Raw genomic sequence first — 72,089 nt, 5'->3', positions numbered from 1 at the left:
CTGATACTATTTCTTCATCTATAGAATCACATGAGAAAATACATAAAAAGTACTTTGCAAATATTAAATATTTAAATATCAGCTACTCAATTCGAGGGGAAAAAGTTGAATGTTATGTCTAGTGTAAAAAAAAGAATTAGATTGAGAGTCTTCTGAGTCTTTTGTTCCTTTTGCTATCCTGTTGATTGCCCCAAATTGGAACTTTTGGTCCTTTGGAAACAACTAAAGTCTCTCTGAAAGAAAATGTGGGGAACAATCTTCTCAAGAGGGATGATTTTTGGACTAGCAATCAATAATTAAGAATGAATTATGGGGGCAGCTAGGTGGCGCAGTGGATAGAGCACTGACCCTGGAGTCAGGAAGATCTGAGTTCAAATCCAGTGGGGTTTAAGTAGGACTTGGAGGAAGCTGGGAAAAGTAGGAGGTGGAAATGATTTGGGAGAGTATTGCAGGCATACAGAAAAATGTCTAGAGCTGAAAGAGAGTATCTTGTTTATGGAACCAGTATATCTGGTGGAGGAGTGAGGGTGTGTGTGTGTGTGTGTGTGTGTGTGTGTGTGTGTCTGTGTCTGTGTATGTCTGTGTATGTTTCTGCGTCTGTGTATATCTGTGTATCTTTGTGTTTGTGTCTGTGGGGGGGGGTGTTTAGCTTAAGTGATAAAAAGCATTGAATCTCAAATATTTGTATTTGATCCTGGAGGTTATAGGGAGGCCCTGGAGTTTATTGAGAATGTGAACTTATGTAGCTGAATTCAAACATTAGGAAAATCACTTTGTCAGCTTCATGGAGGATGTTTGAATGGTGATAACTTGAGCAGGATGTGGTACCTTTCCAAGACCTAGGAAGTTATCTAGCTCAATTAACAAACCTTTTAAGTGACCTGCAACACTAAAGTCACAGTTCCTTACATATATATATATATATATATATATATATATATATATATATATATATATATATATAAAATTTATAGATAGATAGATAGAGATAGATAGATATAGATATAGATATAGATATAGATATAGATATAGATATAGATATAGATATAGATATAGATATAGATATAGATATAGATATAGATATAGATATAGATATAGATATAAACATAGATATAGATATAGATATAGATATATACATACACACATATATATGTATGCATACACATATACACATATATAGTAATTATACCTTAAATATGAGTTAAAATGAGTTGGTCTCTTTTCACAGACATCTGGTTTCAGGTTAATATAATTAACCTGGATTCCTTTAAAAGTTCTTTCAAATATGATATATAAGGGAAAGAAAATTGATTCTGATACCAAAAGGCATGCGTACAAATTCTACTATACTACCCATTAGCCCTTGGGCAAGTCTCCCAGCATCTTTTGGATTCATTTTCATCATCTGTAATTGAGAAAGTTAGAAAAGGTAACTTTTGGGATCCCTCCTGGCTACAAATCTAAGATTCATAAATTATTTAAAACACTGGATGCATTATTATTAAAATACTCAATCCCCAACTATTGCACTCACGCACAGATTTGAACATGTACTGTGGAAATGTCTTTGTTTCTGGCTTAAGTCATCTTTTGAATTTAAATCAACAGAAGCTTTCATTACAAGGCAAATGAATAAACTGCTTTGTAATTCAGAGACAAATCACTATTCCTCTTTCTTTTCTAATAGAGCTGGTATCATATATTAATTTTCATCCAATAAAATTGCTGGGCAAAATGCTGAAAGACAGATGGAGGCATTCAGGGGGAGGTGGGCAGAGTGTACACCAAACAATCTCTCCTTGTTCCCTAAAATAAGTGTTGTTTTCATTGTGTTCTCTGTGACAATCTTATGTCTGTATTCTCTATAAGATAGCTAAGTGTCATTTTACAGGGGCTTAATTTTAATAGAGAAATTCTATGATCTACAAGGTAGAATGCAACTGGGGTTGGATACAGAGAATGCTTGTATCTTGGGACCCCCTTGGCCTGGTCTTTCTTCCCCCCCCCCCCTAGATTATATACACTGATTCCAAATACATATGGTAGACTGTAAGAAAAATTGATTTCTACTATGATAAGCATCGCCAAGAGAGTTTCAGATTTGATTGTCTGAAATTCTTTCCATTATAGTTATTCTGTTTGACTATTCAACATTTCAGCTCAAAGTTAACTGAGAAGCATAGTGCTATATTTTGGGGAAAGAATAGGACAAACCATTTTTTTCCCTGAGGAGGTTTCTAAAAGCCCCCCAGTTAAAATGCACATGTTACCAAAGGTGAATAACATGTCAATCCATGATCTACATTAAATATATGAAAGTAGATTAAGATCAGTTTCTCATTACCTTAAAAAAAAGGAAAAAAAAAGCTGATCCTTCAGAAAACAGTAAGAACTGAACATTTAATAGCTAGACATTGACTGGGATGGGATGGGAAAATGTAGGAAAGTAGGAGAAAAGGAAGCTGTCACAACTGGAGGCCCTGGATTGAGAGTAGTATAAGAGGACAGAGAAGCTGAAGAAAAATTGTCCAAATCTATTTGGGGAAACAAGTCTAACTTCAATCTAACTTATTTTTCATCAAATAAGACAGAATACTATAAGATAATATTAAAGGAAGAAAAAAAATCACTGAACCTGAGTCAGAAGGCCTGAATTTAGGTCTCTGCTTTACTACCACTTCCTAGTAGGACAGCAAGGTGATGCAGTGGATAAAGTGCTGACCTTGAGTCAAGAGGATGGGACTTAGAATCCTGCCTTAGATACCTGACACTTACTAGCTGTGTGACCTTAGGCAACCCTGATTGTCTTGCATCCAGGGCCATCTCCAATCATCCTGACTCATATCTGGCCACTGGATCCAGATGGCTCTGGAGGAGAAAGTGAGGCTAGTGACTTAGCACAGCATCCCCCTCATTCAAATCCAATTCACATGCTTGTCATGGTGGTCTTCAGAAAATAAAGGTCGAACATTATTACTTCCTAGTTGTAAATCATTTAGACTCACCTCACAGTTTGCTGATCTGGAGAATAAAGTTATCATATCAATGGCATATTTCTCAAAGGATAATTGTATGAGATGGAGCTTATGTATGTAGAGTGTTCTATCAACATTAAAGTAAAATATAAAATGTCAAATATTGTCATCTCTAACATAGGAAAATGAGTGATGGGATGAAAAGGAATATTGAATTGTGATTGTTATTGAGAAAGCCATGTCATTCAGAAAAAAAAGAATCTAGTCCAACTTTGTTGCTTTTCATCCCCAAAACTTCTTATGAAGGGGGACTCAGCCTTCATATTTTTGGCTTAAAACACCTAATTTCTTACTGTTGTCCTTGCTTTCAGTTAAAAAATATTTTGTGACATTGTTACTCCAAATTATTTTAATAAGTAAAACATTTAACTATGAAAGAAAATAATGTGCCCACAAAATCTAATGAAATTAGGTAAAATTCTACTACACCAAGAATTGCATAAGAAAAAGATTATATAGTACAGATCAAAGGAATTTAGATTTGTAAAGGAGCTAAGAGGACACAGTCCCACTCTCATTTTTGCAGATGACCAAACCGAGTTCTATAGAAATAAAAAGACTTGCCCAAGGTCACAGAAATAGAAGTAGATAGGACAGAATTTAGTCCAACTCATCTGACTCCAAATTCCATACTTTTCCTCCTAACCCCTTATTTTGTTTTAGCAATTTTTTTCATCAAATAAAGTTTCTGTAGACTGAGATTAATTAATTTAGTTGATCCATTGAACTTCATTTCAAAGTAATTTTAGATGAGGTTCAATAAGGTTAACATCAGAATATGCAACATTAAGAGAGCTTGAAAGAACTATTTCCTTATTTGGAAAGCTGTACTTTTTCCAGTTCAGTGGAAAGAAGTCTGTTGAATTTTGGTGGAGTTTGTGAAGTTCCTGCTGCATGCCCAGAAGACTACCAGGCACAGTGAGGGGAAGACAAAAGTATATGAGAGAGTCCTTTGCCTTTGAGTATACTTTAGTTGATGTGGAAACCTTTAGACTTGGAAGACAAAACTTGTTTATAAAGATATTAGAAAATATTATTACAAACCTTTTATAGTTTTGAATCCTGTAGAAGTAGGATTGGTTAAAGAAATTCACTTGAAGTATCACTAAATAGGAATATTTAGCCTAAAGAGGACTTAAGGCAGACAAATGACTTAAAAACATCATCTTATGAAAGGGAAAAAAAAGGAATAGAAAGGTCATTATAGGTTTATAACTCTAGAGCTAGAAGACATATCAAGTGGTTAGGTGACTTTCCTATGATCATTTGGGTAGGAAGTAGCATATTCAAGTTTTGAACTCTGATCCTGTGACTTCAAATTCTGGAATGCATCATATGTTGCCTACTGGCTAGAACATACACTTGGAGTCAAAAGATCAAAGTTTGAGTCTGATCCCAAGCACCTACTTGCTATGTGTTCCTGAACAAATTATTTAACCTCTTGGGGTTTCCATATGTTCATCTGTCAAAAAGGGATAATACAATCGCTATGTTTTATAGATAAGAAAGTTATGAGTTGTTGTTGTTGTTGTCCAGTTTGACCTGAAACAGATGAATTATGAGCAATATGTAGAAACTTCAGGGAGGCAGATTTTGGTTACTATGAATAATCTTTGAAGCTGCCCCAAATGGAATGAGTTGCCTTGAAAAAGAATTGAGTTTCCTGTGATTGGAGCTTTTCAGGTGTAGCATGAATGTTTGTGAGTCAAGGATGTCATAGAAAGAATTCATGATTTGGGGAGGGACTGAACTTGATAAACTTCTTTGCAATTCAGTGATTCCATGAAAAAAATGGAGATAATACTTGAAATGTCTACTTGGCAGTGTTTTGTAGTACTCATATGAGATAATTTAGGATAAAGTGCTCTGTAATTATAAAGAACCAGGTAAACATGACAAATAATAATTGTTGCTTAGGGCTAGCACCATCTCAGAGAAAATGAACAATTTAGACCTGTTCATTGTGGTAGTTTTTCTTTATTTTTTTTAAAATGTGAATACCTCTCCTAGTAATCAGTAGTCTAAACTGATGTTCTCAAAATTTTTTTAAAACTATACACCCCTAAAAGAAAAAAATTAAACATAAATCCTCAATATGTGTATAAACACTGATTTCTAGATTAAATAAATATGGTACTATACTAATAATTGTGAATATTCTTAAATTTATACAAAATAGAAATTAATAAATGATGAGTTAAAGGTGAGCTATTTGGGAACCATTGGAATCTAAGTGAACAAAATCAGACCTACACTTTAGGAAAATCACTGACAAATATATGAATAATAAATTGGAGACCAACAGAAACCAATTAGGAGTCTTCTATAAGGATCAAGGTGAGAGGTGATAAAGGTTTGAAAAGTTTGAGCTGCCATAACCTTATCTATTCTTGTTTATTTTATAAAACCCTTACTAAAAACCTAAAATAGAGAAGTCATCTTTCCATCTACCCTGAAGTTGAACTTTCTTTTATGGGTCATGTCACCCATTTGAATGTAAGTTCCTTGAGAGTTGGGAATGTCTTGCTTTTCTCTTAATATACTTTGTCCAAAGCAAGATGACTAATTAATCCTTTTTATTTATTCATCCACTCATTTTTATCTTGCACTATTCTCTTTTATGCATTAAATTTCCAAATTGAACTTCCTATCATCCTCTGTTCTTACTCTGTTCTTACTTTTCTATGTATTTGTTCATATTCCTTCCTATTTTTGTAACGAATTCTCATTTCCCTGCTCCTTAATACATACACATCTGTACCTATTGAGATCCCTTTCTTTTAAAGCCCGACTTAGGCATCTCATACCTTATGAAATCTTCCTTGATTTCTAATCCATCATAACTGCAATTGAAAATGACATCTTCCTCTTCAATTCCTTCAAATATTTAGTCTGGACCTCTGTTTTGCTTGGTTCACATTACCTTGCAGTTAAGTGCATACATGATTTATCTGATTTATCACCATTAGTTGTAAATAATAATTCACATTTTATATAACTCTTCCCTCACAATAACACAAATAAAAATTTGCCTCCATGAAAGTTAAGGAGAGTATTCTATAATAAGAGCTAATATACTAGAAAAAAGCACTGGACTCATAACCAGAATAGAACTTTGTTAGATCTCACCTCTGCTACTTGCTAATTGTATAACCTCAAGCAAATCCTTTAAAGTCTGGTCTCAGTTTCCTCATCTATAAAAATGGAAATATTTCCTGCTAATAATTATATCATGGGTTGTTGTAAGAAAAGTTACTCTGCAAATCTTCATGTCATATATAAATGTAAATTGATATAATAATTATTCTTATTTTGTAGATGAGGAAATGAAGGTAGATCATTTGCCCAAAGTCACATAAGCTAGTAAAGGACAGAAGTGGGACTAATACCCTTTTGAACTGGAAAGATAGGGATTCTTTCTATTACATTCTTAGATTATAAGATCCTTGAGAATAGAGACTACTTTATTTCATTTTTTTATTCCCTGTACCTACTATGGTATATTGTATATCCTAGGTATTTAATGAATTTTTGAGTTTTTTTAGTTTTGCTTTGTTGGGGGTTTTTTGCAAGGCAATGGGGATAAGTGGCTTGCCCAAGGCCATACAGCTAGGTAATTATTAAGTGTCTGGGGCCGAGTTTGAACTCAGGTACTCCTGAGTCCAGGGCCAGTGCTCTATCCACTGTGCCACCTAGATGCCTCTAAATGTTTGATTTTAAAGAAATTGAACTTTTCTATCTATCTAGGTTGGTTGTTTATCAGGATGTCTGTGAGTTATACTAATAAGGCAATATTAGACATATTTACCAAGCTACTGGTTCCAATAAGGATAAGTCCAATTTAGATCTCACAAAATAGAATATTTACTAATAATTAAACTGAAAAAGATTCTCAAATGAAAGCACTTTTCTGTGTAGTTTCTTGTTTTAAAACTATTTCAATTGTTAAAATACAAAAGCAGGTTTGTCAATTATACAGTAATCTCTTGTGTACCCAAATTGTTGCTTTTGTTTCAGAAAAAAGAAAATTATACAATAGCTTATAAATAACATGCTCAGTTTCACAGTCTGAGAAAGCTTGAAAAGTCAAAGGTCCCATTGTAATGTAGGGACTCAGATTTGATGGCATCAAATGACATATAATTTGATTCATTCAAACAATTTTTCAGAAATTAATCATTGAATGTTAATATCTTCTATAGTTGACTTGGTGCATCAAAAGAAGCTGGCCTTTTTTTTTTTTTTGCCATAGTGCCATGTATCAGCAATCATTGGGTCCTTGGGATTGAGGATTTTGTGCTAATCTTTTTTTTTAATTTTTAAAACATTTTATATTTAAATACAAAATTAGAAAAGGGAAAAACATTTCCATGTACATAGCAGAACACGAGAGGATTCAATATAAAACAATAATTTTCCATTTCATGAAACCTTTTTAAGAAATCCTACATGCTGTTTCCAAAGCTGTACTTCCTTCTAGGTTTGCTTTTGTTTTCTGATGTGTACAATGTTTTCTTATATATCCTTTCACTTTGTCTATTTTTTTTTAAATTTATTTTTTATTCTCATTTTGTACAAATGTTTTTCTTTACATTAATAAAATATACTTGTTTACAAGTAAACAAAATACCCCTCTCCCCATGAATATAGATAGACTTGATTGGGCAAAAAAGTAAAGGGGGGGTTGAAAAAAATTAAAATTAAAAAAAAATTGTAATAATTGTAGGTATGGCCAGGTGGTGCAATGGACGAAGCACCAGCCCTGGAGCCACAAGCACCCGAGTCCATATCCAGCTTCGTAAACTCAATAATCACCCAGCCATGTGACATGCAAGCCACCCAATCCCCACTGCCCTGCAAAAACCAAAAAGAAGAAAAAAAAAAGACCCAAAATAAAATTAAATAGTAATAATAGTAGGGGTGGCTGGGTGGCAGACAGAGCATTGGCCCTTGAGCTAGGAGCACCTGGGTCCAAATCCGGCCCCAGACACCCAAAGATCACCCTGCTATGTGGCCCCAGGCAGGCCACCCAGCCCCACTTGCCCTGCACCCTCCCCCAAATAATAACAAAAACTGTGTTTCAGTCTTTGTTCCAACACCATCAACTCTGTCATGAGTGGATCACATTCTTTATGATAAGTCCATCACAAAAGTTACTTCCATATTTTTCCAATGTTGCCATTGTTGATCGCAACTCCCTCCTTTCTTATTTCTCTCTTCTTTCACTCTGACTCTGTGTAGGGTTGGTGAGTGGCACAGCAGACAGATCCCTGGTCCTGGGGCCAAGAAGCCCTGAACCCCCATACCACCCCTTAGGCCCAGAATCCACCTGGCCCTATGGTCCTGGGCAGGCCATCCAATCCCAGCCCCTTGCAAGAAGTAAAAAAAGAAAATGTGTTATATCTGACCACTGTCCCCCCATGGTCCATCCTCTCCTCCTTTATTCACATCCCCACCCTTCCCCCTGCTCCCCCCCTCCTTCTTACTCCAGTTGTCTATACCCCATTGACTATATTTGCTGTTTCCTCTCCTAGCCACCTCTGATGAGAGCAAATGTTCCCTCATTCCCCCTTGCCTCCCCACTTCCATATCATTGCAATAGCTCATTGTAATTAAAAAAAAATCTTATTATGTGAAATAGCTTGGACTATTACCCCTCTCCTTTTCCTTTTCCTCCATTCCATTTCCCTTTTTTTCCTTATTGACTCCATTTTTACACCATATTTTGTCTTCGAATTCAGCTTTCTTCTGTGCTTCCTCTATGAAAGCTCCCTCTACCCGCTCTATTAACTGAGATGGTTCATATGAATGTTATCAGTATCATTTTTCTATACATGCAGTTCATCCTCATTAAGTCCCTCCTATTTTCCCCCCTCTCCTCCAATCTCCATGCTTCACCTGAGTCCTGTATCTGAAGATCAAACCTTCTGCTCAGCTCTGGCCATTGCAAAAGGAACCTTTGAAATTCCCCTGGTTCATTGAAAGTCCATCTTTTTCCCTGGAAGAGGACATTCAGCCTTGCTGGGTAGTTCATTCTTGGCTGCATTCTAAGCTCTTTTGCCTTCCGGTATATTGTATTCCAAGCCCTAGGCGCTTCCAATGTAGCTGCTGCTAAGTCCTGTGCGATCCTGACTGCAGCTCCACGATATTTGAACTGTGTCCTTCTGGCTGCTTGTAATATTTTCTCTTTGACTTGGGAGTTCTGAAACTTGGTTATAATATTCCTAGGGGTGGTTTTTTGGGATCTCTTTCTCGGGGGGATCGGTGGATTCTCTCCATTTCTATTTTGCCCTCTGCTTTTAGGATATCAGGGCAATTTTCCTGTAGCTAATTCTTTGAAAATGATGTGAAGGCTCTTTTCCTGATCATGACTTTCAGGTATTCCAATAATTTTTAAATTAGCTTTACTAAACCTGTTTTCCATATCAGTTGTTTTTTCAATGAGATATTTCACATTTTCTTCTAATTTTTCATTTTTTTGGTTTTGAAGTATTGATTCCTGATTTCTGGTAAATTTTTCAATCTCCCTGAATTCTATTCTTTGTCTGAAGGATTTATTCTCCTCAGAGAGTTTTCTTATCTCTTTTTCCATCTGGCCAATTTTGCTTTTTAAAGCATTCTTCTCCTCAATAACTTTCTGAACTGTTTTATCCATTTGACCTAAGCTGTTTTTTAGCATTCTATTTTCTTCAGCATTTTTTTGGATTTCCTTGACTAAGCTGCTGACTTCATTTTCATGTTTTTCCTGCATCTCTCTCCTTTCTTTTCCCAGTTTTTCTTCCAACTCCCTCATTCGATTTTCAAAGTCTTTTTTAAGCTCTGTCATAGCCTGAGCCCAATTTCTGTTTTTCTTGGAGTCTTTAGATGCAGGAGCTTGTGCTTCCTCATCTTCAGACTGAGTATTTTGATCCTTCTTGGGCTCATTTGCAAAATATTTCTCAATGGTCTTCCTCTTGTTTCTTTGTTTGTTCATTTTCCCAGCCTAAGCCTGTTTTTTGGGGGTGCTTCCTGATCTTTTGGGACACTCCCACAAGGGTCTCAGTGTATGAGGTTCTGTCCTCCCTCCTGGTCTGTGAATGACCATAAGCAACCCCCTCTGCCACGGGGCCGAGGTGGGGGGGCCCCTGCTGTTCTATTGGGGGGGGCCTAGACTGTGATCAGGATCTGAATGTGGTCAGAGTTCCAGAGTCCTGTTCCAGGGGCAGAGGACAGAGCTGGCAGTCTCTCTCTCTTCACTCCCCTCCCTCAGTTCAATGGGCTCATGCCCTGAGGGCTCCTGCTTACTGGCTTTGCCTACTTCTGTTTCCAAGTCGGGGCTGTGGAAAGACCAAGCTGCTGGTTGTATGCCCTGAGGGCTAGGTTCCACGTGCTTGTTCTGGCAGAGGTACCCCGCTGTTCCCCCACTTTGTGCTGGTGCTCCCCGGGGTGCAGCTCAGGAGACTGCCCCGCTGCTGTGAGCTGAGGCTCCCAGCGCCCTGGGGCTGCCTCCGGGAGGCTGAAGTTCTTTGGCTTTGGTGGGCCACCCCTCTGGCAGGCCGCCCCTGGGTGGGTGGGGGGGGGGAGAGCCTTTCTGCTCTTTTCCAGGTTACCTTGAGTAGGAGAACTGCCTCACCGGGTCCCTTTGTGGGTTCTGTTTCTCGAAAGTTTAGTTAGAGTCCTTAGTTTATGAGTTTTTATCAGAGAGCTCCTAAGACTGGATCCCTTCATGTTGCCATCTTGGCTCCGCCCCCTGTGCTAATCTTTACAAACTGGAAACATGTTAAGAGGTCAAATAACAGCTTTTCTCCTTACTTTAGGTTTCTTAAAATTTTACATAGCAGATTTGCTCTGATTCAATATTCTAAAGCCAGGTTGATTATATTTGTTCTTCAGAACTCCAAGAGTTCCAAGTCATTAGGGGTTGGGGGTTGTCTCTTCTCTAATGTCATTGGTTTGAGCCCTTACTGGGGTTATTTTCCCTTCAAATTATTAGCTGTTATTAACTTATTAGCACCTCAGTTCCATTAAACTACCTAACATCAATTAGTTTTTGCAAAAGGAATTTATTTTGAAGATAGAGGAATAGCAGAAGTACATACATTTCCCCCCTTTCCAAGCTTTGGCAGTAACAATCCCTTCTCCTCCTTGAGTCTTTTGGGAGATTAGACTAAAACTTAATTCTTGCAAGGCCTTGGTTCCACCAAGTTCCTGTTTAGACTTTTTGTACATCAATACTGCAAAACCCAGATGTTGAGACGTTGGATGTCATTGGCTTGCTCTCCTCATCTTTCAGAACTCACAAGGACGCCATATCCATTCTTTACCTAAAGCTTAAAAGAACAAATTAAATGCAAAAGTCAAGGCAATTTCATGAGGTCACTTGACACTTTCAGTGGGTAGGGTCCAAGACCTCTCTCCTTACAGCACTGTCACTTAACAGACTCTTTCAGCAAAGGAGTGAAACCAAGAGAAGAAAAAACAAAACAATTCTGAGGTTCTGGTCCCTAGTGCTTTTTGACAACATTCACAGTTCCAACTATGAAAAGTTTCTCTTACCTATGTAATTAGCAGACTGAAACCGGTAATGGAATTGAAGGCATGTTCAAAGTCTCTTTAAGATATGCTTCATTTCCCTTTAAAGCAGATTCCTCCTCATGGGTAGTAGCATCAAAGACGCTCTGAACATTTGTCAGATCCTTTTACATTTTCAAAATAAAATGCAGTTTGCTTTTTTTTTTTACTTTTTTTTGGCTTTTTTTTTGCAAGGCAATGGGGTTAAGTGACTTGCCTAAGGTCACATAGCTAGGTAATTATTAAGTGTCTGAGGCTAGATTTGAACGGAGGTCCTCCTGACTCCAGGGCTGGTGCTCTATATACCTAGCTGCCCTTAAAGTGAGTTTCTAGTTCACATGTTTTTCTTCTACATTTAAAAATATTTTTGAATCCCACTGTAAAAAAAAAATAATGCTGAAAAAAATGTGTTGGACGAGAGTTAGGAAACCAACTCCCACCATCAATGGCTGATAATTTTATAGTTACACAACTTTACCTCTCAGTCTCAGTTTCCACATCAGTAGAATGGGAATAAAAATACAGAATGCTTTGAATTCTAGAGGATTCCTACCCTGATACTCCACTTTTCTCAATAATGAGGGTTTCATGCAACCCACTAAATTTAGGTGGTCTCAGATAGGTTTTTCTTCAGAGATGTCAAACATGGGGACTATGGGTCCCATGCAGCCAACAACCCTAAGTACTGCTTAAATCAAATTAAAATTTAATTGGGAAATATTTAACAAAATAAAATACGATTAAAATATAAAGACTAGTTTTCTAGTCAATATGTAGTCTGCAGGGATTCTTATGGCTTCTAGTTATGTTCAACATCACTATTTTATGACTCAGACATATGCCCTGTTGTAGTTAGTTCCAGACCCATAATCAAATTAATATTGTTGCCTTTGCTACTGAGAAAAGTATTTCAATGTATTCCTCTCTATGACTCCACTCATTGTCTTGTGATTTTCCAGAACAAATTATCTATCCCTCCCTAAACACTCATCTATATATGTTGCCTCTCTGGTTTTGTTTTATATTCACAGTGCTTAGGAAGATATTTGCACATGTAGGAAATGATACTTTTTCACTCATTCTTATTTGCTGCCTACCTTATAAAAGTGTTGTAAGAAAAGCACTAGGTAAATCTTAAAGGGCTATATAAAGGAGTTATTTATTTTTAAAAGGAGTTGGACTAACTGTGAATATCCTGGTCTTATTTCCTGTAATCTGTTTTGCAGCTTTGTTGGTGATTATTATAAAGAAGTAAGCTCTCTGGTTATTTTTTTTTCTTTTAACAATCCCCCAAATTCTGACCAGGCTTCCAGTATTGCATCCATTAATCAATATTTATTAATTACCCACTTGTCAGGTCCTGGGCAATATCTCATAGATATCAGTTATGAGAGATCTTTTAGAGTTTAGAGGGAATAAAAATAGCCTGGTGGGTGATTTGTTGCAGCTTGTAATTTTTGTATTTCCCTTGCCAGAATGATAAGTATATCTTTCTGTTTACTTGTTTCCCTCTATTGTATGTGAATGACTTCTGAGAGGAACAGAGTGAGCAGGGCAAGAAAGGGATGGGAAACTCCCCTCTAAAGGACCCTTTGCATCACCGAGTTGGGTGGGGCCAACAGTTAAGCCAGCAGGAGTTAGATGTGTTTCCATGACACCCTTTGTCCTTGTTCCCCAAGGACTATAAGGTAAACTCTGGTAGGCAAGCATTCCAGGGACTCTGTCTTTCAAGTTCATTTCTTTGCCTTCTCCATTTGACTTTCCCTTCCTTGTGGAGATTTAAATAGAAGTAACCCTTTAAAAGGGCAAACACCATAATATATGCAGGTGTTGTTTTCTTAAGTCTATTTTTTTATCATCTTCTCATGTTGGCACTAAATACTGTCTGGCAATTCAGAACTCTTTGATTGGCAATTTTTTCTTTAAGGGTTATAATCTAAAAGCAAACAATTCAGTATGCCTGTGTAAAAGAAAGAAATGGATTGACTATAGAATTCTGAGGTTCCAAGGATGCCAAATAAGTAATCTCAGAGCAAGAATTATATCTATTTTATGTTCTTAAAACATAGCTTAGTCATATGACTTGTTGATAAAACAAAATGCATTTTACCTTGATGGCTGCTTTTAAGAATATATTAAATTTCTAGCATGTTTTAAAGAGTTATTAGTTTCAAGAAAGGATGCAGGTCACTGACTCCACATTATTTGAAGTTTGAATACATCTCCAAAGGAAAACAAAGAGCCTTAACTGCCTCACTGAAGTAGAATTCAGAATATAGAAAGGAAAATTTGAATATTTATATGATTAAAAAAGCACATCTGATGAAGAATGTGTTTACACCTAGTGGAGAAGATGGATTTGTTTTTTCCCAAGAAAAATTCATCTTTCAGGAAATGAAGTATCTATAACAGCAGGGATCAGCAAAATGTTGAGTTTTGTTGTGCTGTTATTGCTACTGATTTTACATGAAAATTTAGTTTATTATGCAGCTCACATTTGGTTCAAATGTTTATTTTTTTGAAGTACAGTCCCTAATTTCTACTGAGGCTCTCCTTGGTATGGAAATAATCTTCTATTCCTAAAGGCATTGCTAGTAGAGAACACATTTTAGGAGGTACCATCAGGCTGGAAAGACTTTAAGATTGTTCACTGGGTGTTTTGCTTTTTCAATTATCAATTATAATGGTGTTTGACTGATGGAAGCACTATTTTCAGAGTATTTGCAGTATGCTCTGTCCTAATAAGGCTCTTTATTTTTCTTTAAAGGTACACTCAGGGGTGGCTAGGTGGCGCAGTGGAAAAAGCACCGGCCCTGGAGTCAGGAGTACCTGGGTTCAAATCCAGTCTCAGACACTTAATAATTACCTAGCTGTGTGGCTTTGGGCAAGCCACTTAACCCCACTTGTCTTGCAAAATAAAAAAAAAGTCAAAATAAAAATAAAGGTGCACTCAAACTTCAAAGATCATGGAGTCAATGACCTGCATTCATTTTTTTTGCATACTTAAACTGATAACTCCTAATTCTTAGAACTAACAATATTCCTGCAGTCAACAAGCATTTATTAATACTTAATATGTAACAGGGACTGAGTCAAGTGCAGAAAACAGAAATAACAATGAAAAAGATAATCCTTGCCTTCAAATTGCTTGTAGCCTAAGGAGGGAAGAAAACACAGAAAATGAAGGAGGTATTGGGGAGAAGGTATCCAGGAGTATAATGGAGGAGTCTGGAGTATAACTTGATGAAAAATGAATTGATGTCTGGTCTGAGCAACCTCCTCAAATGGAAATTCTGGAGGACCCATCCAATCAAAGGGAAGGACTACAGGGGTGGCAGATAGCTTTAAGATGTGAATTCTATGGTTGAAATTGTCTTCCAAAATGAAGACTAGGTTTATCCTAGTCTTTTTTTTTTTTTGAAGTAGTATATGATACATCAGGAAAAAGCACTGTTTGAAGTCAGCTGACTCTAGTTCTACTGCCAGCTTTGCCACTGACTTACTTGTGTGACCTTGGGCAGATATCTTTTATGGGCTTCATTTTTCTAGTCTATAAAATGAGGGAGTTGAATTAGATGGCCTGTAATGTTTCTCCCTACTTTAAATCTATGATTATATAATTTTTATAGTAGAAGTGGAAAATAGTATTTAGGATTTTTTAAAGATAATACAGTCATCTAAAGAAATGTTCAATATCAGATTCATTTAGCCTCACACCAACAGTAATCAAAAAGCCATAATATAGATTTAGGAAAATTTTGAAAAGAACCACACCATTTCTACTTAGTAGGGTCACTATGACTTTTGATAACTGATATTTAACAATCTAATGATCTGTGATTTAGATGATAGGGGTACTCCCTCCATTGCTGTCAATTGTCATTCTTCTCTGCCTTCCCTGTGCCTTTACAGAGACTGTCCCCTATAAGCAAAATTCACTCCCTCTTCACCAACACTTCTTAGAATTCCTAGTTTTCTCCAAAACTAGCTCCTAAATATAAAACCTTTCCTGAACCACTATCACTTCTCCCCAGCAAAAATAAAATAAAAATCCTTTGTGCTTGCTTACTATTTATCTTGCATTCACCTATACAAATGTTTATCGTGTACCTAGATAGAATGTAGTTAGCTCTTTGTAGGCATAGACTATTTTTTTGCTTTGTACTTTTTGCTTTGTATCTTTGCTGCCTGGCAGATATTTAGAAACTAAAATGAACTTGAGTTAATTTTGATGATTTGGTTGATAGTTTCCTATTCTATAGCTAGCTTGATGATACCTTTTTGGATGTACCTAGATTGATCTTCAAGTGAAAGATTCCTGTTCTGTCCCTGGCCCCTTACTCAAATCATATCTAGCTAAGCTAGATCTTCCAGTTTTTGCATTTTCCTGACATAGCCTTCAAGAATCTGGGGTCATTTCTTTGACACAATCATCTAGATATAAGAGAAGGAATTTAAGTAGAATTTAGGAGAAGTTTCCTAGATGTCTGCTAATTTGTGCCCCATGAATTGTCTTTTCTCTTTTTATGCCCTTTTAGCCTAGCCCTAAATGCTTTGGAAGAAAAGAAACAACATGGCAATAGATCCTTTATCAGGAAGATTGCTCACCAGGGCAAATTTTAGACTGTTGCTCAGTATCTCTGTGAATTAAAAAACAAAACAAAAACAGAGAGAGCACATTAATTTAAAATACATGTTACAACTAGAGCATCATCATTAACATTCATCTTAATCTTTATGAGAAATCTATACTGATAAAGGTATAATGAAATCTATCCATTATGGAGTGACCATCCTTATCCTTTAGGGTAGCAAAACAGGCAGGGATTTGTTTTGCATGGCAGCCCTTTTAATAGTTATATAGAGTATCTAAGAAGTCATCAGTTGCTGATTCAGGAATATGTTTCTGAAAGAAACTGAAAACTTTTCATGAGGAGAATTCAGATACAAATATTTGTTACTTTTCAGAATTTCAGGGTTGGCTCAAGATTATCTAGACTAACCCATATTCAAATACCAACTTTTCCTTGAAGAACCTACTAAGGGGGAGATTACTACCTTCTGAGGCAACCCATTCTGCTTTAGAATAGGAGGGAATGTCCCTATGCTGATGAAATCACTGGTCTTGTTTGAGAAAAAAATAGTATTTTGTCTTTTTTTTTTGTAAAATAAATGCTAGTTCATTTGGTGTTTATTATATGTCTGCCTCTATCATGGTTTCAGTACTCAATGGGGCTTTGTATTCTTTTTAAATTTATTTTTCACGTTAATCTCTCTGCCTTTTTATATATGTTTGCATTAGATTGTCTCTCTCTCCTCATCCCCCATCTTTTGAATGCAGACCAATTTGGGCAAACTCAACATAGTGAAGACGCGGCTCGGGGCCTGTGGCACCCTTCCAGTCTGCAGTCGTCACAAGTCGGTGCACCTAGCACTCATCCTTCAGGGTGACCCGAGGCTGGTGTGCCGTCCTTCGGGGCCCTTTGGACGTGACCGTGGCGGGGCCCAGCTGCGGCCCAGCCTGGCTTCGGGCCTCCCCGCGGCACGCGCTTCCTGAAGGGCACTCAGCTTCTCTGGCCCTGCCGCAAGCCGGGGCGTCGTGGGCATCGGGGATGCCAAGCGGGGTGCCAGCGGGTCGTCCAGCGGGCTCAACCGCCCACTCGAGAACAGCCCTCGGGGCCGGGCCTGTGCCTGCGGCCCCCTGCCGCGGGCCGCCCCGCCCCGCCCCGCCCCCCGCCCCGCGGGCCGGGCTCGGGCGGCGGCGCGCACCGCGGCCCCGGCTCAGCCCCGGGCCCGGAGGCCCAACAAAGGCCCGCGCGGGGGCGGCCCGGCCCGGACTGCGCACGCTCCGCGCCTGCTGTCCCCTGAAGCCTCGGCCGCGCGCCTCGCCTGGCGCCCTCGCCGGAGCGTGGCCTGCGTGCGCGTGCCCGCGGAGCCCCGCCGGCCGCTTTCTCCCCGACTGCCCCGCGCCGGCTCGCAGCGGCCCACGGACGCGACGCGCGGTGAGTGACGCCCAGTGGGCACTAGCGTGGGCGGCCGCGGGGGGCGGGGGGCGGCGGCGCGCGTGCTCCCGGGCCCCGGGAGGGCGGGGGGCGCGGGCCGGGGCGGCGCCGCGGAGGGCAGGCGGGCCCCCAGGGGCGCGGCCCCGGAGCGCCAGGAGGAACTTTGGCGCGAGCGGGCTCCGGCGCACCCGGAGTGCCCGCGGGCACCGGCCCCGCCGCCCCGCGGGGAGCCTTGGCGAGCCTGCCCCGATGGAAGGGCGCCCGGGCCCCGCGGCCGGTGTGAGTGAGCCTGTGCTTGCACGCCGCGCCTAGCCCGTGGCACAGCCTGCCGCGGACGTGGCTGTGAGCACGGCTCTGTGCGTGAGCTGGCCGTCGTGGGCAGTGCGGGACCCCCTCGGGGGTGGCTTGGCCCACAGCCCCTCCTCCGGCTCATTTTACAGATGAGGACACCGAGGCCAGGTTAAGTGACTTTCCCAGGGTCATACAGCTGCTGCCCTTCCGAAAACTCTGAGTTCACATTTGCCCTCGGACATTGAATAACTTTGTGACCCTGGACAAGTCGCATAATCCTCCGGAGAAGAAAATAGCAAACCAGTGTCTTTGTCAAAAAAAAAAACCCACAGGTGTTATTGGGATGCCAGGGTCTGAGGGACGCAGAGAACTGAATGCAACTGTCAATAACACATGTTTGTTTGTATGTGCATGTATGCAATTGTTTGTGTGTGTGCACGCGTGTTCATCCACGAGCATAGGCATATGGTGCAGGAAGGAACCCATAGATGGTGTAGTGATAGGATGAGTTCAAGTTCAGCCCTAACTCACTTGACTTTCCTCACCTATGAACTTGAGAAGGAAATGGCAAACCCCTCCAGTGTCTTTGTCAAGATATCCCCAAATGTGGTCATGAAGAGTCAGAAACAACTGAACAGCATATACATGTGTGTATATACATGCATTCATGTTTATATAGACACATCTGCACATATACGCGAGCTTACACATACCTATTTGTATGGGTGTACATGTGTGCATGCATGTGGACACACATTCTGTCTCTGCCTGTTTATTTGCATATATGCCTATGTATTTATAGGCATGGACACATAGGTATATTCAACTGTCTGTCTTTGAATATATATTGATTGTAAACGCCTGCTTCTTGTGTTAGACTGCAAACTCCTTGAGAACAGGTACCGGTTTTTGCCTTTACATCCCCAGTGATTAGCACAGTACTTGGCACAGACTTGGGGTTTAATAGTTGCTTCTTGACTGTTCTGTTGTCGTGAATGAATCCTTGCCAATGAATGAGTGTGACTGACATTATTCTCCAGGAGGGAGAATAACATACAAGGCTAATGTTTGAGTATAAATGTTGGCAAGTTAGAAGAACTCTCACAGATCTTCAGAGTTTTTATTAAAAGTATCCATAACATTCTGAACAGGTAGCTAGGTTGACACAATGGATAGTGTTCTGGTCCTGGAGTCAGAAAGACTCATCTGTGGGAGTTCAAATCTGTCTTCAGATATTAGCCATCTGACCCTGGGCAAGTCACTTAACCCTGTTTCCTCATCTTTAAAATGAGAAAGGAAATGGCAAACCACTCCAATATCTTTGCCAGGAAAACCCAAATTGGGGCACAAAGAGTCACACACATGATTGAATACCTGATAATCTCATATGTTGGGCAGAGAGGTGATTCCTAAAGAATAATATTGTAAGTAGTTTGAAGATAGTAGTGGGTGCAGCCAGTTAGAATTAAGGGTAGGTCAGCCTCTAGCTTTTTAGAAGTTTGGGAATTCAGAAGGAAGAACCTTCTCCACTCCCCATAAGTCCCTTAAAAAGAAACAAATGGAAACCTCAGAAAACCTGAAACTTTACAAAGACCATATATAGGAGAGTTTCCTTTTTCATTTAGAACTTACTTTTTTTCCCTTTTCTCAAACTTTTCCTTCCAATATAGTTCTGACAGGTTTAGGTTTCTGGTTTATAGTATTATAGAGTTAGAAAGTATCAAGTAACAAATTAGAAATGGCCCCTGCTGTAGGAAGGCATAGTCATAACAGGTAGAAATCAAAGTTTTCCTGACAGAAAAATGAAACCACTCAGAAGCTTACCAGTCTGTTCCATTTAGTGGAAAGGCGCTTCAGAAATTTTGCAAAACAATAAATACTGTATTCCATCATATTACAATATTGATGTCTATAATCATGATCCTGACCAATCAAGAAAAAAGTTTAAATCATGTTCCATATTAACTGTTTGTGAAAACAGGAAAGTTTGTCAAATGTTTTAGAAAAAAAATTGTATATAATGATTGAAATTAAGAATTTTCTCAAACTTATGAAAAAATTCTTATTTGAAAAATTAAGAGCTCATATCCTTACAATAAATAAAATATTTTGTTTTTTGTAATTCATAAAAAAATAGAATTTTAGAGGTAAGAAGGCACTTAATTTACTAAGAATCCTTCATTTACCAGATGAGGTCCAGGGATGTGATATACATAACAAGAGTCACATAGCTAGATACTACTGGAACTCAAGTGTCTCACTTCAGTTTAGTTCAGTGATTTGTCCATTATAGCTGAGAACTTATTTTCTCAAAGGAAAAAAATTGTTGTAAATCTTAGATTCTCAAGTAAAAATCTTTACAGGTCATTTATGGATTGTTATGCCATTGGGGAAAAAACTCATATTGATAAGATCATGTCTTTTTTGATGTATTGAAGTAAAACTGAACTGTTCTTCACTGAAGTCTTATTCATTTCACGTTGTGGTGTGGAGAAGATGCTAGGAGGTTCTTGAAACCTCTGCCAAGGAATGCAATTCTGGCAAGACAGCATTGCCTCATATTTCACTGAAAAAAATTGTGATCCTCTTCTCTCCTATTCTTTAATTCACATTTCCCAAATTCTTTGTCCCTGTGTCTACATTCACCCTTATCTCACATAATGAGATCTTTTTCTTTGCTAAGGCAAACTCCTCTATATTCATAAAAGATCAACAGACTGCCCCCTCTTATCATCCCCGCTGTTTCACTTAAGTTTTTGGGGGGATGGATTTTTGCAAAGCAGTGGGTTTAAGTGACTTGCCCAAAGTCACATAGCTAATAAGTATAAAGTACCTAAAACTGGATTTGAACTTGGGTCCTCCTGACTCCAGGGCCTGTGCTCTATCCATTGCACTATCTAGCTGCCCCCCTTTCACTTAATTTTTGACCTCTCTTTGTCTACTGGCTGTTTCCCTACAGCCTTTGAATATGCCCTTGTCTTTCCCATCCTCCCTTGATCCATTCAATCCCATTAGCTAACATCCCTTAACTCTCCTGTTTTTTTTTGTGGCTAAAATCTTTGAGGAGGTCATTTGCAATAGGTACCTTCAACTTCCTCTCCTCTAAGTTTTTAAACTCTAACTTCTGACTGTGTCATCTGAAATGAATTGTAAAGTTACTATCAGTCTCTTAATTGCTAAATTTAATGGCCTTTTTTTTTCAATCCTCAATGTTTCCTAACCCTTCTGCAATTTGTGGTATAGTTATTCTCTTCTAGGTTTTCATGGCACTACTATCTCCTGGTTCTTCTGCCTGTTACTTTTTTAGTTTCCAGCTCACTCCTGGGTTATACTAACTGTGGGTATCCATCCCTCAGTATTCTGTCCTTTGTCATCTTGTCTTCTTCTTCTATATCATTTCACTTGGTGATCTTATAAACTCTTATAGATTGTATTATCTCTTTGCTGATAGAATCTCAAATCTATTTATTTAGCTGCTTTTAACTTCTCTGTTGACCTGCCTGCCTATTGAACTTTAGAACAATGTCCACAATTGAACTCATTATCTTTCTTCCTAAACTCTCCCTTTTTAACTTTAGTGCTACTGTATACAGTTCAAATGTCATTCACAATTCCTTACTCTCAGTCTCCATATCCAGTCATTTGGCAGTACTTGTGGAATTTACCTTTGTTGCATCTTTCCTACATTTCCTTCATTGATACTGTCACCACCCTGGTACAGGGTGCAGTAATAATAGCCTACTGTATGATCTCCCTGCCACAGGTCTCTCCCCACTGGGATATGATACACATTTGAGAGAACCTGGGCAAAGAAGCACAGGAGTTGTGAAGTTCAAGTGCTGGATTTATTGAATGATCTACTTTAGCACAGTATGCCAAGAGGGAAAAGCTGGAGGGACAGCTAGGTGGTGCACTGGATAGAGCGAGCACTGACCTTGGAGTCAGGAGAATGGGATTTCAAAATCAACCTCAGACTCTCAGGCAAGTCATTTAACCCTGATTGCCTGGCACCCAGGGCCATCCTGATCCATATCTGACCACTGGACCCAGATGGTTCTGGAGAAGAAAGTAAGACTGGTGACTTAGCACAGCCCCTTCTCACTCAAATCCAGTTCACGTGCTAGTTATGAAATCACTTCCTTGATGTCATGATCTTCTTTGAAAATGAATTAGGTTTAAATGTTGTCCTGGAAGCATGGGAAAGGGAAGAGAACGGGTCCTCCCCTGAGCCTTATGAAACATCTGAAGGAGGGCGGCTAGGTGGTGCAGTGGATAGAGCACTGGCCCTGGAGTCAGGAGTACCTGAGTTCAAATCCAGCCTCAGACACTTAATAATTACTTAGCTGTGTGGCCTTGGGCAAGCCACTTAACCCCATTTGCCTTACAAAAAAAAACCCTTAAAAAAAGAAGAAACATCTGAAGGAGAATTGGTCTTGTTTCCCATGATTATCCCCATTCTACATACAGATGAAGGGACTGAGACATATAGAGGCTAAGTGACTTTCCCAGGATCATCCAACTAAGAAATGTAGGAGGCTACTTTTGACATTTCTCACACCAGACCCAACATTCTATCCATGGGGCCACCAGTAGGGAACCACTGAAGCTTCTTGAATGGTAGGGAACACGTAAGGAAAAGCCTTTAGTCGAGGACTCCACAGATCTTTCCTTAGTATTGTGAGTGTTTACTATTGTTTATCAGTGATTGGGATAAAGACACAGATGAACATGCTTACAAATTTTGCAGAGGACAAGGTTAGAATAGTTAGCTAATAGATTGAAGGACAGACAGAATCTAGAAATATTTGGACAGTTTAGAACTTTTGACTGAATCTAAGAAGATTATACTTATCTTTATTTCAAGAGTTACATTTGGATTCAAAACAAAATTTATAAGATGGAGCAGGATTAGGTAGATGATAATTTATGTATAAAAGATCTAAAGATTCTTGTGATATGCCAGGACCAAATGAATCAGTCAGTGTGACATGATAACCAAAAGATCTAATTTGATTTTAGGTTGTATTATGAGAAGCCATCCCTGTTCTGCACTAGGGAATCTCACTGTGCTCTGCTGTGGGCTCTCATTTTAAGTCACCAACCATTTAAGTGCTTTTTATGTTGCATAGCACTCTTCCTTTCTAACTTATTTTTTGTTCAATTAGCTTAATTGTTGGTGTTCAGGAATATTGTGTCAGTACTGAGTGCCATCAGAATATCCTGTTCCCGTCTCTGCACCATAATTTTAAGAAGAATATTGATAAGGTTGAAAGAGAAAGGCAAAGGTTGAAAGAGAAAGGCAACCAGGATATTAAAGGATTTTTAGACCATTGTATATGAGGTTCAATTGAAGGAACTAGCTTGAAGGAGAGAAGACTTAACAGGTAACATAGTAGCTGTCTACATATTTGAAGTGTTAGCATGAAAAAGAATTAGACTTGTTCTGCTTCATCCTAGGGTGTCTGGAGGTAGATTAAGATTTGAGGTAGAGAAAAGCTTCCTAACACAGAGAAAGCTGTATATTGAAGAACAGTTGATGACCTATTTTGTTATATACAGTTGGAGGTCCTACACAAATGAAATGGCCCCTTACAAATTTTGATTTTTCTGTAGTTTGAACTTAATTCATTTACTGCTGTTTCTTTTGAACGTATCCTAATCTACTGATCCATTACTCTATTTCTTAATCCATATCAGGTGGTTTTGATACTGCCACTTTATAATATAATTGTAGATCTGGTAGAGTTAGGCTACCTTCCTTTACATTTTTTTCATCAGTTTCCTTGATATTCTTGACCTTTTGTTGCTCCAGATGAATTTTATTACTATTTTTTAGCTCGGTAAATAATTATTTGATTAGTTTGATTGGTATGGCACTGAATAATTTAATTTGGGTAGAATTGTCATTTTTATTATATTAGCTTGACTTACCCATGAGTCATTGACATTTTTGGGTGAGAAGTGCTTTGTAATTTTGTTCAAACAGTTTCTGGGTTTGCCTTGGGAGGTAGATTCTCAAGTATTTAATGTTATCTATAGTTACTTTAAATGAAATATTTCTTTCTATCTCCTACTCTTGGGTTTTGTTGTTCGTATATAGAAATGCTGACAATATGATACCAAGATGGTGCTGATACCTAAACTAGGAAGAACCAAAACAAAGAAAATTATAGATCAATCTTCCTAAGGAATATTGATGCAAAAATGTTAAATAAAATTTTAGTAATGAGACTACAATAAGTTATTACTAGGCTAATACACCATGATCAGGTTGGTTTTATACTAGATAGGCAGGGATGGTTCAATATTTGGAAAACACTCAACATAATTGAACATGTCAGTAGCAAAACTAACAGAAATTTTATGATTATCTCAATAGATGCTGGAAAAGCCTTTGATAAAATACAACATCCATTCCTATTGAAAACATTAGAAAGTATAGGAATAAATGGAGTTTTCCTTAAAATAATAAATAGTATTTATCTAAAACCATCAACAAGTGTTATACGTAATGGGAGTAAACTCAGAGCATTTCCAATAAAATCAGGTGTGAAACAAGGTTGCCCATTATCACCATTACTATTTGATTTAGTATTAGAAATGCTAGCTGTAGAAATTAGAAAAGAAAAAAGAAATTGAAGAAATCAGTTTTGGCAATGAGAAACCAAAGCTTTCATTGCAGATGATATGTTATACTTAGAGAACCTGAGAAAACATCTAAAAAACTCCTTGCAACAATTAACAAATTCTTCAAAGTAGCAGGATATAAAATAAACCCATATTAATTATCAGCATTTCTATATATGGATAACACAGACCAAGAGCAAGAAATAGAAAGAGAAATTCCATTTAAAGTAACTGTAGACAACATTAAATACTTGGGAATCTATCTCCTAAGACAAACCCAGAAACTGTATGAACATAATTATATAGCATTTCCCACTCAAAGTCAGATTTAAATAGTTGAACAAGTGTCAATTGTTCATGGTTAGGTCTAGCTATTATAATAAAAATGACAATTCTACCCAATTATTTAGTGCCATACCAATCAAACTACTAAATAACTATTTTACCAAACTAGAAACAAATATCAAAATTCATATGGAGCAACAAAGGGTCAAGATAGCAAGGGAACTGATGGAAAAAATGTAAAGGAAAGTGACCTAAAACTACACTATAAAGCTGCAATCATCAAAACTGCCTGGCACTGGTTTAGAAATAGAGTAATGGATCAGTGGATTGGGATAAGTTCAAAAGAGACCACAACAAATGACTACAGCAATCTACTACTACTTGACAAACCCAAAGACATCAGCTTTTGGGATAAGAACTCAATATTTGACAAAAATTGTTGGGAATACTGGAAAATTGTATGGTTAAAAACTAGGCCTAGACCCACATCTCACACCCTATAAGGCAAAAATGGATACAGGATTTATATATAAGGGATGACACCATAGATAAATTAATAGACCAAGAAATACTCCATCAGATCTATGGAAGGGGGATAAATTTATGAACAAACAACATTAGATCTCATTATAAAATGCAAAATGAATGATTCTGACTATATTAAATTAAAAAAGATTTTGCAGTAATAAAAATCAATGCCGCCAGAATTAGAATGAAATCAGAAAGCTGGGAAACAATCTTTACAACTAGGAGTTCTAATAAAAGGTCTCATTTCTGAAATAATATAGAGAATTGCATCAAATTTATAAGGTTACAAGTCATTCTCCAATTGAAAAATGGTCAAAGGATATGAACAGTTTTCAAATGATGAAATTAAAGCTTTATGTGATCATATGCAAAAATGCACCAAATCATTATTGCTTAGAGAAATACAAATTAAAACAACCATAATGTATCATCTCACATCTATTAGATTAGCCAAGATGAGCAAAAGGGAAGATGATCAATATTGGATAGGTTGTGGGAAGATTGGGACATTCATGCGTTGCTGGTGGAGTTGTGAATGGATCCAACCTTTCTGTAGCGCAATATATGGACCATGCCCAAAGAGCAGTTAAAAACATTTATACACTTTGACCCAGCAATTCCAATTCTAGGCCTATATCCAGAAGAAATCATAAAAAATGGGAAAAAGTCTCTCATGTTCCAAAATATTCATCGCAGCTCTTTTTTTGTAGTGGCAAAGGAGTAGAAATTGAGGGGATGCCCATCAGTTGGGGAATAACTAAAAAGTTATGCTACATGAGTACTATGGAATATTTTCATTCTATAAGAAACCATAAATGGTTGGACTCTAGAGAAGCATGGAATGAGTTACAAGATGTGATGCTGAGGGAAGAGAGGAGAGCCAAGAGAACAATGTACACATTAACAAGAACATTGTGAGGTGATCAACCGTGATGGAAACAGAGATCCTCTTAGTAGTTCAAAGAGCTAAGGACAACCCTATTAGACCAGCTATGGATATGCTATCCCCATCCAGAGGACGAAAACCAAAACAAAACAAAAAACATTTCAATATCTGGTGAACATTTTATAAAAATTATCTCTTATGTATCTCTTTCTCTTAATCCTAATTCCTCATACCAAAAATGACTAATCTGTAAGCATATTTATCAAAAATACTTATGTACAATGTTACAAAAAAGAAATGCTGATGCTATATGTGGGTTTATTTTACATCCTGCTATTTTGCTGAATTTGTTAATTGTTTCAAATAGTTTTTTATATATATGATTTTTATCGGGTTCTGTAAGTATACCATCATATCATCTACAAAGTGAAATCTTTGCTTCCTCATTACCAAATCTGATTCCTTCAGTTACTTTTTCTTCTCTTATTGCTAAAGCCAACATTTCAAATACTATATTGAATAGTAATGATGTTATCAGTAGGCTTTCAGACCCCTAGATAAGTTTGTCTCTATCTGCTTTAGACTTTCAGTTCATCTTTTTTTTTGAGTAGACTAAACATAATAATTGTATTATTTAGCATTTTTACTACAGTAAAATACTTTAGATCTAAAGAAGTATAAATTATGCTCTTGTAAAATCTTTGTTGAAAGAATTGTACAAATTTGAATTCTGTGAAAAAGATTTAAATAGTCAAAACTAAGTTGTCCTTATGTGACTTTTGAAACCCCCGTCCCCCTTTTTTAAATTTAGGATAATTACAAGTTGGTGCTAGTTTAAAATAACAAGGAAAAGGAACATTTAGTCCAAAACAACTATAAATTTTCTCCTCCATAAAAAGAAACTCAACATAAAAACAAAACTCCTTCATAGACAAATTAGTCATATATCCTTGCCAAACCTGTAAAATATTGTTAATAAGTAGATTAGGATTTTAGTTTTAAAATATTTGGTGAAGTTTTTAAGACTTTTAGATTTTATCATATAAATAATGATTATAACACAGCTAGTTTTAATTTAAAATTAGAGATCTGGTAGCTTTGAAATTTTAATCATCTTTCATATATGATATGTTTGATATTCATTGGCTGTATGATTATCTCTCAATTTATGTAATGCACTTCAGCACAATTGATTGTAGAACAATTTCCATAAAACTATTTTTTCCTGTTATATCATAAAATTGCCCTTTGAAACTTTTAGCTATGGAATAGGATACTGACCTTGGTTTTCTTGCATATACTTTACCTGTTACGCAGGCATTAATTCTTGCTCTTCACTTCCAACTCCTGACTTCCCCAGCTTCAAAACTCAGTTCTAATCCTCCCTTCCACAAATAGCCTTTCCCATTCCTCCCATTACCTGTGGCTCCTTTCTGTATCTTTTGTGAACATAGTGTTTGCATGTTGTCTTCTGGTATTAAATTTTGAACTCCCTGAGGCAAGAACAGTTTTTACCTTTTTCTCAATTTCCAGTGCTTATAAGGCAGACTGATTGGTTCATAAATACTTTAAAAAATACTTGGTTTTTTGTTTGTTTGTTTTAAGAAAGGAAAGGATAATGATGAGAATCAGCTTCTTAGTATATTATCTTTTAAACTAATACTATTAGGTTGGAGTCTGGGACAGGATAGGTGGATTTGAGAATCAAAAATATAGATAGTAATTAAATCCATCGGAGTTGAGATCACCAAGTAAAATAATAAAGAGAAGAGAAGGATAGAAACCTGAAGGAGTTCTAGTGTTAGAGGTGTTGATTTGGAGAAGCATCTAGTGAAGGAGCTGGAGAAGGAGCTGGTGGTTAAAAGAAGAGGAAAATCAGGAGAGAGTGTTTTTGCAATACCTTTTTCATTTCATGTAAATAAAATTATTTTATCATTTAAAGATGCTTCTATTACTTATTTGGTTAAGAATTTAACCTCTACCTGTAACTTTAAAAAGTACAGGATCTATTCTTTTATTTTGGGGGTCAGGTCAGGGACTATAATTCTTAATATTTCAGAACATACATCAATTTAAAATTCATTGTGAATCATGGTCTAAGATAATAGTCTAAGCTGAATTTCTGTTAGACTTCTTTTTACTTAGTAGCAATTCATATTAAATATAGGGAGATGTTTCCTAGGTAATATCACAGGCTAGGTTTTTTTAGTTTAGTTATTTCTGTTTCTTCCTTGTCTACCCTGTTCCATTAATCCATTTTCTTTTTTTTTTTAAAACCAGTACGAAATGAGTTTGATGAGTGCCTCTTTATAATAAAGTTTAAGTTATGGAAGTGCTAGTTCTCTTTAGACATTCTCCCCTTTTTCCAATTTTCCTTGTTATGGATCTTTTGTTCACCCAAATGAATTTTGTTCTTATTTTATTTTGCTGTTTAATGTATGCTTTCAGTAGTCTGAATGGTATAGAATTAAAACTACAAATCATCTTTTGGTAGTGTTGTCATTTTTATTATATTGTCGTGGCCCAGCATTGAATATTTCTCCTTGTATTTAAGTTGTTCTTAATATTAGTGAATATTTTGCAACTAAATCTAAATTGTACTTTGGTAGATCTATTCTCTCTTTTTTATTTAAGGCAGTGGGATTAAGTGACTTGCCCAAGGTCACACAGCTGGTCCTTCTGACTCCAGGGCAGGTGCTCTATTCATTGATTGTATCTATTCTCAAATATTGTATGCACATTTTAGATATTTTTGGATTGTTATAGGAAAAGGATTCAAATCTGGAGAGAGAATATATTACAGAAGTCAAAGATTACAAAGGAGGTGGTAGTATTATAGCCAAAAATCACCTCCCTAGCAAAAGTGTGTATGATCTTTCAGGACCAAAAAAATTGGATATTTAATGAAAGGATTAGAATAGAAAATTTGACATCAAACATGTGAGTCAAGAGAAAGGTAAAAAGCTAAATAAGATACTCAAATTCAGACTGCTTACCTGCATATATGGGAAGATGATAAGTGTAATTCCTAAAGACTTTATCTTTAGGACAGTGTGAATTGATTATGATTTGTCTTTGAACTTCACCAATTTTATTTTTAAAGTTTTTCAAGGTTCTCATGTGTTTTAGTTAATGTCATTTTTTGAAGTAGCTGATGATAAGAATGATATTGTCTTGTCACTGAAGCATGCATGCATGCATGTAGACAAGATAACTACAATTTCTATATATATAGAGAAATAAAATTTCAGTAGCCATGATAATTTAAAATACAGTCAAGCACTGTTTGATTTTTCTTTGAAATTTCCATTAGCATCAAATCTGTGGTTTACTAATATGAATAATGGCCAATGTGAATTCATTTAATGTCTAATCTTGAATGGTAAATTATATTGTCATGGGTCAAATTAAGGATCTGACCATGGCTTGAAAGCTATGATGGTAGTAAACAGGTCTTCCTGTTTATTGGGAATGAACTTTGTCTCCTGAGAATGAGTCTAGTGAGTGCTAATTTTACTTGGGACTTAAGGAAGCTATTTTTGTTATGTATTTATATCTTACCTTGTATTACATGGTTATTTATAACAGTATCTTGTCTTGACTTCACTATATGATAAAACTCAGTCACCATGAGGGTATTTTTTTTTCTCACTCTTATAAATCCTCTAGAGTCTACTCCAAATGCTGGGCATCTACATTTAGACCTCAGCATTATATTGATATCAGTGAGGCATTGCTGACTGTGCTGTACAATCAGTCCACTTCCTTACCCATAACCATTTACATGATTTTAAAATGAAGAAGTTTTAGACATTTGGGCCAGACAAAATCACAATCGGCCTTCCGTTTTGTTTTTTAATTAGTTTAAAAATTATTAAAAAATATAGTAGACACTAAATATCAGATTTTGAACAAATTTTTCTAGGATCTAGGATTTCTAGATCTAGGAAATCAAATGAGTTTATTAAATAATCCAAGTTAGTGTCAAGAGTGGTAGCACACAGCTGTAATCCCTATTATTTGGAGAGACTGAGGATGATGAATTTTTGGAGTTCAGGATTTCTGAGCTGCAGAAAAAAGCAATCAATTATATGCATACACTAAGTCTGGCACCAGTAAGGATTGTGATAACTGTAAACTTTCCATTTTTTTTTGATATTATTATAATAGGATTCGAATAGGGAGTTAGTTAGGCTCAGGGCCCAAAAAGCATATGGGCAGTGACACAAAGTTTGTAATTTTCCACTGTTTTGAATTTGTGCTTACTCCACGTCAGGCAGATAATACTCATGGCTTTTTAATTGAAAGAAACTGCAGCAGTTTTAAGCCCTATAGATAGCTAACTTAGAACCTCCCCCAGTTTTGTTCCCAATAAGAAAACTTATGAATGCCTCCCCCCAAAAAAACTTCATTATATGTGGACCTGATTAGGAATATCCCTCCCACATCTGTTAGTAATTACTTGTTTTCAATTAAGCCCATCCTTGGGGTAAAAAGTTTTGCTACCTAAAATCACAATTTTAAGTGTCCCCCCCCCCCCCCGACATATTTCTTTCCCCTTGTACTGGATGATTTTCTTGCCAAATCTCTGTCTGTTATATTTTTATATAATGTATAAAGCTTTTCATTGCCTGCTTGCTCTACAACATATAACATCTAAAGCTTTGCTTTGCCTGCATGCTCTTTGACATAGTAAAGATCTTTTTTGTATTAGCTTTCTTAATACCAATTTTTTTGCAGATTCTTAAACCCTCTTCTTGACTTTAACTTGATCCCTGAAGTCAAATAAAGTAATAATAAGTTCAGAGAGAATGAGACTACCAGGTTGTCTTAAGGCACTTAATAAAGTTTGACTGAGTGAAACAAACCAAGTAAGAAAGATGACTGGTCAATGCTTCCTAGATGATCAACCAGATGGTTCTACAAATGACCACTGAAGATCCAGGCTGTAAATGAATGAATGATTCTGAATTTTCAAATGTGTTTTGATCTGGTCCATTGCTCTTTTTCGCATCCAAGCAAAGGGTCTGGAAGAACAGAAGACTTCAGGATTATACTAGAAGTCAACCAAAACCACATTAAAATTCATTCACTTGTCCAACCTACAAGTCGATTCAAAACTTCCAAGAGGAGACTTCTCTGGGGAATAGTGTCTTTTGTGGGTCAGGGAAGACCCTTTGACATTCTGGTGAAGCTTATGAACCTCTTTTTTAGGATAATGTTTCAAATGTATAAAATTCATAGGATTACAAAAGATATCAATTATATTGAAATTGTTATTCCAATATATTATTTAAAAAGTTAATGTTAAAAACCCTGCTCTAGAGGATTTTCTCCTGAGCAAGCACATGTGGTGTGAAGATAACCATTTTGAGGGCAAAAAGTGAAAAGGGTCACTTCTCTTATCCCCTCACCCCCAACCCCCCCTCCCCCAAATAGTTTTGAGTTTGGAGAAAAGCTTTTTCTTGCTCCAGATGAGATTTTTGTGAGCTGAAAAAGTCAGAATAGAACTCCTTTCCATACAAGGTATATTGTGATTTTAGCAAGGATTTTCAAACTTTATTTTTGTTATATCACAACACTGTTTACTGAGGAATCATGGCACACTGAAAGTTTAATTTGTCAACAAAGAAGAATGCATTGGCCCTCTGTACTTACTACCTAGCCTTGGAAATCCTCCCTCTTTACCTCTCCACCTCACCATCTTCTTTACTTCCTTAGGGCTGAAAAAACAGGTAGCAAAATGTATTTCAATTTGTTTGAACTCTGAAAGATCATAACATTAATTCTAGATTCAAAAGGAACTGAATTTATGGTCAAAAAGGGTAGTTTATAATTTATAGTTTCAAATAGTTATATAGAAAGTAAAATTTCATATATCGTGATACCTTTTGAAAGCCAGTGGAATAAAGGTGCTTGATATAACTATAACTTAACTATTTAGATTTCTTTTCCTGGTCTTGATTTTCTTACCTGACCCAGAGCCAACAGACTTCACAGACCCTGGGACCCTGGACCTTAGCTATTTTGGCTTTAGAATGATGGTAGAAGGGGTGGCTAGATGGCACAGTGGATAGAGCACCGGCCCTGGAGTCGGGAGTACCTGAGTTCAAATCTGGCTTCAGACACTTAATAATTAGGTAGCTGTGTGGCCTTGGGCAAGCCACTAAACTCCATTTGCCTTGCAAAAATCTAAAAATAAAATGATGGCAGAAATGGTTGATATCTGTGGATCAAGAGGAGGAGCCAAAAACAAGATGCCCTGCTCAGAATCCTTGACATTTATTTAAACTCAAACTCCAGGAGAAATACAGCCACTGTGATACATTACTTAATATGCCTAAAATAATTGAACTTTAATATCAGAATTCACACTTATATGTTCAGGTTTTTTTTCATCACATAATTTTAAAATACTAGTTAACATGATGAAATGTGTAGATGCCAAAGCAAGTTGATGTTGGTATTTAAGAACTAGAAAAGTTTGAATTATCAGTCACCCTCTTTTCATTTACTCAGTGTATCTAACTAAAACTAATTTTATTTCTTTTAGATCATCTCAGAAGAAAATTAAAAATACAAGGTCTATATTGGGTGAAAATTATCAAATTCTCTGAAAAAATAAATCATAAGGTATCTTAGGGCATTTCACACTCAGTTCTTAAAATAATACCTTATATATTTGATACAAATGGGGAAAAAATCAACTCCTAAATTTATAAACTTAAGACTTAAAAAATTTTATTCCCTGGCAGAATTTTAGAGTAAAGTTAAAAGTCTATGACAAGGAGCAGACCTGAGTTTAAATCCCAGCCTCAGACACTTAATAATTACCTAGATGTGTGACCTTGGGCAAGTCACTTAACCCTATTACCTTGCAAAACCCCCCAAAAAAGTCTTACGACAGAGAATTATTATGGAAACCAGTTTCTGACTAAAACTCAAAAAGCCAGATCTGTTCTGATTTTAAGTCCATATTAAAGAAGCATGTTTTACCCATCTTTTAATTAGTTTTATATTATAAAATTTCCTAAGTCTGTTGTGAAGATTGCTATATAAAAGCATATTGTACTATTAATGTTGGCATAACCTTAACTACACTGGTGCCATTATAAGAAACTACAGGTCTACTTCATTTGGATTCAAGAAATAAATTATTTGGCACTGAGTATTTCCTATGTTAAATTTCATATGCTGTTGCAACAGAAAGTTTTAGTACAGTCTACATATGTACATTTATCATAGCCTCATGTAATTTCTTAAGAGGAAAAAGGATTTTTACATATTTACATATTTACAATGTTTCTAATAGGGGTTTATTTCTTTAAAAAAGCTTTATGTACATACAGGTTAACATAATTTCTAATTCCTGATAGGGTCTGACAATGTGTCCACCCAGTCAAACATAAGCTTTTTCAGAGCAGGGTTTTCTCTGTAATCCCTGTCTTATTTAAACTTTTTTTTATTTATTTAAAGTAGTGGGGTTAAGTGACTTGCCTAGGGTCACACAGCTAGGAATTATTAAGTGTCTGAGGGAGGTTGAATTTGAACTCAGGTCTTCCCAACTCCAGGGCCAGTGCTCTATCCACTGTGCCATCTAGCTGCCCCTGTAGTCCCTATGTCTTACAGAAGACCTGATTTTCAATCTTAGACAAATCACTTCACAGATAAATGTCTCAGTATTCTCATCCATAAAATGGGAATCGCAATAACTTTAATTATGTAAATGTCAATTATTGTCAGTAATATTTCTTGTACACAGTCTAATATTCCATTGGATCTATGATTTCATCAGTGTGAATATACCCTTCCATGTAAGCAAATTTTAACCCACCCATACATGCTCATCCTATAATGACTCCTGTTGATCTTCTTCCAAAAACCTGTCATACTGGGTCCACCCAAAGTGCTTGGGGATTTCTTCAAATTATCTTGAGATTACATGGTCACATTACAAAAATAAAGGCATGACACTTGATCCTTGGGGTGGGAAGGAAAACAGTTGCCCCTTGAGAGGGCATTATCCTCTCCTCAGTGGAGGAGAAGTCAACTATCAATATAAAATTTGGAATTTACAGGGATTCTTTACTGGTATTCATAAATTGTGCTATAATACTCCTGTGTTTAAACTACTTAATACTTTTAGGTGCACAAGTTTTAACTTTTGTCATTACCCAATTGATAAATGGTCAAAGTATATGAATAGGTAGTTTTCAAATGAAATTAAAGCTATATATGATCATATAAAAAGTGTTCCAAATCTTTATTGATTAGAGAAATGCATATTAAAGCAGGTATCACCTCACACCTGGCTAAGATGACAAAAAACGGAAAATGATCAATGTTGAGGAGATTTTGGGAGGATTGGGACATAGATGCTTTGTTGGAGGAGTTGTGAACAAATTCAACCTTTTTGGAAAGCAATATGGAACTATACCCAAAGAGCAATAAAACCGTTCATACCCTTTGACCTAGAATTTTAATTCTAGGACTATAACCAGAAGAAATTATTAAAAAAAGGAAAAGTTCTACATGTTCCAAAATATTCAGAACAGTTCTTTTTGTAATGGAAAAGTATTAGAGATTGAGGGGATGCCCATCAATTGGGGAATGGCTCAACAAGTTATGGTACATGAATACTATGGAATATTATTGTTCTGTAAGAAACCATAAATGGTCAGACTCTAGAGAAGTATGGAATGACTTACAGGATCTGATGTTGAGCAAAGAGAGCAGAACCAAATGAACAATGTACACATTAACAACAACATTGTGAGATCATTAACCCTAATGGTTGCAGCTGTTCTCAGCAGTTCAGAGAGCTGGGACAACCCTATTAGACCAACTATGGACAATGCTATCCCCATCCACAGGAAGAAAAACAAAACAAAAAAAAAAATCCTTCAGAATCTGATGAGCACTACATTCACTTAAAAAATATATTTATTTAAGGAAATGAGGTTAAATGCCTTGCCCAAGGTCACAAGGTTAGGCAATTAAGTGTCTGAGATGAGATTTGAACTCAGATGCTTCTGTGCCACCTAGCTGATCCTTACATTCACTTTTTTTTAATAGATGCTGGCAACTTCTAATAGCTAATAGATAAGACAACTTTTTTCCTTTAGTTTTTGCAAGGCAATGGGGTTAAGTGACTTGCCCACAGTTACACAGCTAGGTAATTAAGTGTCTGAGGCCAGATTTGATCTCAGGTACTCCTGACTTCAGGGCCAGTGCTCTATCCACTGTACCACCTAGCTGCCCCAATAAGACAACTTTTAAAAATTGATAAAAAAAAAAAAAAAAACAACTTTGGTCTTCATTTTAACTCCACAGTTCCTTCACTGGATGTAGATGGTATTTTCCATCACAAGTCTTTTAGAATTGGCTTTGATTATTATACTGCTGAAATGAACAAGTCCATCATGGTTGATCATCATACCCTGTTGTTAGTGTGTATGATATTTTTCTGGTTCTGCTCATTTCTTTCAGCATCAATTCACACAAGTCTTTCCAGGCTTTTCTGAAATTCTGTCCCTCATGATTTCTTAAAGAAACACAGTGTTCCATCATATACATATACCACAATTTGTTCAATCATTCCCCAATTGATGGGCATCCCCTCATTTTTCCAATTCTTTTTCACTACAAAAGGAGCTGCTATGAATCTTTGTGCATATTAAATTTTTAGCCTTTTTCATGTTCTCTTCAGGATACAGACCCAGTAATGGGATTGCTTGATCAAAGGGTATGCTTACTTCTCTCTTTTTTTAAAGATTTTATTTGAGTTTTGAGTTTTACAATTTTTCTCCCAATCTTACTTCCCTACTCCCCCCCTCGCCCATGGAAAACAATCTGTCAGTCTTTATTTTGTTTCCATGTTGTACATTAATCCAAATTGAGTGTAATGAGAGAGAAATCACATCCTTAAGGAAGAAACAAAAATTATAAGAGATAACAAGATCAGACAATAAGAGATCTGGGTTTTTTTTTCTAAATTAAAGGGAATAGTCCTTGAAATTTGTTCAAACTCCATGGCTCTTTATCTGGATACAGATGGTATTCTCCATTGCAGACAGCCCAAAATTGTCCCTGATTGTTGCACTGATAGAATAAGCAAGTCCATCAAGGTTGAACTTCACCCCCATGTTGCTGTTAGGATATACAGTGTTTTTCTGGTTCTGCTCATCTCACTCAGCATCAGTTCATGCAAATCCCTCCAGGCTTCCCTGAATTCCCATCCCTCTTGGTTTCTAATAGAACAATAGTGTTCCATGACATACATATACCACAGTTTGCTAAGCCATTCCCCAAATTAATGACATTGACTTGATTTCCAATTCTTTGCCACCACAAACAGGGCTACTATGGATATTTTTGTACAAGTGATGTTTTTGCCCTTTTTCATCATCTCTTCAGGGTATAGACCCAGTAGTGGTATTGCTGGATCAAAGGGTTTACTCATTTTTGTTGTCCTTTGGGCGTAGTTCCAAATTGCTCTCCAGAAAGGTTGGAAGGTTGGATGAGTTCACAGCTCCACTAACAGTGTAATAATGTCCCAGATTACATTCACTTTTTAAAAAATATCTCTTATATATTTCTTTCCCTTAATCCTAATTCCTCATACCAAAAATGACTAATCTGTAAACATGTTTAACACAAATGTGTATGTACAATATTGACCTGTTTGCCACTGTGGGGGGGGGTGGATGGGAAGGGAGGGTGGAAGGAAATTTTGTAACTTAAAAATATGCATAGGCATATTGATGAATGTTGAAAAGCTTTCATAACATGTATTTGGAAAAATAAAATATCATTAAAAATAAATAAAAGCAAAAGTTAAAACTTGGATGTTTATTTTGTATCCCCTTATGGTATGTGTATGCTTGAAGAAGTCTAGACCAGTAAGTTGCCTTGGGTCTTGGGCTCAAAGAATATTTAAAGATTTAGCAGTAATACATTTGTTATAGAGTGAGCACAAGCATTTTTGACACCTGAATCATGTTACAACTATGTTTTAGACTCTTGTATATGTCTGTGTCAAAGGTCATGAAATCCTCACAGGTATATTTGTATAGAAAATACTTTTTATATTTGAGCTTTTGCTCATGCGCTAGACTAGAATGTAGTGGATAGTACTCATTAGATTTGTTCACAATAAAAAATGAATTTCAAAGTATCAAAATCAAAATGAACATTCTAAAATAGGTGACTTAATAGTTATCGTTTCTTCCCATTTTACAATAAACAGTGGAACAATCTTTTCACCCTTAAGTTCAGTAACTATGTGCAATGGTATAAGAGCCAAAGCAACTATTATCATTGGAACTAGACCAAACATGACTAGTTGGTTATGTAAAATGACAAACAAAATTTATATCTGAATATAGGTCTTACTCTTGTAGATTTTACTAGCCAGTGTACTATATGCTACAGAGCCCTCATGTAGGAGACCAGGTTAATGCTATTATCTTTTAAATTATTTCTATAAACCTGAAACTCACCAGAAAAGGAGATGTGTGGAGGTACTTACAAACTGATATACATTTTTGCATCAAATCCAGATGATATACAAAACTAAAATAAGATGTTACTTAAATATTTATTTTTCAAGTTTTTCTTTCTTTTCTTCCTCTCATCTCCTGACTCAGGCATTATGATAAACTGTCCTTTGACAGTTATTAAAGAAAATAAGCATTGGCAATAATTGAGGCTTCTTTGGCAAAAAAAAAAAACCCTAACACTTTTTAGAGAAAAATGATATAGAATGAGTCCTTTGTTTTGGGATTGGGAAGAGATGCTACTTGAGACCAGTGACAATATGCTTTCATGATTTTACCTTTAATGAACAAATTTAATGGCAAATTATTGTCTTTTTGTCTTTACAGTCATTTTGCTTCTAATCCTTTAGGGAGTAAATAAGTAAATATTATTTACAAATATTATTTGTGATAGAGATTAAATAAATGAAGACATTCATTCTCGTAGTAGAATATCTTAAAGTCCAACTTGTTGTCATACATCTATTGGAAATACAGAAACAAAGAAACAATTGCTGAGCTTTGGAGTCCACTGGGAGACAAATAGCCTTTGCACACACACACACTGTCCCCCACTGTGGGTCCTGCCACTTGATGTTGGGATTTTTAATCTCTTGGTCTAGAAGAGAACCTTTGCACTTATTTTGAACTGTACTGTGACTCCACTTTTCATCTGTACCCCTTCCACAGACCAAAAGTCTCCCCTGGAGTCCACTTTTCTATTTGTTATCTAATCACATTAAAATGTAAAGTTTTTAAGGACTGAAACTCTTACTTAACTCTGGACCAAGTTTGCCAAATTCAGATGTCTTTCAAAATATCTGATTTCACCAAAACAGGTAATATTTCCAGCTGACACAGGTCTAAATCTTTAATACTTGAGTAGCTGTGGTCAAAATGAACACCATTTAGTGACTAGATTTTTGATTGTTAATGTCTGTAAGCTTAGACTATGTATTGATTGCCCCATGTAGCATTACTCTCATTCACTTTTATTCTCTTCCTCGTACCAGCTCCTTTTCTACTGCCTACAAAGTTGCCCATCTTCCCTATCTTCAAAACAAAGCAAAACAAAAGCAAAAAACCCTTCACTTGATCCTTTTGTCCTCCATAAGTTATCTTCCTGTACATCTTCTGCCCTTTGTAGTTTAACTTCTTGAAAAGCCTTTTAATATAAGTGCCTCCATTTTCTTTTTGCTCTTTTTCTTCTTTAACCCCTTACAGTCTGGCTTCCAACTTTATTCCACCAAAACTGCTCTCCCCAGTGTTAACTCTTAATTGTGAAATCCAGTTAACTTTTCACAATTCTTATTCTTCCTGACCTCTGAAGCCTTTGATACTACTGATCACTCTTGTCTCCTTCCTGATATTTTCTTCTCTCCTAAGTTCTTGGGATAACTCTAGTTTCTCTTTTCTCAAAGTCTCTCTGCTGGATCCTCTTCAAGATTTAACCCTCTCTATCAGATATCCCTCAGGGCTTTGTCCTGTACCTTCTTCACTTCCTCCTCTATACCATTTTGCTTGGTTATCTCATCTGCTCCAGTGATTTTATATGGCATTACAAATCCATAACTGTGCTACACATGAAATACTAATGAGAGTTTAGAGGAAATGGGGCATCATTTTGATTGGGGGATAAATATTGCTGATGGCTTCATGGAGGAGATATCTTAAAATTCAGGTTAATTTGAATCTATATTTCAGATTTTGATAATAATAGCTGGCATTTGTGAAGCATTTTGCAGACTCATTCCTTTCCCATGATAGTCCCTTTTACATAGGTACTCTCAGTGGTTCCATGAACTAAGACTCCATTAAAATTGGGATTTGAAGGAGATATCATAGAATCACAAATCTAAAACTGAAAATAACTTTGGAGGTTATCTAATTCACTATACTCCTTTTATAGGTGAATGATCTGAAGCTCACAAAAGTATTATTTCTTTCCAGGCACTCAACTGTACAACTGAGAACATTCATTTGTGCATCCTATATTATCAATTTACCCATATCTTCTGTGGAGAAAAAATTGTAGAAATGAGAAATCCCTATTTCTCCTAGACAAGAAAATGATTACTACCTGATTTTTCTTAATGTATACTTATGATGAAATTATTGGATACTGCCTTGTGGTGACAGAATTTGTTACCTTAAAACAGAAGCATCTATGAAGCAAAACTTTCTGCCTTTGGGTGACCAAAAAATTCTAGTGTCCATTAATCAGATAAAGTTCCAAACCTCTCTGAGAATGTTTATGAAGTAAATGTAGAATGGAAGTTAACCATTACAGAATTTTTGATAGGATGTAAGTCCTAGTTTGTTGCCCCCAGTGCAACCTAGTTCAATCCTATTAGATAGAAGGGAAAGGATTGTGTTTTTTTTTCCTTTGACAAAGATTGGCAACTTTGAAGCACACAGAGACAAGCATATATACATAGATTTATATGTGATCAGTGGTACGTAGGTTCCACAATGAGGCTTAATGCTTTACTTAGCCTGATGTTATGCAGGCTCTATTTTATGTGAAAATAAGAAAGAATTCTATAAATGTAAAGATTTGGTACATGTATAAATTTCTGATTATTTGATGGAATATCTTTGTTCAGATGTAACTCTCCAGAACTTAAATATGGCTATTCATTTCTCATATGATATATGGGAAATATTATATATATATATAAAATGAGATTCCATTAGAAATATGAAGATAGTAGGCCTTTTAAGTTTAATAAGTGGGAATTCCTATTTTGGTATATATATCTGGAATTTTTGTCATACCAACAGTTGTCATAGTAGCAGCCCTAGTTGAGAATTGTGATTATATACTCTTTAATTCAGCTATATTATAAAAGCACAATTATTCTAATCTATTTTAGTTAGAATTCTATATTCCCAAGAGATGGTTGATGACCAGCTTATAATGAAGATCTTCCTCACCATTGTTTGAATAAAACATTAACAATGTCTTATTTTGAATATGCTGATAAGTGGTATCATAAATTAGAATATAAAGCAAAGTCATAACTAAACATTCCAGTTTATGTTCAACCCTATACTGACATTTCAATTTGTATAACCATATATATGAAAACTCTAAAATTATATATAAACCAATTGGAGATTTAATATTTCCTTTTACAGAAGACTATCACTTTATAAAATTATTCACAATAAGATTTTTCTAAATAAAAATTATCCTAATTTATTTAAAATAGAATTTAGTTTACACATTGCATAAAAATAGTATGGTTTAAGGAATAGAATACTGGTCTTTATGTAGTCAGAATCCTTCCTCAGATACTTCTTAGTTGTGGGAATCTGAAGCAAATTATTTAATCTTTGGATCTCAGATTTTATCTGTAAAATGGGGATAGTGGTAGTACTTACTTTATTCATAATGAGATAATAATAGACTCCCAGAATTTCAGACCTGGAAGGGAGTTCAATGACTGGTTCTGTCCTATTCAAGAAAAACACTCTTCTTTACCATGGTACTTGACAAGGTCATTATCTTAGATTGAGAAGGAACCCACTACCTCCCGAGGCATGCCATTTCAGTTGAGGACAGCTCTACTTGTTAGCAAGTTTTTCCTTACATCAAACCTTTTCAGATTTTTCCTATTACTTATATCTGCGAAAGATATGAGAAGTCTAATCCCTTTCCTATATGACAGCCCTTCAAATAATTGATGACAGTAATGTCCCATATTCTACCTCCCCACTCTTCTGTTCTCTGGTTATGGACCCTCAGTTGCCTCATCTGCCTATATCATGAATTCCTAACCATCCTGATTTTTCCCTTTTAAATATTTTCCAGTTTGTCAGTTTCTTTCCTGAAGTGTGAAATCTAGAATCAAACATAATGTATAGGAAGCATATCACAAACCTAATAATCAACTATAATTAGTTACATAAACTTTTCATAATGATTGATTTAATTCAAATTATTTCACAGCAAGTATTCAATGACTAATTTATATTGAATTGAAATCGTGTTTTAAATATGCGTTAGTGTCCATTTAAATTGTGTTCAGTCCATTAAATAACTGAGTAAACTAGTTGACAATGGCATCATGTTAAATTCTGTTTAGAAGAATAATTGTTTAAAGGCACAATCCCTGCCTTTCATGAGTTTTCATAGAATCATGAGCCCTAAACACATTAAGGTATTTTTCCAAATGGGAAAAAAACCTCTAACACCTCACTACCATTTTTTTCTAGGTCTTATTTTGCAAAATGGGAGGAAGAGATGATTCATTGGGAAAATAAGCCTCTAGAAAGAAAGGTTCTACCATTTGTAGACCATTTTGCAGTATGCTTACATTTACTGTCTCATTATGTCCTGTTTATATAATCACTGTTTCTTGTATTAAAGGTAGCATTGCTGTTGTTTTGCTATGGTGGAATGAATAATGAAACCTTGTATTTTGTAAAATGGAATCTTACAGGAAAGCTTTTAATCTTTCCAGAGTACTCTTATGTAGATTATCCTTTTAGGTCCTCAAATTAACTATGTTGGGTAGCATAGGTTTTTTTCTATGCTTTATGAAGAAATTGAGGTACACAGAATTTAATTGCATTAAAAAAGATCACTCAGATGGTAAGTGGCAGAGCCAGGGATAAAATCCAGTTTGATAGTTCTGCAAAAATTTATTTAGTGCTTATTATATGCTGGATCTTGGTTCTCAGATTAGGATTTTTCCTTTCTGCTTGTGGTTTCAAATTTATGAAGATGTATAGGCCATTTTTTGCTTTTATTGCTCTTTACAGTGACTTTTTTTTGGTCTTATTCTGAATGAACTACTTTGCTACTAATTGTTGTGTATCAGATTGCTACCCTCTCTTCCTTCCGACTGTTAAATTTTGTATATGTAGCTATATTTGCTATATTTCTTTAATTCAGTAGGCCTTTCTAACCTGAATTCATTTCAGCATACTGTAGCTATTTAGGTTGCTTGCTGTCATCTACAGACATGTCCAGTGAATCAAAATCAAATTGTAATAAATTTTCCATTGAGTTTTCAGCTTACTAGGATCTCTGTTGTCAGTATCTAATTAATTGGTTGAAACTATAGATCAGTTTTTCCATCTTTCATTGCACCTAGAATTTCTTACCTTTTTACTTTTATGTACTTTCATATAAGTCATAAATCCAGCTCTAGCTTTAGTTTGTTTCCATATTGAATTGACAATTTGCAGACCACGTGTGATTGAAAAATAGTTATTGATCTTTGCAGATATAAGTATTAAAGAATCCACTATTTTTGCAGTTTATAAATTCAAGATAAAAGTTGGAAAAATAAAGCAGTAAGGGATGTTGTGTAGAGAAAGGAACACTAACATGGAAGCTAGGAGACTTGTGCTTTGGTTCTTCTGCCACTAAATGGTATCTAGCATAATATTTACTCAAAGTAGATACTCATGATATTTATTTAATGTGTATTGAATTTGGCTGTGTGACATTGGGCATATTCTTTGAACTTCATCTACAGTGTTGGAAGAGCTTGGGGAATCAGCTAGGGTATCTTTCAGCTCTAAAATGATCTATGAGCCATATGTTTAATTCTAAAATAAGATGATTGAAAACCTACAAATTGTGGTAATAGTAAAACTACACCATGTTTTAGGACTTCATGGATGATTTTTTATTTTTAAAAACTTTGCTCATGTATGAAGCAAAAATAATGACATCAGATAATATATTAAATTTTAACAATGATGCCATGCTGATATTTTGCTATAGCTACCCAAATATTGTTAGCTTTTTTAATTAAATTATCTCAGTAAGATATATTGAAAATATATTCAACCCCTAAATTCAGGAGTTCAGTTGACTACTAGATGGAGAAAAATTCTAAGAATGATTAAACATAGCACTTTGGGAGGTCTCCCTTATTCTCCCATTCAGGGGAATATTATTTCTTGTCTTAAATACTGTTAGATGGGAGTCTTTTATTTTTATTATTAAATTTAATGTTTTTCTTTATCTTTAGGGCCATGTCACCTTTAGTGCTTAGCAAGTCTTTATTGAATCCTCCCAAATTCAATTTTGACTTTTTCTGCAACTACTTCAAATGTATTCATTTCTTGAGTGATGATTCTGATATCATCAGTGCTTTGTTTTAAACCTCTACTTTCAGAGAATAGAATTAACAGAAGCAAGCTGATAAATAAATTATTACTATTTTAAAACAGTAAATTTTTAAAAAGTCAGTAAACATTTATTAAGCACATGCTTTGTTTCCAAGCACTCTACTATCTGGTACATATAAGCACTATATAAATGTTAGCTATTATTAGCTCTTCTTAAGCAAGGGAGCCACTGGAGTTTGTTGAGATGGGGATGACATAGTCAATCTTGTACTTTAGGAAGATCATTTTGATGCCTGTGTGAAAGATTGACTGGAATAGGTTCAGACTTGTGTGTCAGTAAGATCAAAGAGCAAGCCATTGCAATGGTCCAGGCATGAAGTGCTGAAAGTCACAGCGGGATGATGGCAGTGTTATAGAAGAGGATAGGGATGCATCTGAGGGATGTTAAAAAGGTAAAATGTGCAATCTATTAAATGTGGTGAGTGAGAGAAAGAGTTGAGGATGACACTTTGGCTTCAAGCCTGGGAGACTGTGAAGAGGGTGGTAATCTCAACAGTAATCTCTACTAGAGGTTTGTTCATGAAAAAAGTAGAGATGGGAAAAAAATGGATACTCATTTTGAGATTTTGTTTCTTTTAACTAGTTTTTTTAAAAAAAACATTTTTTAAAAACATTTCTATAAGACAGCTAAGTGGTTCAGTGGATAGAGCAACAGCCTTGGAGAAAGGAGCACTGGATTTCATATCTGGCTTTAGACACTTAATAATTGCCTAGCTGTGTGACCTTGGGCAAGTCACTTAACCCATTGCCTTAAAAAAATTTTAAAAGATATTTCTGTACCATTTTCTTGAATCATGTCAGTTGAATCTTTTTTTTTTTTTTTTATTGCAAGGCAATGGGGTTAAATGCCTTGCCCAAGGCCACACAGCTAGGTAATTAAGTGTCTGAGGCCAGATTTGAATTCAGGTTCTCCTGACTCCAGGACCGTTGCTCTATCCACTGTGCCATCCAGCCACCCCTAATGTCATTTGATTCTTAAAACAACCCTGTAAGGTTGGTAGGTTGTGTGGGTATTAGTTGTCTTTTTTTTTAACAGATGAGGAAACTGAAGCTCAAAGGAATGAAGCCACTTAATCCAAGGTCACATGATAATGGAAGTAACAGAATTTTGTGTGTAGATTGAAACCTGAAAAGGAGAAAGGAAATAACTAGCATCTATTATGGGTAAAGCTCTGGGTTAAGTGCTTTGCAAATATTACCTCATTTGATAATTTCACAACAACCCGGTAGATACTGTTCTTATCCTTTTTATTTACAGATGAGTAAACTGAGGTAATTAAGTAATTAAGTGAGGTAATTAATTAATGCCTATGTTCACAGAGCTAATCTGGGTCTGAATCTAGATTAGAACTCAAGTCTGCCTGACTAATAGGTGAAAAATTGCTTTGGTGGTCAACTGGTCCATTTTTCAGATGAGGAAACTGAGATCCTTGAACTATTCATGTTATGATTCTAGGGTTATTGTTTTTCTCCTATATTACACTGCTTTTCATACAGAGCATCCTCTGTCCTGGAAGATCTGTCTGGAACTTGTCATAATGGATATTATTCAGTTAGAAATTCAGTTATATCTGTTAAAATTGTATCCCAAGTTATTGATGTTAGCATGTTTTAAATTTTTTCAGTCAAAACAATTACTTTGGTCTTTATTTTGTTTTTTAAACTAACCTTCCAGATTTCTCCATATACCTTAGAGTTGAGAAACAACTAAAAAAGATTTCATATTCATCTCTATTGTCCAGCTTCTTTATCAAAGTAGGAATAGACAGTATGCAAATAAACATACAGTTGTTAGAACTAGACACTTTGTGACTTTTGAGTAGTATTTTTTCTGGTAGAGGAACTCATGATCATGAAAATTTAAATTCCACTGGAAAATCATTTCATTAGCTATTAAAAAATACCCTTGAAGCAACCATGAAAATCAATGCCTCTGGCAGTTGAGGAAAGGGAAAAAGTATAGTAGAGTGATTATCTACAGAAAAAATTAAAATAAAGATTTGAAATAGATAATAGTTCAGTTTATTTTAGCTCACAGATTTCCTTTCCCTTCTTCTGAAACTCAATTTTGACAGTGTAGAAAAAGTATAAAATATTAGATCTAGAGGGATTATGTAACTCGAGTTCAACATGGCTGTTATCTAGTATGTGTTTAATGTTAAGTTGATTAAAGTACTTTTCTTCTATTCTTAAGGTTACATAAAGATTTTTCAGTGAAAGCCAATAACTGTCTTTTCCTCCTTTTTATATAATTCTTATCTTTTTATATTATATGGCCTTTCTGTCCTTCATAAAATCCCAAAATTTCAGAATTGGAAGGAATCAGTGGCCATGTAGCCCAACCCAGATCCCATAAATGAATCCTTCTGCAACATAGATTTTGCATCACTAAAAACCTCTCATTCCCCTTTTCTCTAACTTGAATTGTAATAGTTTGGTTTTTCCTTCTGACCTTGTTTAGATTTGTCTTTTTACAACTTTTGTCCCCTTCTATTTCTGCCCTCCAGTGTTTGAAGACACTTGTCAAGCTTCCATTATATTTTTCTCTTCTTCAGCATAAATATCCTTGGTTTCTGTTATAAAGTTCTTCACCATTTTAGATAGTGTATACTTTTTTCTATGTCCTTCCTAAAAAGGTGGTGCTCATAACCCCAATAGTGCACAAGATGTAATCTCACTAGGATAGAGTATAGATGAACTTTCACATCTTTATCCTTATAAGTTATTGCTTCCTTTAATGTAATCTTATATTGGCTTTTTAGCTGTTGTATCCCACTGTTTGCTAATTGATCTTGCTATTGACTGCCCTCCCCCTGCACCTTTACTTCAGACAAATTGCCATCTAATTAATGTCTCTTTATTTGTGCATGTTAAGTTGAATTTTTTTTGTATTCAGATTTTTAATTTATTTATCCATATTCAATGTCATCTTATTAGATTCAGTTCAGTGTTTGAGATTGTCATTATTATATGGAATCCTGTTTCTTTTCCTCCCAACTGTGCATCTGCACTCTTGAGAAGTGTACCATCTAGCTTTATCCAAATCATGTACAAAAAATGTTGGTACAAGCTTAGTGAATATTTCAGGGGCATTTTGCTATACTTCAATTCAAGTTGACAGTGAACTGTTAATGACCATTTTTTTTTCAGCCCTACTCCTAGATCTATCTTTACTAGCTTTTTCTAAAATGAATTTGAGAAGTTCTCCTGGATTTCAGAAATAAGGGTTACTTGATCTCTCTGAGTCTTATTTTTCTTACCTATAAAATTTGAATAGATACACTAAAAAAGTTATTCTAGCTCAAAAGTTCTGTGCCCTAATTGTCTATATATCATCTTATTTTTGATGGCAATGAATAACATGATTTTCTACCACCTACTTGCTTACTAACATTTTTCTCCTCTTTCTCAATATAATAGTTTCTCATTTTTTTTCTCAGCTCTCTTTAATTTGCTTTTGGTCAGTATGGAATCTTTGTTCCATTGATGTTGATTATTGACATTTTACAAATTAGTAATGCTTCTTGAGAATTTTCTTTAGTGAAATAATTCATTATTAGTGGATAACTTGAGATTAAGCCTCCCTGAATGTAGGTGGACTGTTGTTTAGATATGTCACTTATTCTTACTTGGTAGGATTTGTTCTTTGATGAGATAGTCTTCTAAATTCTTTTTATCTTTTCTCTTTCACATATTCAGATGTCTAGTAACACTCTCCTCCTTGCTGTTGCTCATATATGATATTCTATCTTTTAAATCTTGATACTTTTATTGATTTTTTTACCCATACCTGGAATTCTCCTCATCATTGTCTCTAGTTTTCCTGGCTTCCTTTAAATTTCAGCTCACCCTATCTTCTGCAATAAACTTCTTTTGATTCTCCTATAATGCTCATGCTTTCCTTCTTAGATTATCACGAGTTTACCTTCTCTTTACCTTCTTTGTACATAGTTTTTTTCATATGTCCTTCCCCATTAGACTGTGAGCTCCTTGAGAGCAGGGACTGTTTGTTGCTCTTTTTCACGGGGGAGGGAAGGGACAAAGAGGGTATCCTCAGCCCTTAGCCCAGTGCTTTAAGCACTTAATAAGTAAATGATTGGCCTGTCCAATTACAGACCCAACTCATGGATCATTTGTAGTGTCCCATATGTGCATACTTAAGGACAGACTACAGACAGATATTGTATAGACATTAATTGCCATTGTACAGATGAGAAAAATAAGGCTCAGAGTGTTTAAGGGATTTGACATAGATACACAGCAAGTAAGTGACTGAGACAAATAATGAATTCATTGAACTGACTGGGAGACTGATTGCCTTTTGCACTATACTATTTTACTTCTCATCTGTTGTAGACTGACAAACAAAATAACCTTTATAAAATTGATATACTGGAAGGAGATCTGGTCTTGGAGGTAGATGACATTGAGTTCAACTTCTGGCTTTGCCATTTACCCCCCCCCCCCCCCCAGGGCTTTCATTGGACAAATCACCTACTAGGTCTCCATTTTCTCACATGTAAAATGACATGGGTTGAAGATTTAACCTCTGAGATCCCATGTAGATAATACCTTTGAGCCTCTAAGAATTCTGTCTGAGGAAAGAAATGAGTGAGGAAAATGTCTGAGGACTTCTCCTGTGAACATAATGTACTGGTGCTTAGAGATCTATTTTTTTTGTACTTCCTTCTGTTTTTTTAAATGTATTCCATATTATTTGAATTGGCCTAGTTTTATTCCTCAAAATTGCAATATCTATTTACCATGTGTAAGAAACTGATTAAATAAGACATTATTCTGTTTTTTTTTTAATGCAAAGCTAAGTCAGAATTCACATATTTTGCTTTATTTCCTGAAATGTCTTAAATCCTGGTACTGATAAATACTTTCATAGTAGTTAAATTTAAGTTCTTGATATTTGTGTGACTTTTTATTTGAAGACCTCATCTGAAACTGTACCTTTACTTATATTTGTACAGCAACCCTGAATGTTTATTTTGTTCCAATAAATAAGCTGCAGTACTCAGTCTCTTTCAAATAGTAGTAGAAAAGTTTGTGTCAAAGGTTGTGATTTTATTCTTGGTCAGTGAGCCAAAGAAGATGGAATACTTTTCTAGTATTAAGATTTCTTGCAGAGACTGGCAAACTGCTTATGTTAATGATGATGGTGAAAACAAGAGACCCAAACATCAAGCAAAATTTCAATTTAACTTGCTATATATCAATACCATAAGTGTTTAAGGCATAGTTCTTAGGTACTAGAGATACAAAGATGAGTCAAATGTAGGAATGAGACATACCAAGTAATTATGATATAGAGTGGACAGTGATTTGGCCAAAGATGTCTAACTAAACCACATAGTCGAAGAAATATGAGGGAGGGGCACCTTATTCTAACTTGAGAGATCAGGAAAATCCATTCAGGAAATGTCACCTTAACTGTATTTTCAAGGAAGAGTTGGATTTCATAAGGCAAAAATGAGGAAGAGAGTGCATCCTAGTCATGTAGTAAGTCATCTGAGTGACTGCACAGGAATAAGAATGAGCAGCTCAAATTTAGCCTTAGCTGGAATGCAGAGTACACAACAAGAATTGAGTAGAATAAACTGAAAAGGTAGGTTGGAAACAGAATTTGAATAGCTTTAATATCAATCTGAGGAGTTAATCTTATTATATTCTATATAACCCTGTTTTTGAGGAGGGGAGTGATGTTATTTTAACAAATTTTTGAAATATAGATTGGAAAAGGAATATACCAAATGGCTATCAACATAGATGACTATAAGGTTATTACAGTAGTTCAAATGAGAAGTAATAAGGACCTAAAATAAGTTTGTGTAAGTAAAATCTAAAGGACCAGTGTAAGAAACATTGGTGAAGGCAGATTTAACAAATTTGGCAGTTGATGAGGTGTACAAGAGAGGAAAGAAAGGGAAGAGTCAACAATACTAAAATTGGAATTTCCAATTTCCATCATGAAATAGAGAACTTGAGGGAGATGGTCAGATTTTAGAGGGGAATTCAGATTTTGTCCATGTTAAGTTTGAGTTGCTTGTGGGACATCTAATCATTGTCCAATAGACAATTGGAAATATGGGACTCAGAGTCTAAGGTTGGGTTTATTAATTTGATAGTGATAAACATAAAATTTATTATTAAAAAAATGACAGTAGAAAACTAGGAAATACACTTAGGGGCTATTTCTAGTCCATAAACTCTGACTTCTTGGTAGGAACAGAGCTGGAGTGTATAGAGGAGGGGCAATGAGAATGGAATGTATCTACTTATTAAAGGTAGGCAAGATGGTACAGAAAACCAAGACCTGGAATCAGGTGAACAGACCAAGAAGCAGAAAGGAAGAAGAGAATGAAAGCAGTGTCAGAGCAATAAGATTAAATACAAACTCTGAAGTGTCTTATTTATGTGAAGTATCCCCACTGGATTTTGAGGGTTGTGGACAGGGAATGAGGAAAGAGGAAGTGCACTAATAAAGATGATTGAGGAGTGGTCAGATAAGTCATAGGAGAACCAGGAAAAATAATATCATGGAAGCTAATGGAAGAGAAACTATAAAGAAGGTAGAGATTGAGAACATGAGGCCTTTGTATTAGGCGGTTGAGGCTACTGAATATCTTGAAGTTAGGAGTTTTTCTGAAGTTAAGTGTAGTGGGACCTAAAGTCCTTGCAGAATTAAACAAGTGGAAGTTGAGGAAATGGAAACAAGAGGTCACATGAAGAGGAAGAGGAGATATAGGACATTCAGATGAATTCCAGCATCAGAAAGAATTCCAACACACAAGGGAAGATTATGGGGAGGGGCAGGAGGAAGAGAGGGGGAGAGAAAGAAGGGAACAAGAGATGGGGAGGGAGAGAAGGAGGGAAGAAGTGAGAGAGGGATGGGAAGAGGAAGGAGAGAGACTGAGAGAAGGAAAAGAGCAAGGGAGAGGAGGGGGAGAAAGGAAGAAAAGAGGGAGAGGGAAGGAGAGAGAAAAAAAGATAAGAGAAAGAGAGGGAGAAGGAGGAGGAAGGGAATGAGAGAGGGAGGGAGAGAATGATGAATGGATTGAGATTTTGTCAAATAGAAAGGTATGAAATCAAGGGATTCCATGGATGGGCTGGTCTTGGCTAACAAGAGGGCCCACCTAATGCTCTGAAAGCAGAAGGAAAGAGAAAAAGGATAGGTGAATACCTAGATAAGCTTTAGTGTGGAAATTAGAAAATGAAGGAACTTATGATGTATGACTACGTTTTTTGATCTTTAGTGGGTTATTCATCAGGATAGTATAATAAGGATCAACGGAGTAGAGAAGAGTAACAATGAGATACTTGGAGATAGAAAATGGCATATATTTTGAATGAACCAGAGAGAAAGTAATCAAAATAAATATGGGGATGAGATTAAATTATCCTCATCAGCTCCTTTTTTTTTTTAACAAATAAGCATGTCAAGAATATAGAACAGGCATTTTGACTGTAATACTTTTTTTTTCCTTACTGCAATCAGAAATGAATATTGAACTTATATAAACCATTCAATACCTCCTATTTCCATGACTAAAAGCAGAGAAAACCTGTGTTATTTAAAAACAAAAAATACCTAATGCTTTAAATTATTATCAGTTTGATATTAAAAAAAAAACTTGCTTTAAACTTACTGCAATGCTAAGTTGGATCTCAAATGCCTGAATCCAGTAAATAATGCCAACTTGTGTATTTTCAGTGAATTGCAGCCTTTTTTTTACATCAATATAATGTCTCATATGAATCTTGTTTACATATCTAGAAATTTTAGGTTTGTTTTTTTTTTTACATGATATAGTACAGCCAGGTCTCTCCCTGTAAGTGTGTCTAATTAAGTGTGCTGAGATTTGGGATATCTAACATTACTGTAGCTAGAAACACAGTAAATTAAAACTAAATTCATGATCTCATTTCTCTCTAGTTTTGTACTAGAATATAACTTGCATCGAAAGAGACTATTAAAAGATGTTTCGGCAATAAATTTGTTTAATATGGTTTTGCTATTAATTCTTCTAAGCTTTTAGGCTTGAGAATTGTGTTAGCACACTCTCAAGTTAAATGCTGCCTGGAAAATTATTCTAGTAGAAATAAAAGAGGAAAACGTCCTTTGTTAATTGGTGCTATTTGTTTTTCCCTGAAAAAAAAATTGTCTGCTTAAAGAGGAGAGGCAAAACACTATAGGGTTAAACTCACTTCATGCATTTTAAATGTGTTCTGTATGTAGTTTCTATTTTGAATGCACAGTGAGCAGGAAAAAAGCAACTGCTGTCCCTTTAATCTAGGAGCTCTGCACATTACAATAGGTGTCACTGTGTTTCTTGGTCCAATCATTGTCGGTGACTTCAGCTATTGGCTCAAAGCACTGGCTGTCTGACTCCATCTGCAGGGCTGTAATAGCTCCTCTCGTCAGATCCATTCAACACAGAACTTCAGCTGAACAGACTCTCACTGCTCCACAAGAACATCTTGCTAACCTGATTCAGAAAACAAGTGCTCCTGCTCCATGTATAGCTTCTTTGCGCAGGGTTGCATTTTCAGGTGATCTGGGAAATTGACAAAGCCTCTCAGAAGCAAATAAAAGAATCAAGAATCATAATGGAGCTGTATTTAACAAATCAAGTACTGGATCAAACTTAAAGCCAGTTTCTTATTCCTCACAGTGAAAAGGTCACCTTGCTTCACTGGAAGAGAAGCAAAACAGCAGCATTGTTGGTTACCTTTAAATTCTTGGCATCCATTCTGTTTTTCTTAACGATCTTACTTATGTAGGCTATCTAGCTACACAGACAGACATACGGTCCTCATGGTAGATGACAAGGGAAAGAACATGAAATGTCTCACCTTTTTTTTGATGCTTCCAGAGACTGTGAAGAACCGGTCCAAGAAAAGCTCTAAGAAGGCAAATACCAGCAACAGCAGCAAGTTGCCACCAGTTTGCTATGAAATCATTACCTTGAAGACCAAAAAAAAGAAGAAGATGGCTGCTGATATTTTTCCCCGTAAGAAACCAGCCAACTCCAGTACAACCACTGTCCAGCAGTACCACCAGCAGAATCTCAATAACAATAATACTATCCCGGCCCCTAATTGGCAGGGACTTTATCCCACCATCAGAGAAAGGTAGGTACACAGACTTTTCTTTTTACATTAAAAGTTTATATTCATTTGAAGTTTTTAGTTTTACACATCCTGCAACTTGTTTTTAACTCCTATGTGTTTTCTATATTATTCAGAAGCTTTGTTGATAATGACAATGTGTCTCATATCTTTTCCAAATAGCACATCTGTTTTCCTCTAAGATAAATTTATTTTTTGCAAACTGTAATATTTAGCTCATGTAGTTGTGCCCATGAGACATACATAGTTAAATTCTTAGATAATGGGAACTTTTTACTCTATAAAAATCTTGGATGAGTTTTTTGTTTTAGTTTACAAACATTTTTACTGACTACATGCATGGTTTATATTTTAGAATCTTTGTTGATTGTTTTACCTTGAAGTAATTGAAATACTTTTTTGACTTTTCAATCTCTGTGGCCAGTGGGAGTGTGGTCTGGGTGTGTGAAAAATATTGGATGTTGTGAATTAATGAACTGCCTCTGTTTGTAGAAATGCGGTGATGTTCAACAATGATTTGATGGCAGATGTTCATTTTGTGGTTGGGCCACCAGGTGGGACACAGCGGTTGCCAGGACACAAAGTAAGCAACAGCTGCATTATCAGTTTAGACTTGGGAATAACAAAGAGGAAACTTTTAACTATTAGGCAGAAACCTAGTGAGAACAGATTTCTTTTGACAGGCACTGCATGGTTGATTATGCCTTTGGTTTATTTATTAGACTATTTTGGGGAGTAAGCATATCAGGGAGGGAATTGCTTTTGTGTAATACTCTGGCTGCTTAATGAGTATTTCCTTACCCCTATTTATCTGTTTTTATAACCCTCACAAATATATGCACACTTAAAGTTCCAGTCATATGATAAAATCTGTTCTGTTCTGACTGGAAGTTGCTATGACAGGCTGGCAAAGTAGTGTGTGTTTACCACTCTGAAAGTTGGTTTGTTAGATAAGATTTTTCAGTGATGCCAGTTCAGTCACTTTTAAGCATTTGAGCAGCTAGTTACTTAAAGGCTAATTTTACATGTAGATTTTTATATCACTACTGTAAGATTTTTAATGTTTTTGCTTTTTCAGATAAACTGGTATTGGTGCTATGTAGCCATTAAAACTGATTGTTCATAGTAACTCTCCTGGGTAGGTTTTGTTAAAAGTGCTTTCAATTTAGAGCATGAAATAAGATTTCCCTTTCTCCACAGTATGTTTTAGCTGTTGGGAGCTCTGTATTCCATGCAATGTTTTATGGTGAGCTTGCTGAGGACAAAGATGAAATCCGTATACCAGATGTCGAACCTGCTGCTTTTCTCGCTATGCTGAAGTAAGCATCATTTATGTGTTGGGAAAGAATTGTTCATGCTGTATGGTTACTCTGCTAGTGTCACAGTTAAAATGTGTTAGATTTTAACATCAACAGAAGCATAAATAGAAAAAAGAGTTTGCTTTTTTGACATTTACATTTAATATCCAAAAAGAACTGCATATGGTTACATTTAAAAGCACATTGTATAATGCAAACTTTTTAATTGAAAATTTTATCATGTGGACTTTGGGCACATGGCTCTGATTTGATTTTTAACTCACAAAAAATACTTTATTCTTTAATGGAAAGAATGCTGAACTGAGAGTGAAGAGATCTGGGTTCTGGTCCTGAATGTGTTACTAAATAGTGGTATGATTTTTTAATAAGTCACTCAGTTGTTCTAGGTCTTCCTTAGTTTCCCCCACTGTAAAATAAGGGGTTTAAATGCATGATTTTGGGGGACTTTAAAATTCAATGACTTCTTAAGATACTACAAAAAGTTTTTTAAGAAGACATTACTCAGAATACCTAATAGTTTTAAAGCAATAAGATAGAATTACGATATTATTTTATTTATCATTAGTACCATACCTCATATGCTGCTTTTAACCATTTATTCTCACATAGTTACCCATGGATAATATGTAATTATTTTAAAACTATACTTATATTTTCTTAAGAGTACAAAAAATTTCAGTATTTATTAAGAATTATTGCTTTAGGATATTACCAAAAATCTAGAACTTCATCTTCCTTTTGAAATAAACTTATATTCATTTTGTACTATTGTTGCTTTTATTCCAACCTCTACTTACAATAGTGTGGAGAACTCCTGGGGTAGAAACTCCCTCCACCAATGAATATCAGCAACTTGTCTCTATCATAGTCTTGGGTTAAATGACCTGCCAGGTGTTATACATATAGTGTATGTCAGAGACTAGAGTTGGACTCAGTCTTCCTGACTCTGAGGTTCCCAGAAAGACCATTTTTTTCCTTCTCTTTTATTTTATGTGAATTTGCAATGTAGATTATATGAGTTTCTCCTAGAATTATGTGAACATTAAGTAGTTAAAAATAATCAGCCTATGTAGCATGGTACTAATGCTATATAATATACTGTAGTTCTAAATTACTGCCTTTTAATCCATTAGTCATCCTAAATAATACTTTTCAAATATCTTTTCTTAACCTTTAACATGCCATATATAGACTGCTGCAGGGATTTCAGTTCATTGGAATCAAAAGCATATATAAATAACAAAGCATACTTGTTGACAACTATTGACTGATTTATTGTGTAACTAATCCACAACATTCTGTTGTGATTCCATGAATGACTAAAAGTAATGTTGCATTTTACATGCTGTCTCCTAAAAATGTTTTTGATTTCTCTGAAACTTGTACTTAAAAATATTTAGTTCCTCATTTCAGCTGTAGTTTGAAAGCTTGCTAAATTGTGGAAGCTAATCAGTGCTGCTGAATATAATTTTAACATTAGAGTATAGTGAAATTAGATGCATAAGGAAACATAGCTTCAAAACTTAATAAAATAGCCATTTCTTTATTCCTTTTGCAGTCATTTTAGATATGTCCATGTGAAGAAAAAAAAATTTTCACCTTCAGATTATTTCTGCAGTGAAGTTCCAGTGTCTTATGTTTGACATTGCCTTCTATTACTGAAGAAAATAATAGCATGTCATTGATTCAGCATTCTGACCTAACTGCAGTCAAGTAACACATTTGCATCTATAGATGTCTTCAGCAGTTAGAGAATATGACAAGGAAAAACAAAGTCAAAAGAAATATATTGAATGTAAGATTCTATATAAAAATCACAAGTTTTGTCTTTTCTTTAAAAAATCTTAGTAATCATTTGTGCTTCCAAGATTAAGCTTCTTATAAATAAATATAGCAACATCTAAGGAAGTTGATTTATTTATATTTTTTTGATGAGCACATTCAGTTTTCCACCAAATTGTAAAATATGGGCTTATGATATGTTATTCTGTTAAAGCAAAGGAAATGGAATCCAGAAAGGAATTTCTACTCAACTGGTCTCAGATTGGGAGACTTGAGAAGTTAGTATGTACTAACCATCCCCACTAGGACTATCAATGGTTTCTCAGTCTTCTATTGAGAGGGAAAGAGGGAAAAGAATTGACATTTATTGTGCCTACTATATGCTGGTGCTTTCCTCACTGTGCCACCTAGTCGCTAGGAGGACCCAAGTTTAAATATGACTTCAGATAGTTGATACTTCCTAGACGTAACCTTGGGCAAGTCACTTAACCCTGATTTGCCTCACATCCAGGACTTATTCCAGTCATCCTGATTCCTATCTGGCCACTGAATTCAGATGACTCTGAAGGAGAAACTGAGGCTGGTGTCTTAGCACAGCACCCCTTCACTCAAATCCAATTCACATATTTGCATGGCATCACCTCCTTGATGTCATGGTCTTCTTTGAGAAAAAGGACAAACAACAACAGCAACAACAACAATGTACCAGGCACTGTACTGAGTGACATACAAATATCTTATTTCATCCTCATTGCAAGGTTGTGAGGTGGGTGCTGTTATTATCCCCATTTTGAGGTAACTGAGGCAAACAGGTTAAGTTCTGTCCAGGGTCAAACTACTAGCAAATGTCAAAAGCTGGATTTGAATTCAAGTGGATGTGACTCTAGGCTCAGCATTCTATCCCCTGCTCCACCTCTCTATTTTCTACTGTTGTTGAAGCATCAACACCTCACTAGTCAGTCATCTATTTGTCATGTGCAGCAATTGGTACAAATTATTATTCAACAAATTATTCTAGAGATTTGGTCCCTGGTAATGACCAATCAACATTATGATTTTGGTTACATAACTTCACTTCTCAACTACCAGCCTTGTTTCTTTATGCTGTCTGATTGAAGATGAGTCTAATTTCCTGAGTTAAATTTTTCATGAGAGTGTATTATAAATAGGAAAACCAATGTTAAAGCTTTCAACTAAGGAGTTCCCAAAGCAGGTGGCTATCCCATGCTCATAAAAGCCATTGCATTTAAGTATCATTTTTTCAGAAGTATATATCTTTTCAACTACAGAAATATCTCAGTGACTTAAAAAGGTACTTCAGACTAAAAGAAATGGATATGACTTATTTTTTATTTTGTTTTGAGAGTGGGGAATGGTGACCTGATGGGGAAGAGAAGTAAATAAAAATAGTAGGCAACAATTTTTGTAGATCATTTGTTGAATATTTTATATTAAACCCAAAGAACAGACAATAGGATCTAAATCTCCTGTAATTATTTACAAGGTGTTCTTACAATTCTAGATCATTATCTGGTTATGGAGTCAGATGACCTGGGCTCAAATCTTGCCTTTGCTGATTACTTACTCCCTATGTGAAATACGGCAAGTTAATTTATCTTCCTGCCCCTCATTTTCACATCTGTGATGCTGAAATCCTGAAGCCATGATGCTAAGCAACTTATCTCCAGAAATAACAATGGAAAGTTCATAGTATCATAGCAGTATGTACAAACTTGAGTTGGCTTTCCTTCACTTTAAAAACATAATGTTTGTAAATAATGTGCTACTTGTTTTTAAAGTTGGAAGGAATACACATAAATGCAATTATTCCAGACTCCTAACAACTTTAATGATACTTCACTCAAAGTTGATATCTTTAGTTAAGTGTCAGTTTTGGTTACAGGAAGACCCTTTTACACATTTATTGATTCTAGAAGTACCTGAATTGTTTTCTGAATAGAAATCACACCTTTTCAAGAAAATCTAAGAGTTTGGGTTTTTTTTTTCTTTAATTAGGATTTATTTAAAAATAAGCCTTTTTTTAATGGAAAGAAGTTATTTCCTTTCACTTTTGAATGGGTTGCAAAACATAATAGTGAAATGTATTTCCACAAAAGAAAACAAATTTTCTGCTGATATGTAATAATTGCTCACATTTGCATAGCGTTTTATGGTTACAAAGTACTTCATGTCCAATATACAATTTATAATCATAAACCCTACTTGTATAAGGTAAGTAGGGCAAAGATTTATTAGATATGCAGAATCATAGACTGTCAGAGTTGGAAGAAACCTCAGAGGCCCAATCTATATCTGATTAAAAATCCCATGTACAGCAGCCATTTGGCCTTGGTATGATATCCTCCAATAAGGAAAAATCCACTATCTCCTGAAGTAATGTATTCCAATATGTAGAATGAACTTTTACTTTCTAATTTTTTTGAATTTTATTTTTCCTTTTGTTCCTAAGTCTACCTTAGCAATTTCCATTGATTTATCCTATTTTTGTGCTCTTGGGTAAGCAGAAAGAGTCTTAACATATTCTCCTGTAAAATAATTGAAAACATCTATCCTGTCCCCCCAGGTCCTCCCTTCTATAATCTAATCCAATTTTCATCAGCTGATTTTTATACTGCCTGACATTAAAAGTTCTTCACTGTCTTAGGCACATTTCTCTTATGCTCTCCAATGTGCTTTATTTGTGGCCTTTCCATAACAGGACATCCTAAACTTAATGTAATGCTCCAGATGCAACCTTCCCAATAGAGTACACACTATGCCAAGCACAAAGATTGTTCATTTTTGTCTCTACCATATTCAACATTTCATTATTTTATCTCTGATATTGACAGTATCTTAGAAAAACAGTCTTTTATAGTAATTAAAAAAATTATTTATTTTTTTTTTTGTAAGGCAAATGAGGTTAAGTGGTTTGCCCAAGGCCACACAGCTAGGTAATTATTAGGTGTCTTAAGGTCACTTTTGAGTTCAGGTCCTCCTGACTCCAGGGCTGGTGCTCTATCCACTATGCCACTTAGCTGCCCCAAGAAATTTCTTATGATGCTTGCTTGCTATGTGCAAAGATTTCTCCTCAAAATAATTCCAAGAACCATATCATAAAATTAATATATTAAACATAACTTTTTATGAAACGAGAAAAAAATTTTGAAGGAAAACTTATGTTCAATAAACAGAATTATCACCTTCCTCATACATAAATAACCATATATTCACAATCTTTGTTTAATCTCTGGATTAATACTCTTAGAGAGGTTGAGTCAAAGGATCTGACAGAACTGTAAACATCTCACTCATACAGGCATGTTCATTTCACCTTTTTATTCAACTATCATTTTCTCAATTATCACTTACTACCAAATAGTTTGTTTCCATTTTACAAAAAAAAATCTCCTTTTAAATAAATAAATCCTTCTTATATATAGATGTGTGTGTGTGTGTGTGTGTGTGTGTGTATAATATATCTTTATATAGCAAAAATCAGAACTTAGCCTATAATTATTATTTTTTAAATTCCCATTTTACCAATTTTGAGTTGTCCTTCCATATAAAAACTCTCAGACTGTTTATGCTTCATTTTTATTCAAATTTGTGTGATGTGTTTTACATTTGAACTTTTTTTTTACTTTTTTTGGTTACCAATTAAATATTGATATTTTATTCCTTCCTTTTCTGCTTGTCACCTGCCAACTAACACTGAAAATACCCTTTATTACATTCTCAAAGACAATCCAAGATTAAAGAAGCCTTAGATATTTAACCCCTGCTCTTGGTGTTTTGGTGTTGTGCTCATATGTTTCAGTAAGAATACCTTACCTAGTTATATACTATTGTTAATTCTTTGTGCTTGCTATACATCAGGGTCTGTGTTTCCACATAATTTGTATATTGGTGCTTTTTTGCTGAAGTCTCATTTCTATGTGTGTGTTTTATTTCAGATACATCTATTGTGATGAGATTGACTTGGCCGCTGACACAGTGTTGGCCACCCTTTATGCTGCCAAAAAGTACATCGTCCCCCATCTGGCCCGGGCCTGTGTTAATTTCCTGGAGACCAGTCTGAGTGCGAAGAATGCTTGTGTGTTGCTTTCCCAGAGCTGCCTCTTTGAAGAGCCTGACCTGACCCAGCGCTGCTGGGAGGTAATCGATGCCCAGGCCGAGCTGGCGCTCAAGTCAGAGGGATTCTGCGATATTGATTTCCAGACATTAGAGAGTATCCTCCGCAGGGAGACTCTGAATGCCAAAGAGATTGTTGTTTTTGAGGCTGCTCTCAATTGGGCTGAAGTTGAGTGTCAGCGCCAGGAGCTGTCACTGAGCATTGAAAATAAGCGAAAGGTCCTCGGAAAGGCACTCTACTTGATCCGCATTCCCACCATGGCCCTCGATGACTTTGCAAATGGTGCCGCTCAGTCTGGAGTTTTGACTCTGAATGAAACCAACGACATCTTTCTTTGGTACACAGCAGCCAAAAAGCCCGAGCTGGAGTTTGTCAGCAATGCCCGTAAGGGCCTTGTTCCACAGCGTTGCCACCGCTTCCAGTCCTGTGCCTACCGAAGTAACCAGTGGCGATACCGGGGTCGATGTGACAGCATTCAGTTTGCTGTGGACAAAAGGGTCTTCATTGCTGGCTTTGGCCTCTATGGCTCCAGTTGTGGATCAGCAGAATACAGTGCCAAGATTGAACTCAAACGCCAGGGTGTCATTCTGGGACAGAATTTAAGCAAGTATTTCTCAGATGGATCTAGCAACACTTTCCCAGTGTGGTTTGAATATCCTGTGCAGATTGAGCCAGACACCTTTTACACAGCCAGTGTGATTTTGGATGGCAATGAATTGAGTTACTTTGGACAGGAAGGAATGACAGAGGTTCAGTGTGGAAAAGTGACTGTCCAGTTTCAGTGCTCTTCAGATAGTACTAATGGGACTGGTGTGCAGGGAGGACAAATTCCTGAACTTATATTTTATGCTTAAAAAATCATTTTCAAAAGAAAGTGTGATCTGTGAAGTGCATATCTGGTTGAGTCATGTTGATGCTTTGCTTATCTGCAGATAGGTGATCAGTACAGGTAATTTGTAATTAATAATGCTGTGGGCAATTCCTAATTACTTTTTTTTCCTAAAATGCAGCTTTCCACTCCTAACTAGATGCTCAAAAGAGCCAAATTCTGATTAAGGCTATGTTATTTTTAAGAGTTGCGTCTATATACTAAGAAAAAATATGTACATTTTCTTTATTAGGTTTTGTCTAGTTAACAACCTTTCTGTAATTATCTTAAATTTCCTTTTGGGCTTTATTTTGATCTTAGTGTAAATATGTAGTATAAAATAGGGGTGAAGGGTTATTTTATTTTTAAGACTCAAGAAAAAAGTAGACTAGTTTAGAAGGAAGTTTTTTTATCTACGACATTATTTGATTTTGGTTAAATATATGACAAGTAGATAATATCACTTTTGACTTTTTATTTTATTCCTTTTCTCTGCTTTTCAGCTTTTGCTTTGTACTTGCTATGTGAATTAATTGGACTGGTGCACATTAAGCTAAAAGTAGCAATTTCCCTGGAGGTGTCAATGAAAAATTGAAAGGTTGGATTTTTTTAAAGGGACTCCTTGAGAACAATTAGCTTATTTTTCTTTAATCTAGGGCGACAGAATTTTGAAGCACATATATTTCTTTTGGAAGTAACTTCAAAATCATGGTTTTTCATTCATAACAGAAAGGGGCTGCAGAATTGTCACTTTTGGAAAGAAGAGGAATCTTAGTTACCAAACTGATAGCACATGTTAGAATTCATAACTTGGAAAAGGGAAAAAAAAAAAACTAGAGCTTTCTCCCCATATGGCTTTTCAAACAAAATACCTAGATTATATACTAAATGTTGTCTTTCCATATTTTCTACTAAAAGGGGACTATATAATTGTTCAAATTGGTTGAATATCAGTAACAGAGCAATACGTTTAACAGTTTTACTTGATTTACCTAATATATATGCTTTGAACATATGAAAATATATCCTTTAGTGATAAATCTTTAATATTCCTAGATGGCTAAAATAATGCCCTCTTGCCACTTTAAAGTGGTATTATATACCTATAGAAAATAGAATATATTCTGGAGGGATTAAAGTGGATTATACTTAATATCCAAAACATCAGCATTGTATCAGGCTTTTTCTCATATATTCTATGCACAAGATAAATAAGGGAATGTCTGCTTTCCATGAAGAAATAATCTCCCTTATAAGATGGCTTATGGGAGTTTGGTCCCTTCATTATTGGTAGTGTTCGATATAATTGACCTCCCAGTTATTTGCATGTGAATTATCCATGCACTCCTGGGTTCTCCTACCCAGTATGATCCTGAGATGGCTTCCCCCCCGCCACCCAGAGTGCGGCTGCTTGCTGCCTCCTTCCCCTTGCTCAGCACAGTCCCAGACTGGCTTTTTGAAGCTAGGGGTTAGTATTGGGGTGTGTGTGCGTGTGTGTGTTTGCACACTCAGGAATTTACGTCTTTCCATGTCTGCCAGCTAGGCAGTGGAACAGAACTTATTCCTCTGTTCACCCTAGTGTGGTCCTAGGCAGTTTTTCTTCACTCTTTTTAGTGTGCCACTAGGCCACTTTCTTCCTCTACCTAATAAGATGGGGATGGCTTTCTCATTATCTACTCTAATAGCAAAGGACAGTGGACAATCTGAGATTTCAGAATCTTCTGGGCTGCTGTCCCCATCCCCATCATCAAGAATTGACTGTCACTGGTAATTAGAGAATACCCCCAGGACAGCTTTCCAAGAGCTCTAACAATAATGTGATATTGTGGAAATTGTGAATAGGAGAAGAGCCAAAATACTAATGGAATAAAGGGAAATATTTCCTCAAAAATTTCTGCAAATTAATTTTTAAAATAGCTAAAATTGCTTGTTACTCTTTGCCACTACAAAACAAGTACAAAAAATGAGCCTGATAAGGCACAGTGTATTCTTTTATAAAAGGCAAAATTTTGGAAACTAAGAAAATGACATTACACCAAGGAGTTGAGGTAGACATGATGGCCTTATTTTGAAGTATGCTTGGTTCAGTGAGTCATTGTCTGTATTATTCTTAAATAGCTATAATCTTGGTGGCTTAAGAATTAACCTGATGATAGCTAGATGGAATAATGCCCCTTTTATGTCTGCCAGTAAACTCATTTTCATTTTACATTTACCTTCTGGTCCTTTTTTAAAGCGCTGGTCTACCATATGATGAGATTAGGCAGATATTCTTGAGTTAAAGTTGAATATCTTATTGACAGTAGAAAACTTTATTCTAAATCTGTTATCCCTTCAATATTTTAGACAAAGTGGAATGAAAACTGATGTGCTTGCTTTAGCTTTTCTGAGTATATTCTTGGTAGTTATAGGTTATGCAACTAGACCATATTTCTAACAAACCAGGCAACTTTGGTATATAAACACAACTTCAATAAACAGAACATGCTGTAGATGCTATTTTTAAATGTACCTAACAGTCTTTGTATTTCAATGTTAATTCTGGGGATAGAGGAAAATTAGGCTAGCATTCTAATGTAACATTCTTTAATCTTAAATAGTATTTAAGTAAATGGTTTAATTTCTACATAACTATTGCACTGAATTTTTTTAAGGTGCATAAGCTAAGCTAATTTCAGATCACAGCAGCCATTGTGCTTCAGGGTGCTTGAATTTAGCAGGCTTATAGCATTATTTATGAAGGACAAATATATAAATATGAAGTACCTCATGTTGAATGTTTATTGTACTGTATCTTTAATGTAACAGTGCAGATCTTGTTAGACACATGAATGTGTATAATCATGTTAAATACAAATAAACATAAAACTGGTTCGTAGACTTGCTTTCTTCAGTATTTTTAAAATTCTTATGAAATAAGCAAAAACAATATCTGTTCTTATTTCTTTTCATTATTATAGCTGTTTCTATAGAATCACTTGTTTTCCTCAGTTTTAAGTTATTTTTGATCATTAAAGAAGGAATAAGTCTGAGAGCATCATTTAGGAACAATAAATATGTTAATCAATTACATTGTTAAAGGCTGACTATTAAGCTAATGAGAAGGAGTGCATGGATGCATATGTATTCCTTTAATTAAATTCCTTATTGGCTGGCATTTTTATACTATAGTTTCAGAAATTCTTTGTGAATCTTCCCTTACTAGGAAAACAAATGCATTATGCTTCTGCTATATGATATCTGGTATTAGATATGAACATGCTTCTGGTCCCTATTATGCCAGGCTAGGAAATCTTTCAAAATTCAAATATCATATTAGAAGTTAAAAGATAAACATTTTTACTGTATCAGCTGAATAGTTTTCCATTTTATGTTCCTTTATTAAATTAAGATCATAACCTCTGTGCATCTTTCTGCTACTTTTCAACTAAAGAGTTTATTATGGAAGCATCTATGTATTCACTGACCCAGTTCATCTATTTAGAATTCATTTTCTAAAGCAAATGTGCTATAAAAAGGATTTTTGGAAATATTCCAGAGAAAAACTGTCTTCTCTCTTTAACTTAATTCCAGATACAACTTGAATTGCAAAAAAAAAAAAAAAAAAACCAACCCAAAACAACTTTATATCCATGAATGTCTCTGTTACCTCCATCATAATCTACTTTAAAGTATAGAAATTCCTCACCATTGACTGAGATCTGTTGGAGTGAACCCACCTGCCTTCTTTTTTGTTATTTGTGGACCAACTGGTTATTAGAATTGTCCTTTCTTTTTTTCCTGGTGGATGTAGAAAGATAGTGCTAAAAGTGTTCACTTGAGAATGGCAGAGTCAGTGGAATCCCCCAGTAAATAGATATTAAGCACCTTCTGTGTGCTGAATGATACACTAAACAGTGGTTGGCGTGGAGGCCAGAATATCCAAGAAAGAGATACTTTCTTTGACCTTTTGTTGTATTGTTTTAAATTATTTAAAAAGTAAAAAATGTTTTTATAATGCCTTAAAGAGAAGATAGATACTTAAAATTTCTAGTTAATTTTTTTATAATTTTGGGCAATATTTCTTGGAAACTTATTTTGCATACAACATTGCAAGTTATCTCATATGAAATAGATGTTATTATAGAAAGTTGACTATGGAGAGCATAATTCTTTAGAATGAGATTTTATTAACCTTTCATTAAGATTAAAGATGTATTTCTATGGGGGGAAAAAAACTATTCCTATTAGACTAGGCTGGAAATTTTTTTTTTGTTGTTGTGATAGAGATTAAAATTATGCTTTATCCTGTGGGTCTTCTGAGTATGGTAGTAAATTATCACTTCCTTGGCTTCTGGGAATATCTGAAAGTACTTTGCAACAGTTTTCTGTTTTAGTAATCTTTTCCTTACCATTGACCTATAACTCATTACCCTGAACTCATAGGAATTTCAGCTGGATTTCACATTTGTGATGTCAGGAACTTGATTTCACACACACACACACACACACACACACACACACACACACACACACACAGTAGACACCTAGTAAGCTTTAATGTTTGGCAAATTGAATTATCTTTCTCACTTTTTCTTATGATACTTAAGATGTATGCTAGTGTGGACTGATTTATTACATAGTGACCAGTACTAGTTATTTTTAAACAATTCACCTTTTAGTAAAAGACATAGAATTTCAGAATTGGAAGTGGCACTATGGAGATAATTTGTTTCCCCTCTCCCACTCTGCCTTATTTTATAATTGAAGAATCTGAAACTCAGACACAGGTGGAGTGACTGCCTGGGGCCATGTAGCTACATATATATTATTGGAGCTTCTCTGGATCTGTGTCTCTTGGCTCCTTGTCCAGTAAACTCTTTCCATTTCACAATTTCAGTGTAATACTTTAGAGAATATAAGACATCTAGGTTAAATGTTTCTTTGTAAATTGTGATGGGGTTGAGATTTGTACAGGGGCATATGCTGCAGAAGATAATCTGAAGTTTCTTAGTTGGCTTTAACAATAGGGGTGAACATTATACTCAAATTAGGGCATACATTTTGTTGATTTTTCCAGAATTCAAGTGTGTATTCCCTATATTGTAATTATTGCTTAGAGTTTTAATAATGGTATATGTCAAAGGAAATGCATTTTAAGAGTATGCCAGTAATTTATTCTATAAATATATTTTTAAAAATAAGTCTGTTAATAAATCTGGTGAAAATGACCAGCATGTAGAGTAAACAGTTCACAAATTTACATGAACTATTTTATCATGCATCGAATTCTTAGCACATCAAATACATTATAGATAGGAAGTTTGTATTTTTCATTTTTAAAACTATGGTTTAAATATATATATGCTAAAATGAGCTACAAACAATTTTTCAAGGCAGAGTACCACCATTTCTTACCACCCTAATGTAGCATAGGTGAAAATGAACTTGTTGGGTTACTAGTAAGATTAATAATAATAATAATAATAAATAATAATAATAGTTAACACTTATTATGTGTCAGGTACCAAAGTCAGTGCTTTTCTCATTTATTTTTATCTCATTTGAGCCTCAAAAGTCTTGCTTGGGTTTTTCTCATTTTACAGATGAGGAAACTGAGGAAAACAGGTTAAAGTGACTTGCTCAGGATCATACATCTACGAATTGTCAGAGACTGTATTTGAACTGAAGTGTTCTTGACTTGGGCCTGATGCTCTCTCTGCAACACTGTCTAATAGCCTAGTTTGTAAGATTTGTGCATTTGATACCATAAGATTTTAGTCTGGTGCTTACATCAATCAATTCTAAATTTTCTCTCCCCAAATATATTAAACTTAACCATAGTAATGATGGTAATCATCTTGTTTGCAGAACATTTTTCTATATTGTTTGATCAAATAAGAATTTGAAAAACACACCAGTGTGAATGAATTTAAGTCCCCTTTCCCTCTTAAACATAACTGTTTTAAACTACTATGCAACTACTATTTTCTCTCCCTCTCCCTCTGGTTCTGTGACCATGAATAACTCTGCCATTTTCCCCAGATGGAATGTGTCAATCCATTCCCTTATGACTCTACTCTCCATTCCTTTAACTTCATTTTTAAATTTTTGAACTTGGACATTCTTTTCATATTCAAAGCATTTCATATTCAAAATATAATAAAAAAGAATATTAAATGCAAAACTATTAAATCTACTTCATATAACTTGCTTTAAAAAAATTTCTCAGGGCGGTTAGGTGGCGCAGTGGATAGAGCACCAGCCCTGGAGCCAGGAGTACTTGAGTTCAAATCTGGCCTCAGACACTTAATAATGACCTAGCTGTGTGGCCTTGGGCAAGCCACTTAACCCCATTGCCTTGCAAAAAAAAAAAAAAAAATCTAAAAAAAATTTCTCTTTGCCAAATTTTACAGATTTTTCAATAGCCCTTTTGGGGGTGGGGTGGGAGGGGCATCATAATTTCTAACATCTACCTTCTTGTTTTCTACTCTGCCAATTCCCACCTCTAATTAAAAATGGTAAAAGAGGAGGGACAGCCCTTGTAACTTAAGTGCAATGAGGGCACATAGTAGCCATGTCCAAAAATGTATGTCTACCTTTTGATTCCATCACCTGTTTATCAAAAGGTGGGGACTATGTGTCTTCATAGGTTCCCTGAATACTTAGCTGGTCAAAACCTTGATCAGAACTGAGTCTTTAAAATTTGTTTTTCTTTACAATGTTATTATCCATGTATATAAATCATTATGTTTCCATTCTCTTCCCTATCCATCTATATCACCCTGGATTCTCTGCAACTGCTTTGTCTTTTCTTAAGGGATAATAATATTCCATATTCCATTACATTCATGTGTTATACATTTGTCCAGTCATTCCTAAATGAAAAACATCTTATATTTTACTTATTTCCTTTTTTCTTTTTGAATACCCCTTCAGTTTGCTTTACTTATGACTACTCTCTCTCTCTCCTATTATCCTTACTGTTAAGCCCTTCCACTTGTTTCCCTGTTGAATTTGAGATGTTTCTGTGCTAAACTCTGTGTGTGTGTGTGTGTGTGTTCATCTGCCTTTGATGCCTGCTTGCTCCACTTCTTCCTATTTGTTTACTCTTCTCATAACCCCAGTTATGAAAAGCAATAAATTTTACCCATTCTTGCTACTTTGTACACTGGTATATTCTTTTTTGTCCCTCTCTTGAACCAAAAACAGTCTATTCCTACATCCTATATTTTTGTTTTATGATTTTTGTTTTTTTTAAATGTGCATGTATGTAAGTAAACTCAATACCGTTTTAAGATAGTAAGCTTCTGAAGAGACAATTGTTTCTTCCTGTATTATGTTTTTTATGTTTTTTGTTATTGTTTTGACTTTTATGGAATGGGGTTAAGTGACTTGTCCAATGTCAGTCAGCTAAGCATTAAGTGTCTGAGGTCAAATTTGAACTTCTGACTCCAGGACCAGTGCTCTATCCACTGGGTCACCTAACTGTCCCTCCTCTTTTACATTTTTTAGCGCATCATCATCATATGGTTCTTATCACTATGATCAGTTTACCTGTGTGAGTTTCTCTTGATTCATGTTAGTATTTCAAATTTCCTACTCAGCTCTGGTCTTAACAGAATTTCTTAAAAGTCCTCTATTTCACTAAAGATCCATTTTCCTCTTTAAAGAAATATACTCAGCTTTGTTGAATAAGTAATTTTTGGTTTTAAATATATTTCCTTTGCTTTTTAGAATATGTATTAAAAGTCTTGTTTTTAGTAGAAGCTATCAGGACATGTGTGATCTGTACTCTGGTACCTTGTTAACTGAAGTTCTTTCTGATTTTTTTTATTTGAGGTGGGAGCTCTGAATTTTTATTGTGACATTACTGAGATTTTTCTTTCTCTTGAGTTCTGTCTTCACTTGGTCCTTTGCTCTAATAGATGAGGGCAGTATTCATTTATCATTTCTTGAAATAGTGCTTGGGCTATTTTTTAAAATGTTTTCAGTGAATCCAGTGATTTATTTTTTTAGGGTTTTGCAAGGCAATGGGGTTAAGTGACTTGCCCAAGGCCACACAGCTAGGTAGTTATTAAGTGTCTGAGGCCGAATTTGAACTCAGGTACTCCTGACTCCAGGGCCAGTGCTCTATCCACTGTGCCACCTAACCACCCCAATCCAGTGATTCTTAAATTGTCTGTCCTTTACTTGTTTTCTAGGTCAGTTAGACAGTTTGTGTTTTCTTCTATTTTTTTTAAAAATCTTTTGATTTTATTCTAATATTTCTTGCTACCTCATTGATTTCTGTTTGGCTTGATTTTCAGGGAATCTTCTTTAAGGTTTACCAGTTTTGTTTTAAAACTATCCTTTGAAATATTTTTTGCTTAAGAGTTTTTTATTTCCTTTTTTAGTTCATAGGTCATTTTTTTTGAGGTATTTGTGTGTTCCTTGGGAAAAAATTATTTTGCCCTTTGAGTCTCTACTTATTATGGTCAGTCCTAATGGAGATTCTTTTTTGTTAGGCTAAATTTTTGAGTACCTCAGATCTACAATTTTTTTTTTGTTTGTTTTTTCTAGTAATCAATCCTTTTTTTGGCTTACTTTTTTCTCCATCTTTAGTTCTTGAACTAGGGCTTTTGTGTCCACGACAGGATCCATGCCCTGCTTTGATGAGTAGGTTAGTCTGCCCTAATAGTTCTCATCCTGGGGTCTCTCTGAATCTTTGACCATTGGATCTTTAGGGGCCTCTCCAACAGAGGTGTCAAACATACAACCCTAACCAGACTAAATTGCAGTTGATAAATATTTAATGCAGTAAATAAAGATATAATAAAACAGATAATATTACATTTAAAATTAAGTCACTTGTTGAAGGGCAGCTAGGTGGTGCAATGGATCGAGCACCAGCCATGGAGTCAGGAGGGCTTGAGTTCAAATCCAGTCTCAGACACTTAACCTAACTGTGTGGCCTTGGGCAAGCCATTTAACCCCATCGCCTTGCAAAAACCTAAATTAAAAAAAAAAACAAAAGTCACTTGACCTCTCAGGACCTAGTGCTATAGCCCCTGGTCACTTTTAGTGTTCTAAATATTCCCTTTTCCATACTTGCCACAGCTGTTCCTTAGCGCTTCCAAAGTCCTTGATTTCCCCACCCCTACCCTGCTGTGTTTCTGGTAACTCTGGATCTTTCAGAATACTCCAAATAGATGCTTTCTTGTTTTGGGAGACTATTACCTTAACTGCCTATGATACTGCTGGTTTTGCTGGTATCTTTATTGGCTATGGGCTTCTGGATAAGATTTTGTCTTATTTAGAAATAGTCACTAATTTCTAAGTAGATTTCTTGATTACTATTTGGTTTAGAACAAATTTCTTGTTTTTTGATAACTTTGTGAGAAGTGGGCAATCTGTTGCTTGATGATCCTTTTCTATACACTTTCAAGTCGACTTTAAACCGGTATTATGCTTGAGCTCTGATTCATTTAAAATGTAAAAGCATAATAGATGCAGTTTACCCATTTTCAGAGAAAAAAATTAAGTTCTGGAAATATTTGGGATACTAAATGAGTTAAAGGAATGTTCATTGTAGCTAAAGGTACAAACCCTTGTCTGCCTGCAAAAAAGCTATCATGCAGGATGCCACATTCCCCAGAAGGAAGAGGGAGGGAAACAAATATCTAGTCAAGTGATTTACAAATGTCATCTCACCTGAGGATTCTGGAGAGGTAGTTTTACATAATTTTGTGAAAAATGGGATTCATTTCTTTATTCCCCCCAACATTTTTAAGGCCTACTGTGTGAAGAGCCCTGGTAGGCATTGAGATAAATATAAAATGTAAGGTTAGACAGGTAGTTCATGCCTTCATGGAGATTATTTGCAGTTGGCAATAAAACAAAGCCCCAATATATAATATATGATAAGAACATCAGATTCCTAGGGGTTTAACTTCTTTTCACAATTTCTTTGGCCATAGGTAGAAAAAAATAACACATGACATAGTTTCATCTACTTGAGTACATTTGTTTTAAAGCCTACATAGCATTTCAACGTCAAGAAAGTGGTTTAAGTTATATGTGAGGGAAATTTCTAGCCTATAGTCTGTCATCCTATGGTTGTTCAAAAATGTCTTAAGGAACTTATGTAAAATTAACTTTTCTAGAGTCGATTAGCAAGCACTAGCCCTGGAGTCAGGACCTGAGTTCAAATGTGAATCAGACATGTACTAGCTGTGTGATTCTGGGCAAACTGCTTATTTTTGTTTCAGTTACCTCATCTGTGAAATGAACTGAAGAAGGAAATGGCAAACCACTCCAGTATTTCTGCCAAGAAAACCCCAAATGGGGTCATGAAAACTCAGACATGACTGAATAACAAAAACAAAACCAAGAGCCAGCAAACATGTAAAGAAGATACTGCATGTTCCAAAAGTCTTACTACTGTTTTAAATGGTAACACTTTTATGATACATGGTATAAAATAAACTTAAATTCTTGAGTAAGTTTTCTTTTTGTAGCTCAGCTTCCATGGAGTCTTTCCATGGCAATTTGTAAATTAGACATGGGAGTGGTTCCTTCTAGCATGGGCAAGCTCTAGCACATCACATAGAATATTTTCTATTTCAGTGAACGTCTGGGATGCCTCAGATGATGACTCTTACAGTGTTGAGCATGTGTGTGCATGCTGGGTGATTAAGACTGCTTATGAGATAGTATATGAGAGCATTTCATTTTGCAAATGAAAATAAATGTTTTACTAGTTCTACCTTAGCATCAGCATAACATGCCTTACTTCTAGTTGAAATTTTAGACACTTTTCTAAGTTCCTCTATATTGCCCCCAAATTGTTGGAGACTAAAATTAGTCTTCTTACCAATGGAATATACTCTTTGGGGGAGCTAGGTGGCTCAGAGAATAGAGTGAAGAGTCTAAAGTCAAGAAGACTCATCTTGCTGAGTTCAAATACAACCTCAGTCTCTTAGTAGCTCTGTG

The 72,089-nt window shown here is 35.6% G+C and overlaps 1 protein-coding gene across 2 annotated transcripts; it reads left to right on the top strand.

Moving 5' to 3' along the window:
* The first annotated feature begins 17,521 nt into the window (after positions 1-17,521).
* BTBD3 (BTB domain containing 3) lies at positions 17,522-64,014 on the top strand. 2 transcript variants are annotated; one of them, XM_074209439.1, is made up of 5 exons: positions 17,522-17,587; positions 52,777-53,035; positions 53,525-53,615; positions 54,233-54,351; positions 60,090-64,014. In XM_074209439.1, the coding sequence occupies exons 2-5, from the start codon at positions 52,893-52,895 to the stop codon at positions 61,120-61,122; spliced, it is 1,386 nt and encodes a 461-aa protein (XP_074065540.1). In that variant the 5' UTR covers positions 17,522-17,587; positions 52,777-52,892; the 3' UTR covers positions 61,123-64,014. The 2 variants fall into 2 exon arrangements, with proteins under 2 accessions (XP_074065540.1, XP_074065539.1); XM_074209438.1 differs by lacking the exon at positions 17,522-17,587 and having other exon boundaries at positions 50,822-53,035.
* The last annotated feature ends 8,075 nt before the right edge of the window (positions 64,015-72,089 follow it).

This window comes from Macrotis lagotis, chromosome 1 (genome assembly GCF_037893015.1).
Source record: "Macrotis lagotis isolate mMagLag1 chromosome 1, bilby.v1.9.chrom.fasta, whole genome shotgun sequence".
Taxonomy (NCBI): Eukaryota; Metazoa; Chordata; class Mammalia; order Peramelemorphia; family Peramelidae; genus Macrotis; species Macrotis lagotis.
This window is presented reverse-complemented; position numbering and strand designations above follow the sequence as displayed.

Bases quoted from the DNA above. Each gene is read 5' to 3' on its own strand.
- BTBD3 (XM_074209438.1), top strand. From the start codon at position 52,719: ATGGTAGATGACAAGGGAAAGAACATGAAATGTCTCACCTTTTTTTTG. The intron at 53,036-53,524 runs GTAGGTACACAG...CTCTGTTTGTAG, and splicing joins TATCCCACCATCAGAGAAAG to AAATGCGGTGATGTTCAACA. The intron at 54,352-60,089 runs GTAAGCATCATT...GTTTTATTTCAG, and splicing joins GCTTTTCTCGCTATGCTGAA to ATACATCTATTGTGATGAGA.